The sequence below is a fragment of the Phyllostomus hastatus genome, unplaced genomic scaffold, assembly GCF_019186645.2.
Source record: "Phyllostomus hastatus isolate PE091 unplaced genomic scaffold, TTU_PhHast_1.1 phas_contig_468, whole genome shotgun sequence".
In the NCBI taxonomy this organism is placed as follows: Eukaryota; Metazoa; Chordata; class Mammalia; order Chiroptera; family Phyllostomidae; genus Phyllostomus; species Phyllostomus hastatus.
The window spans coordinates 1,628,520-1,699,832 of NW_025333884.1; the positions used below are offsets into that span (position 1 = coordinate 1,628,520).

The window sequence follows — 71,313 nt, forward strand, 5'->3', positions numbered from 1 at the left end:
AATTTTATGTGGAATCTAAGAAAAAAAATGAAAGTCACAGAAATGGCCTAGAATAGTGGTGGTCGCCTGGGGGTTGGAAGAATGGGGGAAATGGGGAGAGACTGGTTGAATGATACAACCCTGCAGTTACAAGATGCTTAAGGTTGAGGATCTAATGTATAAGCATGGTGACTATAGTTGACATTTGCTGAGGGAGTAGATCCTTTTTTGTAACTTTAAAAAAATGTTCACAATGTGAGGTGATATATGTATTGAATTATTACATTGTGGGGATCCTTTCACAATGTACTTCTATAGATATTTCCAGTCATCACATACACTTTAAATGTATTACCATCTTATTTGTCAATAATACCTCAGGAATGCTGGAAAAAAGTTGTTGAGCCCTGATTGCTGCAGCTCAGTGGCTTGGGTAGTGCTTGCAGACCAACCTTGTTCAACCTCCAGTTGGAGCAGGAGGCTGGGTGACTGTCCAGGCCCACAGATTGCTGTTTCTCTCACACTCCTCCCTTTCTCCCTTCCTTCCCCTCTGTCTAAAAATAAACAATATTGTGTTAAACTGTTGATTTTCTTACTGTTGTGGGCCAGGATCCTCTATATCCACACAGACGTTTAGAATAATCATAACTCATTTCAACCACCTTGTGTAAAAGTAAAATACCTTATTTATGATGTCAAAAGCAGGATGGATGTAAATGATGATATGTTCGAAGGTGCACTAAAGAAAGAAACATTTTTAACATTTGTTCTAGGGTTTTCTAAGTTACGCTGCTTCCTTCATTTGCTAGAAAAGTAATTTCAAAAATATGCATTTAGCGCTGAAAGGAAAATGCGAAACTTTTGGTATTTGTTTCTTGGGTTGGTGAATGGTTCCGTTTCCTTTTTTTTGTGACCTCCCCATTTCGTAATGAATAACTCACACAAGATAAACTATCACAGACGTCGAAAAATTCAGGCCCAAGTAGCCTAAAGAAAGCAACAGCATCAAAACGACTTTGCGGTGGTCTGTTGGTCTTTTTGTCGTTTACAGCCACATATACTTTTCAATCACGCTGCGTGATCCTTAAAAAAAATTTTTTTAAAGGATGGGGAGGAAAGAAGGAAAAGTAAAGAGGGGAGGGGAGGTTTCGTGCTAATAGTGTCACGACTGAACAGAACCATTATATATATATATATATATTTTTTTTTTTTTTTTGAAAGTGGCAACCCAGAGTAAGCGCTACCTTTTCACGAATTCTGGGAAGTGTAGTCCGGAAGCTTTGGGTGGTCGGAGCTACTTCCGCTGTGGGAGGGAGGGGCTCTAGCGGTTGTTCCGGTCGGGGATTCTTAGCGAGTCCCGCAGTGATGGACAACCTCAGCGTTTTCCTGCAGGAGAGCGGGGTTCCTGAGTGTTTAATATCGTCTAGAAAGTGAGTGAGTGCAGATCCACCGCTCTGTTTCTAGCTTGCCTCGGCTTGAGACCCGTAGGTGCGGTCTCGCTGTCTGGGAGGAGAAAGGGCGGAAGGCATCTTTGGGTTTGGTCGGCTAGTGGCGTTGGGGATGGGAGGGGTCGCGGTTCTAGGTTTGAGGGTCTGTCTGTGCTAGGGTTCCCTTGGGTTCTCACGCCTGCCGGCTTCTAGTGATATAATCTTTTCTATGCTTTTAGGATTTAATTTATTTGTTTTTAGAGAGGAAGGGCGGGAGAAAGAGAGGGAGAGAAACAACCGTCTGTGGTTGCCTCTGGAGCGCCGCCTTACTGGAGACCTGGCCGGCAACCCAGGCGTGTGTTCTGATTGGGAAGGAGACACCCTTTGATTTGCAGGGCAGCACTCAATCCACTGAGCTACACCAGCCGGGGCACATATATTATGTTTGTACAGTTATCTAATTTAACTGTTTCTCCTCTCCAGAGTGAGGTTAGTTGTACTGTAACTAGACAGGTGGGCCAGAGTGTGCCTGCAGCTGGTTAGCAGTGTGTGGTTCTCTTTTATCGTGGGGCTGGGGTTTTTTTTTTTCATGATTTTTATTTATTTATTTTCAGAAAGAGGGGAAGGGAGAAAGAGAGGGAGAGAAACATCAGTGTGCCGAGAGAAACATGGATCCTTTAGGGGACCCTGACCTGCAGCCCAGGCATATACCCTGATTGGGGATCAAACCTGCAACCTGTTGATTTAGACGATGCCCAACCCCTGAGACAGACTGACCAGGCACAGGAGGGGTCTCTTTTCAGAATTCACATAGAGCAGCTGTGTGTGCCAGGGCCTGTGTCTCATGTCCTCTCTGTCCTTTGCCACTCCTGTTTCTACAGGACACTTGGACTTCCTCAGAAGGAGCAGGAGAAAATGACCAAGTTCCAGGTGAGTGTAGTTTTGACTTCTATCTATTTTTTAGTTATTTATTCTGTTACAGTTGTCCCAATTACTTTTTCTGATTTTTCCCTGTTGAAATCTGTTCTCAAAGATTAGACACATCGTTTTTCTCTTCTGTGAAGATAAAAAACAGGTGTTTATGTGACTGTGAGTAGCTTTTGTAGTGGTTCTACTTTTGTTTTTGTCTTTAGTTTTATTTTTAGTTTTGGTTATTTTTATTTTATCATCTTCATTTCACAAGTGCTCGGGGAGAAATTCCAAGGTATCAGAAAAGTTTTAAAAGCTACATTATTGTACCACTAAGTCAGCTGTTTTCCCCATATTATATTTTATGTACTTACAACCACAGTATATGTTGCCTTTTCAATCTTTTTTTCACTTAGTATTATCAGTTGATTTTTTTTGTGATTCGCCATTCTTTTATGTACTTTGCTATGCAAATTGCTTGCCCACTCCAAAGAAGGAACCAAGAGCAGTGGCTGTGAAACACAAGGGTTCATTAGGATTTGAAGTACCCACCTGGCGGGCCGGTGAAATTACCTTAGCCCAGGCTTTCCCAGCTCAGGGGTAAATACAGTACAAAAAAGAAAGCAGACCGGGTATGCAGGGTGCTTGCTTGCAAGCTGTGTGAGACCAAAGCACTGGCTGTTTTCTCTGTGCTTATTTATACTGTGGGTCCACATCCGAAAATAATACCTTGGCCAAAAAGCTGGTCAGGCTCCTGAGATCTCACAGTTCACTCACAGATGACCTTCACTGTGTTCCACAGGGTGGGAAGTGGGGTTGGAGCTTGGGGAGGGGCCCCTGTTTGCAGAACCACACATTGTCTCAGAAGGGGTTCTATTTTGTGTGTACCTTTCAGCACCTACAAAAAGGCATCTACACCTCTGTGCCTGTGAATAAATTTTGTTTTTATTCCTCAAACTTTTGCATTGGCTTTTAAAAATTAAATATAATTTACTAATTAAAATTACAGAGCTGAGGTGAAAAGTCAGTGCTAGAGGTGTACCCTGTATTAAAAGTTAAATGATTGCAATAGCCCACCACCCAAAACTAGAAATAGAACATTTCTATTACCCCTCAAAGTTCTCTCCTGTGCCTTTCAAGTCAGTTTCCTCCTCCTGGGAGGCATCTTCTGTTCTGTTCTGTCATCACTTGATTGGTTGGCTTGTTTTGAAATAAAATGTAAGTAACGAGTCTGTAGAGTATATAATCTTGTACCTGTCTTCTCTCACTCAGCACAGTGTTTTCAAGGTGGGTCTACATTGTGTGTATCAATCTGTTATCCCTTTTTATTGTTGAGTTATATTAGATTTTATGAATATATGACAGCTATCTTATGAAGGATAGACAAAATTATCCTTTTGAAGATTAAGGTTGTTTTACAGCTTTTGACTGTTACACATCAAAGTCCTGTGAGTAGCATCTTGTACACGTCTTCTTGTGCATGTGTATTTTCATGCCACTTGGGTTTACATCTGGAAGTGAAATGACTGACCTTGTAGGGTAGATAAATGTATACAGCTGTCCAAATGGGTGGCACCATTTTACCACCCCCACAGCATCTGAGAGTTTCAGTTGCTCCACATCTTTCACTGTTTAATGTAGATCTTTTTTATTTCGTCAGTTCTAAGGAAACAACATCTCATTGTGATTATAATTTGTATTTCCCTGATAAAAATGATGTTGAATACTTTTTCATGTGGATTTTCACCATCTCTATATCCTTTGTGAGGTTTGTTGAAGTCACTTGCCCATTTTAAACATGGGCTTGTAGCCCTGGCTGGTGTAGCTCAGTGGATTAAGTGCAGGCCTGTGGACTGGTGTTGCTAGTTCTGTTCCCAGTCAGGGCACATGCCTGGGTTGCAGGCCAGGTCCCTTGGTCCCTGGTTAGGGGCATGTGAGAGACAAGCACACATTGATGTTTTTCTCATTCTTTTTCTACCTGCCTCTCTCTAAAAATAAAATCTTTTTTTTTAATATATTTTATTGATTATGCTATTACAATTGTCCCATTTCCCCCTTCACTCCCCTCCACCCTGTACCCCCTCTACCACCCACGTTCCCCCACTTTAGTTCATGTCTATGTGTCATACTTGTGAGTTCTTTAGCTTCTACATTTCCCGTACTATTCTTGCCCTCCCCCTATCTATTTTCAACCTACATTCTATGCTACTTATTCTCTATACCTTTTCCCCCCTCTCCTCCTCCCTCCCACCCCCCTACTGCTAGCCCTCCATGTGCCCTCCATTTCTGTGGTTCTGTTCCTGTTCTAGTTGTTTACTTAGTTTCTTTTGGTTTCGATTTAGGTGTGGTTGTTAATAATTGTGAGTTTGCTGTTTAAAAACAAGAAAATAAATTTTCAGAATAGCCCCAGTCTATCAGGAACAGGAGACCGCAGAGAGGAACAGTGCAGGAACCGTCAGATGATTCAGATGTTTGTTACCTGATAAGGACGTTTTCTTAATGTTGTAATACATACATAACATGAAATTTACCACTTTAATCGTTTTTAAGTGTACCATTCAGTGTGTTTAAGTGCATTCACAATGTATGAATTGTCACCACATGTCCAGAGCACTTTTCTCGTTCCTGAACTGATCCTCTATACCCATTACCCAGTAACTTTTATTCCCCCTGTCCCTAGTGTCTGGCAGCCACCATTTTACTTTCTGTCCCTATGTACTTGACTATTCTAGGTACCTCATATAAGTGGAATTATATACCTAATCCTTTTGTGACTAGCTCATCTCATTCAGCATAATGTCTTCAAGTTCATCCATATGATAGAGAGAGGGGAAGGAAGGGGGAATGAGAGAGGGAAACATCAATGTGCAAGAGAAATGTTAGTGTGTGGTTGCCCCTTGCATGCCCCCAACCAGGGACCAAGCTGGCAACGCAGGCATGCACCCTGACCAAACATCGAACCAGCCACCTTTATGTTCACAGGCCGGCATTCAAACCACTGAGCTACACCAGGCAGGACATTTTTTAATTTTCTTTTAATTCTCACCTGAGCCCATGTTTTTATTAATCTTAGAGAAGGAAAGGGACGAAGGGAAGAGGAGACAGAGAGAAACACTGAGTGTTTCATGTTGCCTCCTGTCTGCACCTTGGCAGGGGATCGAACCCACAACCTGTTGGTGTATGGAAGGACACTCCAAGCAGCCGAGCTACCCAGCAAGGGCATCTGAGAAGGATTTTAAAGCAGCTATTATAAAAGTATTTGAGCAAGCACTCAGAGACATGAAATGAAAACCAGAAAATCTTAGGAAAGCAATATAAAATATAAAGTAGAACCAAATGGATATTTTAAAATTGAAAAATATAGTAGATGAAATATAAAAAAGTAAAACAATGGACTCAAGAGCAGAATGAAGGGAAAGAGGAAAGGCCTTGATAGACTAATAGATATTATTTAATATGAATAAAAGAGGAAAATAGACTGAGAAAAAGTAATCGGAACCTCAGGGATCCATGGGAGTATAAAAAGGTCTAATATTCCTGTTATCTGGGTCCAAGAAGGAGAGGAGGGAGAGGGTGGGACTGAAGAGGTTCTTGAAGAAATGTGGTGGAAAATATCCGTAACTTGGAAGAGAAATAAACCTACACATTCATGACACTAAGTAACTCCGGTTAGGGGAATCCAATGCTATCACTCCAAGACATTGTACAGTTAAACTTTTGAAAACTAACAAGAAAGACAAAAACCTTGGTGCAGTAAGAGAAAAACAATTCATATGACATTGAATTTCTTATCAGAAAGAAGTAAAGTATTTTCCAACTGCTGAATCAAAAGCACTTAGAATGTCCTTTGGGAATAAAGGGGAAATCGGGGCATTTATAGATGAAGGAAATCAAGTGTACTTGTCACTAGTTGACTTGTGCTAAAAGAATAGCTAAAGGAATGAAGCAAACATTACATTTTCTAATGTATTCTTTAGATATTTTTAATTCTTTTAGAGAGAGGAGAAAGGACAGAAAGAGGAGAGAAACATCGATATGTGAGAGAGATGTTAATCTCCTGCAAAGAAGACAGTTATAAGTGTGGTAAGGTAAAGTCACTTAAAGAGAAGTAAGATTTCTACTTTTCATTGGAACTGGTAACATAACAACAATATACTGTTAAGTTATGTGTAAGTACTGCAATAATTATGGCAACCACTAAAATTATACAAAGATATCCTCTAAGACATTATAGATAAATCAAAATGCAATTTTAGAAATGATCGAGTAACACACAATAAAATAGGGGGAAAGAAATTAAAAAAAATAAAATGGCAGACTCAAGTCCTAACATAAGTAATTCATTAATTGTAAATGGCCTAATATGCCCATTGAAATACAGGGATTTAAATTGTGATTAAAAAAATATGACCCAACTGGCCCTGGCCAGTGTGGCTTGGTTGGAGCATTGTCCTACACCGAAAGGTTGCAGATTTGATTCATGGTCAGGTCACATTATCGTGTTGTCAGTTCAGTCCCAAGTCAGATGGTGTACAGGAGGCAACGGATTGATGTTTTCTCTCTTGTGTTGACGTTCCCTTTCTCCCTGCCCCTTCCTCCCTCTCTCTCTCATCAAAACAGTGGATAAAGTATCCTCAATGAAGACACAAATAAAGGGACCTAACAATACGTTATAATAAACTCACTTTAAATGTATGATACAAGCAAGTTATAAATAAAAGGAGGGGAAAAGATGTATCATGCAAACATGAGAAGAAAGTAGAAGTGACTAAATATGCAAATGTAATCCTGCCCTTACCATACCAATCACATTGAGAACAGCTGACACTCAGCCAGGACCTCCTGTGTGCCCGGTGTACAGACTCTGAGGCAGCGCTGTGCAGCAGAACTTCTGCCGTGATGGACATGTTCTGTATTGTGCTGTGTAACATGGTAGCCACAGGCCACATGTGACTCTGGAGCATTTGAAATGTTCTGCAGCAACCATGGGAGAGAATTGGTAATTTTATGTAATTTTAATCTTATATTTCCATAGCCACATGTGAGTACTGGCTTCTGAGTTGGACAGGAAGTTATAGGAACTTTATGTCTATTCATTCACTGGTATGTATAAGAGTTTCCTGTGATGAGCAGCATTGCAGAGATGAGGTAGATGAAGGGGTTTTTTTTTTGTCTAAGATCATGCATCTTGCAGGGGGAGCACAGCTTTGGGATTTGAACCAAAGGATTCTTTCAGGGAAATCTGTACACCTTGTCTCTTTGAATGCTGTCATCCAGTAGTGTTGCAGATAGGTGGCATGTGCCTTGAAAACACAGAGGACCAATGTCATAGCTCCTGTGGAGAGATGACGCATTGTTTTGTCAAATTTTAACAAGGTGACAGTACCCAGGTTCACGGAATGCATGAGTGAGAAAGGAAGGATAAACACTACCAGACCCTGTTGGGAGTAAAGTGAATTAAGAATTCTGGAACAAATTGGTACTATTAGTCAGCACACAGACTGTATATCACCCATGGTTCAAGAGGTGCGGTTCTGGGGTGCTTACTGTAAGAATACCCACAAATGACACCAATTGAAGTTAATAGGAATTATTCTTCAATTGCACATATTTTCATGGGACTCGGGAAATTAATGTATGAAATTGATGTGCTGGATTGAGAACAGGAGGAACATACATAGGGGAGACTGAAGCCCCTCAGCATCCAGAGTAACTTCCCGCCCATCCCCCCTGCCCACTCAGTGCTGCCCTCATCCCAGCAGAGGCTGGTTGTGACATTGAGATTGCCTGTGTTTGGTGTTGTAGGAGACTGTGATGTTCAAGGACGTGGCTGTGGTCTTCACAGAGGAGGAGCTGGCACTGCTGGACCCTTCCCAAAGGATGCTGTACCAAGATGTGACCCTGGAGAACCTCAGGAACCTGATCTCTGTGGGTGAGGACAGGTGCCCCCTCAACCTGAATGTCATCTCACAAGAGTATTTTATTTTTGGAAATTGTTTTATTGATTGTGCTCTTTCAGCTGTCCCGATTTGTCTGCCATTCTTCCCTCCATTAAGCACCACCAGTCTCTCAGGCTATGCCATACCATTGTTTACATCTGTGGGCCATGTGTAAAGGCTCTTTAGCTACTCCTCTCCTATACTGTACTTTGCATCTCATGGCTGTTCTTGAACTACCTATTTGGACCCCACACTGGGGGCCTGCCCACATCCCAGGGATTTTGCCCCAGACCTGGAATGGAAGTAGCAACCCCCTGATTTTGAGGCTGGCACTGAATCCACTGAACCATACCCCCCAGGGCTACTTAATTTGTTTTTTAGATTCAATTATTCATTGATAATGTATTTTTTGCCTTTTAATTGTTCATAGTTTTGATCTTTTTCTTAAATCCCCTTAACATTTCCTGTAAGAGTGGCTTGGCGATGATGAACTCCTTTTATTCTTCTCAGGAAAGGTCTTTATCTTCTCCTCACTTCTCATTGACGTCTTTGTGGGTAGAGCAGTCTTTGCTGTAGTTCTTTGCTTTTCATGACTCTGAATATTTCTTGCCAATCCCAGGTAGCCTCCAAAGTTTCTTTTGAGAAACCAGCAGAAAGTCTTATGGGAACTCTCCTGGAGGCAGGTTAACTGCTTTTCTCTTGCTGCTTTTAAGATTCTTTGTTTATCTTTAATGTTTGGTATTTTAATACAGGATATTCTTGGAGGGGCCTCTTCATTTCCATTTTGTTTAGCACTGTCTATGTTTCCTGGTCTTGCATGTCTATTTTCCTCACCAACTTAGGGAAGTTTACTTCCCTTTTGTCCCCCAGTAGTTTTGAAGTTTCTGGTGTTTCTCTTGTCTTTCTGGCACCCATATGATGGAAATGTTGGAATGCTTGAAGTGGTCCTGGAGGCTCCTTACGCTATCCTCATTTTTTTGGATTCCTTTCTCATCTAGTCTGATTGCTTGTTTTGCTTCCTTATGTACCAAATCATTGACTTGATCCTCAGCTTCATGTACTCTATTGTTGTTACCCTGTAAATTGTTCTGTGTTTCAATTACTGTATGATCAGTCTGTCTGGATCTTTTTTTATGCTGTTGAGGTCCTCAGTAAGTTTCTTGAGCATCCTTTTAACCCGCGTTTTCAACTCTGCCTCTGCTAGATTGCTTATCTCTATTTTGTTTAGTTGTTTTTGTGGGGTTTTGACCTGTTCATTCATTTGGGCCATGTTTCTTTGTCTCCTGATTTTGGCAGCCTCCCTGTTTGTTTCTGTGCATTAGGTAGACCTGCTGTGCTTCCGTATCCTAGTGTTATGCCCTATGCAGTAGGTGTCCTTTAGGGTCCAGTAGCACAGTCCCCCTTATTACCTCAGGTAGCTACTTGAGATACACCCTTCATGAGGGCTGAGGACACCCTTTTCTTGTAGTTGAGCTTTGGTTGTTGTTGAGGGTCAGTGGTAGGGATTTACCCAGGCCAGTCCTGGGCAAGGTATGGCTGTGACCACTGACCACTAATGTCTGCACTTGTGGAGTACCAGCTGTGTAGAGGCGGAGTGTTGGTGCTTCCACATGGGCTATAGCTGTGCATTGGTTGTGCTGGCCCTGGGTTTTCCTAGGTGATGTATGCCAAGATCAGTCCACACCTGTGTTTTTCCTCCAGCCTCCCTGCCTGAACTGTGGAACAGACTGAGGTGGCTACTACTTGTGTTGGACTTGGAGACCCCCAGGCAAAGCCAAGCTGTGAATTTAGACTGGCTGCTGCTGGTGCTGTGCCTGGGGCTCTTAGCAAAAGGGATTGGGGCTAGGGGCTCACTGAAGATAGCAGTTGCATGTTTTAAAGGATTTAGGAAGTTCTGAAGGATGAGCCAAGAGGAGCCATTCACATGAAAGTCTTACTGTTAACAGTTGTAAGTAAGTTGGGAGGGAGAGAGGCTCTGGGGATCTCCAGGGCGGGGCAAACAGTGTTAGTCAGGTTGATGGAGTCTATGATATGGCACCTGCCTGCTGCCTCTGTGGCTCTCCCCAGCATTCTGTCAGGGGAAAAGCGGTGGCCCAGCTCTTGCCTTTATGCCAGACACTTCCATTCATCCCTGTATTCCTGTGGTGCCTTTGAGTCTGCTACCCCACTGGTAGATCTCAGAGGGAGTTGATAGAGTAAGGTCATGTGTGAGTTCTTTAAGAGGAGCTGATTGGGGATCCAGCAGTTTTTCTACTAACTCAATCCCTGGTGGGTTGTGCAGCTGGAAGTTGCGGGGTGTTATTTTCCTGGCAGAGGAACCCTGGGTTGGGGCGCCTAGAGTGGGAGTGGCACTCCTTACTCCCAAGATTGCCATAAATCATTTCGTCCCTCCCATGTTTATGTGGGAGGAGTCCTTTTCATGTCTCCACCCCTTCTAGCACTCTGGATGGATGTTGTTTCTTTCATTTGTGGTTGTCAGACTTGCCTTCAACTGGATTTCTGATGGTTCTGAGTAATGTTTGTTTTATGATTTAGTTGTAACTTTGTAAGAGGTTGCAAGAGGAGGTGAGGTGTGCTTCGCTATGTTGCCATCTTGACTGTAGATCCCAGGAGTATTTTCGTTTGAAATGTTTAAGAGTTTTGGACTCTTGAAATATGTCTCCAAACCTGGAGATGTACATTTTCTAATTGCTGTTGGATGTGTTGTCTTTTTGTATTTTGGTTTTTGGAAATTGCAATTGCAATATCTTGGTGTCACAATGGGTTGGTAAGTTACATCATTATTGTATGGAATAAAATACAGTACATTTCCTTGTAAGAATGGCATTCATGCAACCAAAATGGTGATTAAATCCGTAAAGGATGCTCATTTGATCCCATGTTGTATTCATAACAGCAGGTTGCAGTCGGAGTTTGGAGAAATAATTCCTTAGAGCACTTGACGGTTATAGTCAATTAATTTAAAAAGTTTTTAAATGTATCCAACAATTATTTTTCATAGGATAGCAGTTTTTCAAATTGGATAGGAGACCCTTGGGGAGAGAGGAGAAGCTCTAGATAACAGAGTCAGACCCCAAGGAGGTGGGTGTTCAGTTGAGAAGCAGGCAGCTCCAAGTCCTCCCAGGGCACAGGCCAGGTGCTGTCCTTCTTTCTGCCACTAGGGTGGCCGCCCTGGCCCAAGCCTCCAGCTTTCCTGACTCCACTTCCTCACAACAGCTTCTCACTGCCTCCTCCTTGTGCGTGTGTCTTCCTGTGGTCTGTTCTCCAACAGCAGGCAGGTCAGGTCACTTCTCTGTTTGTCCTTGCAGGCCGTCCCATCCCACTCATACAGTCCAACATCCTCCTTGTGGCCCCCAGGGTCGTGCCTGATCTGGCCCCCCATGCCCTGTCTGGTTGGATTTCCTGTCCTCAGTATTCCCATGACACTGTGTTGCTGCTCCCTGTGTTTCTGACCTACATACTGTGCGTCTACCTCATGTCCTCTTGCTTGCTTGTTCATGTTCTGTCCATGAGCCTTCCTGGTTCCCACCTCTGCCCTGTCTGCTCCGATGTCAGCTCATCACAGATGCCTGCTCTGACCAGTCCGCTTAAAAACTCAAGCCCCTTCCTCTGCCTTGTTTTCTGACTCATTGTCAATTGCCAGCTGATGTAGTAATGGATTCTATTTTGTTTACTTGTTTATGGCCTCTCTCCCCATTACTGTGTAAGGTTTGGAGAGCCAGGGTTGTAACTGTTTTCTTTATTGCTGGTTTCAGGTGCCTCTGAGAGCCTTAATGCATAGAGTATGTTCATTTACCTCATGTTTGATGAAAGAGGGAATTAATTAATAGATGGATGGATGGACGAACAGATGTTCCGATGGTCTGATGGATTGGTGTCCCATTTCATTGGTAGGGAGAATGCTCCCTCACAGCTTATGCTAACCAGTGGTCTCTGTGTTGCCATTGTGAGCCCTGCTGCATCCATTTGCCCGTCACATCCTCCCTGAGAGCCTCTTTTCTCCACCTTTCCCTCATTGTCCCTTTATTCACTCCCTCTGTCCTACATTTATCTCTACTGTGTACATCCCTCAGGTAAACCCAGTCTGAAATATACTCATTATAGTCGTCCCTATAGGGTATGAGTACCAAAAATCAAGAAGTGTATCAGACCGAAACCCCATCAAAATCTAGATGAGGGTCTGCCTGTTGTGAATAGTGGGGTAAAGTGTTCTCTGTCCTTGTGTCATTTCTGTTCTGGTGTCTTCATGCTGCAGGAATGTTCTGTGCAAAACCTTCATGAAAGCTGGATGCCAGCTCCATTTCATTCACTTCCTTTTTTCTGTATATACTTGGCGTTCCTTGACAATTATGAACCCAGTTCCAACTGGTGTCTGTTTTTTCTTACCAGAAGCCTTCCAAGTGCCCTGTTTTTTTTTTTTTTTAAATCCTCACCCGAGGACATTTTTTCATTGTTTTTAGAGTGCAAAACATCAGTGACAGAGAGAAGCATCAGTCAGTGGCCTCCCATGCATACCCGGGGCATGAATTGAGGATTGAACCCTCAACCTTGGTATGTGTTCTGACTGGGAATCAATCCCACACACAACCTGTGAGTTTCAGGATGTCCATCCAACCAACTGAGCAACCAAGCCTGAGTATGTGGGGTGTTTTTGATGTTGTTTTTGTTTAAGGAAAGGAAATTTTGTTGTTGTTTTGCTGCTATTTATTTATTGGTTGACTTGAGAAGGAGAGAGACATTAAGACATTGACTTTTTGTTCCTTCTGTATGAATTTATTGGTTGATTCTTATATGTGCTCTCAGTGGGGATTGAACCCTCAGCCTTCATTTTGGAACAACAGTGTACCTACTGAATTCCCTGTCAGGGCTGTTCTGTGTTTTTTAATAAGTTCTTTATTTTGTAATTGAGTGCCACCTTGTTATTGAAATATACACACAAAACTGCAGTACACCTTCATGAATTTTCAGGTTGTAAAACAACTTTATATTTCAGTTCCTTACTGAGGTAACATTTACAGACACACATCTCAAGCATGCCCTTTGAAGACTCGTGACTAATGGATACACCTCTGTAACTTACACCCCTTGGAAAACTGAAGGAATCTTATACCGTATGTACCTACATGTCCCTTCTTAAAAGTTCTTTTGGCAACATCTGAACAGCCCCAGATTTTGTTTTTTCCCTCTCGATCTCTTTGCCTGCCCCACTTGTCATGAATATCCTTGCAGCCTTGTTACCCTGCACAGATACTCACACTATAGGATTTCTTCTCTGTCCAGGAGTCCTATAAACAACTGATCAAGAGAACGGTGCTAGGTGGGTCTCACTGTCTTCACTCCTCCTGGAGCCAGCCCAGAACTGGAGGAAAAAGCCATTGTCTCTGAAGAATTATTTGAGAACATTGGTAGGCATCTGATGAACATCTGCCCTAATTATAATTTCTATGGTACTTTCAGCAGCTATCTCTACCTGTGTAACAATCTACTCTTAAACTTAGCAGCTTACAAAAACAAGCATATATTTATACTTCTTTCAGTCAGAAATCTGGAGGCAGCTTCGCTGGGTGATTGTGGATCAGGATCTCATGAAGTTAATGTCAAGGAGTCCACGAGAGCTTCATGTCTTTGCAGACTTAATGGCACTGAAGTATTGGCTTCCAGGATGGACTCATTCACATGGGTTTTGGCAGAAGGCCTCAGTTCCTTTTCAGTGGGCCTGTCCTGTGGGCATCCTGGCTGTCCTCAAAGCATGCCATGGCATTGAGTTTCTTCATCCAAGAGACTGGAAGGAGAAACCACAATATCTTTTGACTCAAGGTTGGAAGTGATATACTCTCACTTTTGCAGATTTTTACAAACCTCCAAAGAGGATATGTTTATTGATTTTTAGGGAGAGAAAAAGAAACATCACTGTGTTGCCTCCAGTATGTGCCCTGAGTGGAGATCGAACCCACAGCCTCTTGGTGTGTGGGATGATGCCGCAACCAACTGAGCCACGCAGCAAGAGCACTTTGCCCTGTTCTCTTAGCTTACCAGGGTAATCTTGATACATTGCAGGAAGGCGTTTGATACCATATGGACATCAGCAGGCAGGATCATAGGACACTGTTCTGTATGCTGGTTACCATGACATAGTTTTATATGTAGAAATGCATATTAGTGTGCAAAACCTGGAATATGTTGTTAGTCACTGATCTTCATTGGAACATGCAGCCAAATTAAATGACAGCAATTATCATGGAACATTTTACTCCCATAAGATGTGTGAGTCAGGAGTATGAGTTTTCTAGTTTGTTCTACTTAGAACGTTCACCATTTTGCTGAAAACATCACCTGCTCTGTAATCATGTATTTCTACTTTTCACCGGTTACATAAGTCTTGGTATAGTTCCAAATGAGTCACCTTAACACTGAGTGGACAGGAGCCTACTCATCACCTCTTTGTTTCCTTACTCATGAGAAAGCCTATGGTGAAAGCCAAGCTGATTGAGTAAGGTCTCCCTGTGCAGTTGACCTGTGAGATATTTCTTATGTCTGAGAAGACATTTATTCATCCTATTGTCATGTTTGTATTCTCCTTATCTTTCCAGGACATTGGAATCAAAATGAGATAGAGACTGCTCACGAAGTTGCTTTAAGGTACCTTTTTCATGAAGACCTTGTGTGCTGGCAAATATGGAACCAACTGCTGAGAAAGTTAACTAGAAATCAAGACTTGGTAATAAACCAGGGAAGCAAGGTTTTGGATTTGCTGAAACAGGGTGATTCCACCTGTCAGTTGTGTGCAGGAGAATCTACTCAGGTTTCAGAAGGAGAGATAAATGTAATAAAGCCTCAAGAGGAAGTTCAAAATTTCAGTACTATAACAAAAGAAGAGTTTCCCATGAGGACCAACCACAATTGCCAGAAGAAAGTGTATTTCAGACAGTCACAGAATGATCCGAGTAGGTGGCAGGAGGGTGACGACAGATGTAAAGTGTTAGAGTGTGAGCAGTGTGACAGGAGAAGGACCTCTGGTCTCCACAGTGATGATGAGGAAGTGAGGAAAAGGGAGACGGCTTATAGCCACAAGAATTGTCTGAAAGACTTTGGGAAGGAGTCATTGCAGTATAGTGTAATCCACTCAGAAGAGCACACCTCTACTGAAAATGCAAAAGGCATCAACTTTAGCCCCAGTGTTGAATTTCATCAACAATTGCACCTGGGAGCAGAAACTCATATACATTGTGAGTTTGGGGAGAGTAACAGTTACAGCTTGGAGCTTTGCACTGCTCAAAGTGTTCACACAGAAGAGAAATGCAAATGGAGTGATGGGTGTGGTCAGGACGTGTGTCAGAGTTCATATCAGAAAACCGATCAGCAAGTCCACATGGGAGAGAAAACCTACAAGTGTGTTGAGTGTGGGAAGGGCTTCAGTGGGAGTTCACAACTTCAAGTTCACCAGCGACTGCACACCGGAGAGAAACCCTACAAATGTGCTGTGTGTAGGAAGAGTTTTAGTCAGAGGTCCAGTCTTGAATCTCATGAGCGACTCCACAGTGGAAAGAAAATCTACAAGTGTACTGAGTGTGGGGAGATGTTCAGTCAGAATTCAAAACTTCAAGTTCATCAACGTGTCCACACTGGGGAGAAACCCTACAAATGTGCTGTGTGTGGTAGGAGATTCGCTCGGAGTTCATATCTGCAAGTTCATCAGCGAGTGCACACTGGAGAGAAACCCTACAAATGTCCTGTGTGTGGGAAGAGCTTCAGTCGCAGCTCAAACCTTCAAGTTCATAAGCGAAATCACACTGGAGAGAAACCCTACAAATGTCCTGTGTGTGGGAAGAGCTTCAGTGAGAGATCATATGTGCAAGTTCATCAGCGAGTTCACACTGGAGAGAAACCCTTCAAATGTGGTGTTTGTGGGAAGAACTTCAGTCGGAGTTCATATCTGCAAGTTCATCAGCGAGTGCACACTGGAGAGAAGCCCTTCAGTTGTGCTGTGTGTGGGAAGAGCTTCAGTGAGAGTTCAAAACTTCAAGTTCATCAGCGAGTTCACACTGGAGAGAAACCCTACAAATGTACTCTGTGTGGGAAAAGCTTCAGTCAGAGGGCTGGACTTCAACTCCATCAGCGGGTCCATACTGCAGAGAAACCCTACAAATGTACTGTGTGTGGTAAGAGCTTCACTCACAAATGCGGGCTTCACATTCATCAGCGAATCCACACGGGAGAAAAACCCTATAATTGTGATTTGTGTGGGATGAGATTCATTCGTATGTCCTATCTTCAAGCTCATCGGCGAGTGCACACTGGAGAGAAACCCTACAAATGTACTCTGTGTGGGAAAAGCTTCAGTCAGAGGTCTGGACTTCAACTTCATCAGCAACTCCATACTGCAGAGAAACCCTACAAATGTACTGTGTGTGGTAAGAGCTTCACTCAGAATTTCGGGTTTCAAATTCATCAGCGAATCCACACGGGAGAAAAACCCTATAATTGTGATTTGTGTGGGATGAGATTCATTCGTATGTCCTATCTTCAAACTCATCAGCGGGTCCACACTGGAGAGAAACCCTACAGATGTGCTGTGTGTGGGAAGACCTTCAGTCGGAGTTCAGATCTTAAAGTTCATCAGCGAGTCCACACTGGAGAGAAACCTTACAGATGTGCTCTGTGTGGGAAGAGCTTCAGTCGGAGTTCAGATCTTAAAGTTCATCAGCGAGTTCACACTGGAGAGAAACCCTACAAATGTGCCCTGTGTGGGAAGACCTTCAGTCATACCTCTAGTCTCCGAGGTCATCAGCGCGTCCACACTTGAGAGAAACTACAAATGGGCTGTGTGTGGTAAGAGCTTCAGTTGGATCTTAGCTCTTCAAGCTCATCAGGAGTTCCCCATATTGAAAAACCATATAAATATAGCAAATCTGGAGCAAGGTTCAACCACATTTCAAGTCTTGAAGCAGATTGTAGAGTCCATACTGCGTAGCACTGTACAAACATTTTGGTTGTGGTAAGGGCTTTAGTAAGACTTCTACGTCTTCACCTTTATCAGAGAGTATATGATACTGGTAAGCTCATCACACCTGATAGGTGTGTGATAAAAGTGTTCCCCAGAGCTTAGACTTCTACGTTTCATGAGGAAATCCACACAGCTGAGTGTCTATAAAATGTGTGTGTAAAAAATTCATCATGACTTCCGGCCAAGGTTGAGGTGTAGGTGGACACACTGTGCCTCCTCATATAACCAAAATTAAGGACAACAAGAATTTAGAAACAGAAAAACAACCAGAAAAGACAGAAAATTGAACTGTACCAAAGTCCCAACAACCATTTATTTAGACCAATAAGAGGGGTGGAGTCAGTGGCCAGGCAAAAGGGCTTGCAGCAGGAAAAAGCGATGCCTGGCATATCTGGGCCCACAGGGTGCAGGGAGCGGCTAGCAGACCCTGATGGCAGATCCCAGGTGCAGGCTCAGGGAGGCAACTAGCAGACCCAGTGAGGGACAGAAGTCAGCTGGCTGCGCACAGTGACACACTGGGGTACAGGCAAACCAGGTGAAAAGGGCAGCAAGATAGACCACGCAAACCAGAGCCCAAGCTCCAGGAAATAAAGCCTAAAAGCACTGATTGAAAACAGTTGTGGAGGTTGAGGTGCTGGGAGAGACTGCACCCTCACAGGAGAGTTCATTTAGAGACCCACAGGGTCCTAGAACGTACAGAATCCCACCCATCTGGGAACCAGCTCCGGAAGGGCCCAGTGTGCTAGTGGGAAGCGGCAGAAGGGAGTGAAATTGGACATGGAGTGGAGCAAGCGCCATTGTTCCCTCCTGATCCCACCCCCACATACAGCATCACAACCCAGCAACTGGGTTGCTCCATCAGGTGAACACCTAAGGCTCCACCCCTCAGTAGGTAACAGGCACGACCAGACCTCAACCCCCCGAAAAAATGGCTCAAATGGAGATAATATCAAAGCGCAAGAGCCAATACTTTTAAGCTGCCAAGAGATAGCCAGCCTATCAGATGCACAGTTCAAAGCACTGGTGATCAGGATGCTCAGAGAGTTGGTTGACTTTGGTCGCAAATTAGATGAAAAAATGAAGGGTACATTAAGTGAAAGGAAGAAAAATGCACAAGGAACCAATAGTGATGGAAAGAAAACTGGGACTCACATCAATGGAGTGGAACAGAAGGAAGAAAAACACATACAATCAGAATAGAATGAAGAAATAAGAATTCAAACAAATGAGGAGGGGCTTCAGAACTTCCACTACATCTTGAAACCTTCCAACATCTGAATTAGGGGTACCAGAAGGAGAAGAGGAAGAGCAATGGGTCGAAAACTTATTTGAACAAATAATAAAGGAGAACTTCCCCAATCTGGCAAATGAAATAGACTTCCAGGAAGTCCAGGAAGCTCAGAGAGTCCCAATGAAGTTAGACCCAAGAAGGAACACACCAAGGCACATCGTAATTACATTGGCCAAAATTAAAATGGAGAGAATTCTAAAAGCAGCAGGAGATAAGGGGACAGTCACCTACAAAGCACTTTCTATCAGACTGTCAGCTTATTTCTGAAAAGAGACTTTACAGGCAAGAAGGGGCTGGAAAGAAGTATTCCAAGTCATGAAAAGCAAGGACCTACATCCAAGATGGCTCTACCCAGCAAAGCATTGATTTAGAATGGAAGGGCAGATAGAGTGCTTCTCAGATAAGGTCAAGTTAAAGCAGTTCATCATCACTAAGCCCTTATTTTATGAAATGTTAAAGGGACTTATCTAAGAAAAGAAGATAAAAGATATAAACAGTGAAAAGGCAGAAAACTCAGTTATTAACAACCACACCTAAACAAAAGCAAACTAAACAAACAACTAGAACAGGAACTGAACCACAGAAATCGAGATCACATGGAGAGATAGCAACAGGGGAGTGGAAGGAGGAGAGAGGGGGAGAAGGTACAGAGAATAAGTAGCATAGGTGGTAGGGAGAAAATAGACAGGGGGAGGGCAAGAATGGTATGGGAATTGGAGAAGCTAAAGAACTTATGTCATATGGACATGAACTAAAGGGGAAATGTTGGAATAAGCGAGTGTGTAGGGTAGAGGGGAGTAAAGGGGGAAAATGGGACAACTGTAATAGAATACTCAATAAAATATATTTTTTAAAAATTCTTCATGAGGTTAGTTTTGTACAGTCATCTGTATTCAATGGGAAAAAACTTCCTTCTTGCAGGAATGTGGACAGTGTCCCGGCTCACTTCAAAATGTGACCGTTCTTCAGAGAATGCACAACAGAAAAACCCTATCAGAGCCATAGTGTAAGTTTGTATGAACCTTCCTGCTCTCTAAAGTCTGCACAGGAAAGAGGCTTAAAGTAAACACCAGTGGACCTTAGAAAAGGTTGATTCACAGATTTGACAAAATCTACAAGCTTGAGAATGTCACTGCCATGGAAGCAGGAGGTTTATTCACTGCTAAATGACCATGGCATCAGACCACTACCTAAGCAGTAATAGTTGCCTGGGAATGTCTCGCTTTATGGACAGGAAGAGCTGTGAAAAATAGGGTGCCTATATGAAAATTCCCATCAGTCCAACCTCAATTAGCAATAGTAAATTGTAGTAGCAAAATGATTTTTTGTAAGATCCTTTAAAAGTTAATTCAGGGAGCGCTGGCTGGTGTGGCTCTGGATTGAGTGCTGGGACATGCCTAAAGGGTCGCCACTTCAATTCCCTGTCTCAGACACTACCCTTGCTTGTGGGCAAAATCTCCATTAGGGGTCGTGTGAGAGACAACCACTCATGGATATTTGTGTGCCTCTCATTCTCCCTCCCTTCCCCTCTAAAAAGTGAATGAATAAAATCTGTAGGGAAAATAAAGCTTTTATTTCATTTTTATTGAGGTGAAGGGAGGGAGAAAGAGAGGGAGAGAAACATTGATTACTTTTATCCATCACGTGCCCCAAAAAGGGACCAAATAACTGGCCATCTTTCCATCTGTGGACGGTACCCATCCAATTGAGCCCCATCTGCCAGGCCATGGAAGGGGACTTTCATAAATGTGGTTTTGTGTTTTGTTGCTTTTCACCTGGATGCATGATGAGAAATTGATGCAAATGTTTATATGCTCACCACTTCCAAAACGCTGGAGGGATCCCCAACAGGGAAAGCTGTAATGGAGAGTGTCAGGGCCACAGCTCCACGGGTTTCTGCTCCCCATACCCAAAGCACTTAAACTCTGAGATTCAGGAAGAGGAGAAGGATATACAGCTGATGATTTTTGCTGATTCTGTGGGGGCAAAGGGAGGCAACATGAATAGAGAGGACATGTAGAAATGGAGATACGCTTTTGGAGATTTTCTTTTCAAGATTTTATCTTTAGACAGTGGGAAGGAGGGAGAAAGAGAGTGAGAGAAACATCAGTATGTTGTTGCCTCCCATGCACGCCCTGGTGGGGACCTGGCCCACAACCCACACTTGTGCCCTGAATGGGAATTGAAGAGGCGGCCTCTTGGTTTACAGGCCAATGCTCAGTCCACTGAGCCCCGCCAGCCAGGGCCTCTTTTGGAGTTTTCAAAAGCAGTTTTTAGTTGCTAGTTAACTCTTGGAAAAGTCAGTGCCTGGCCTTGAGCCCTCTGTGTATGAGTAGCATGTTTTCCCTTAAAACTTTTTTCATTTCTCAGTTACAGTAGACATGCAATATTATATCAGTTTTAAGTGTACAGCATAGTGATAAGACATGTTATCCCCTGGTAAGTCCTGTGCCCACCGGCACCCTGCATAGTAACTGCAATATTACTAACTATATTCCCTGTGCTGCACTTTACCTCCAGGTAACTGCTTTGTAACTTTGGAACAGGAACATAGCTGTCTGGCAGGTTATGGCTCTTTTTGAATTTCCAGCATCACAGACTCAAGTTGCCTGAACCTGTCTTTAGGCTGACCCCAGATTCTGCCTCAGCTATTTCCGTCCCCACTCATGCTGTGCTGAATTGCAGTGGAGTGGGATTGTCCCCTTGAAGAAGGGGGGGCTCAGACTATGTGAGTGTCAGAGATTTAAGGCATCCCACTGGGGGACACTAAACTGTTACAAAATGTCATGATGCTCCTACTTCTGTGTGCATATTTGTAGGAAATGGAAACATGTTACCAAGGAATTATGTACACCCTCATGTTCACTGCAGAATTGTTCACTGGAGCCAACAAATGAAAACAACCTCAGGCTCTACCGTGGATCAAGATGTGCATATATACAATGCGACAGTATTCAGACACAAGAAAGAAGGAAATTCAGCCATTTGGAACAACAGGCTAAGGGCCTTATATTAAGTGACATAAGGCAGAGACAAATACCATATGATACCTGTATGTGGAATTTTTTAAAAAGGGCCTAAAAGCAGAGTAATAGTGGTTACCAAACAGTGGGGAAATGGGAGAGACATTTAAGGGCACAAATTTGGGGTAAGTCAGTCCTGAAGACCTACTGCATGGTATAGTGATTATATACTACCAAACTTGAGAAGCATTTAGTTTCCTTAGAGTCTAGACCTTAAACATTGCAATGCATGAAGAAACTTTGAGATGAGACAGCAATGCTAGCTAAGTGTATGATGATAATCACGTTGTAAGTAATGTATGAAATCAATAACTGTACCCCTTGAACCAAATGTCCTATGTCAAATAAACCATGCAAGATTGTCAAATATGCAAGATTAGTGGAAAAATAACCCATCGTGGATGCAACTGGGTTCTGTGGGTTCCCTGGGAGCACCCCAAAATGGGCTTATTGTCTGATGGCATCATCTCAATCTGAGCTGGTGGACACTGTGTAAACACAGACACAGGTCACATTTCTAACTTGGGAGCACTGTTGGTGGGATCAAAACACACTTGAACTTTCATGAGGGAAGACTTCATTCAAAAGGACGTGTGTTAGGGAGGATGCTCCCATTTCAGAATTTGCAAGTGCCTCTGATTGAACCAGAAAGCGGTTTTCTTCATAAGGCAGGACAAGAATGGCTAGCAGGCAATGTGTGGGAGAGAAGACAGGGAGGGGGAGGTGGCCAAGCAGGGCTTCAGCAGGAAATGTCTGCTGTCTGCAGTGTCATGCCAGGAATGTCCTGCAGGTGCCTGAGAACAGTAGGTAAGGTCAGAGGCCCAGAAGTTCTCAGAAAGTGAAACTGCTGCTGCCCACGTCCTCTGTCCTGGGAACCTCTATTTTTATCTGGACCACACCTTCCATGTCCAGTAGTGGGTTTGTTCATTCTTCCCTTCATTGTGCATTCTGCCCTTCATGGGTTTCAGGGACATGCCATACGGAGACAAGAATTCACTTCTCAGGCAACACAGAAGTTTAATGTATAAAACATCCCTGGGGAATGATTGAAGGTAATGTTTTTCCAAACTGTGGAGTCATGGCTCTGCCCAAACACCCATACATTTTAGGTGAATCATAAATTCACAAATACAAGGAATTGAAACCCTAAAAGCTAATGGAGCAAGAAAAAAATATGTAGGGAGATTATAATAGACTTTGAGATGAAAAATTGGTACACAGTGGTTAGGAAAGCTCTCAGTGCTATATTTTTCTGATAAAAGATGGTTTAGTCATCTTAAAATTTACTGAGCCTGGGAGGTGGGGCCGATGTTGCCATGGTGAGGCAGGAGCCAGCACAGGAAGAACTTGGACTGCAGTGCTGTTACAGGCCAGCATCTAGCATCCTCGTTGCCAGGAAACGCATTTTACCACTTAAGTAGAAAAAATAAACCAAGGCAGGGAGAAGGAAGGAGACAGTTTTCACAGGGTAACTCCGCAGGCTTGAGCCTGGTCTGTTAATATTGTCATCTGCTGCAACATCACAAGAAACACTACCTTAGTAAGAAAGAAGGGAGGTCTTTGGAATTCTGTGCAGCGTTTCCACTCTGGGAAAGAAAGCCCTGAAACTGCTTTCCTCCCAGGGCCTGGAATTCGGGAGAGGGGTTCCAATGCCCAAGAAGAAGCCCATAAAATAACTGGTTTATTTTCTACTTCTGGTCACTATCTGTTTTACAACGGATTTTCTGATACTTAGGGAAAGAGCCCATAAATGAACTTTGGAAGTTCCCCAGTTTTAATTAACTGCATTCTGTCTCGTATCTGTTTTATAAAAGGTGAACAAATGGAGTTTGGGGGAAGAGAAGGATTCGAGCTAACAGAGCCCCACACATGCCTAGGTTTGGGTAGTCACATTTCTCCAGGAAAGGTGGTGGCACATTTACTCATTAATCAATATGTAACTTATTTTTCTGCTACCCACCAACTGTGTGAGTCCCCAGAACAAGGGACGCTGTCTCTTTCTGTGGTGCGCGGGGTGCTCTTGGGTCTGTGGCCACTGGGCCTTTTGCCACGCATCTTCAGGCGGCCCAGGGCCTTCCCACCCTGGTCTTCAGCTGCTCTTACCTTTGCTGCCCTGGTTCGTCCTGAAACATTGCCTCACCGCCCCCCCCCAAGTCCTCTTTTCTTCCATGGGAGTGGATCACTAATAAAGTGATTACACACTAATGGATTTAATGATCTGCAATTCTTTACATGTGTTAGGAAGCAGTGCAAGGTCTGTACTGTCAAAAATGGTTCTGGCGGTTCCTCCACCCCTATCCTCCAAGTTATCGTCATTGCTTGCCCCTGGCTGTCCTGGGGCTGGCTCTGCTTCATTTCATCCTCAGCTCTGGCTAGAGCCCTGTATCCTCCACTGATCCAGATATAATTGTAATGTGATTATAATCAAAGAAGCCTGGACGTCCAGGGAAAACCTGCCTCCATTGTTGCTCCACTTTTCCTTGAAACATCATAACAGGTACATAAAAGATAATTTACATTCCCCCACCCCACCCCGTTTTTTTTTTTTTGAAGAACATCCTCAGTTCAGGGCATGCTTATTGATGGGGAGCGGAGGGAGAGCAGAAGAGAAACCGCTGTGAGAGAGAAGCAGCAACTGGTTGCCTATTCATGTCCCAAATGGGTCAAACCTGCAATCTAGGCTTGTACCCTGATCAGGAAACTGGCCTGGGGTGATAATGTCCTTTTTTAACGGACTGATCAGTGTCTCTCATTGTGTTTCCTGTTGCTCCCTCTCACTTTCTCCCTCCTTCCTTCCCTTGTTGTGTTTTTGAAATTTACCGCATTGTTTCTATACCAGTTAGTGATTTTTTTCTTTATTCCCACTACTTTGCAGTACCATTTTGAAAGAAAATTAGTAATCTATATGTAATCAGAGGTGTGTCTTGTCTCTCAATCCATTTTGGTCTATTTTTCAGTACTTTCACCAGTACCACAGGGCTTTAGTTACCACAACTTTGCAATGAATCTTGGTATTTTGTAGAGGTTGTCTTCTTGTCCTGTCCTCTTTTAGGGTGTCTTGGAAGATTCCAGGAGGCACTACCAGAACCACACATGTAGTATTTCTAAAGACATGAGTAAAACTGAGCCTCTAGTTGGTTTACAAAAACATGTATAAGTATTTGTGACAACATGAATGCAACAGGAGGGCATTTAGTTAAGTGAGCCAGATAGACAAAGACAAATACTGGTACAGGATACAGCCAGGGTCCCCCCAAATAGGCATTTGTAGTGGGGTCCAAAACACAGGGTGTCCAGGGAATTTTTTATATATATATATATATATATATATATATATATATATATATATATAATAATTTTTGTTATATAGATACAAAATTTATTCATTTTAGGATATCCTCACAGCCACAAATCTGAACTAGGCATTGTGACACATGGAGTAGTGCCAGTGAACTGTTTTGCATGGGAGCACTTTTGCAACTAATCTCAGGCATAGACATTTAACATATGTGTAACAATTTATTTCATGGGTATGTTAAATAGCTGTAAGCTTGCTTTCAGGCAGGGAAATGGGAGTGACTTCAACCTATGACTTAACAGGGAGGCAACTCCCCCTGGTTACAGTGCCTGTGTGAGAACGTGGAGATGATTGGCTGCATGGCAGGGGGTCACGCCTGCCTAGACTTACTAGGGCAGCTCAGAAACTCTGGAAATTTTCAGGAATTCTGGTGGCCATAGCTGATTGTGGGAGGAGTGGGAAATGGGGCTGCAGAGGAAGGTTGGCACTGGGATTTTAATGGGTGCAGAAGACATGTGGAGTAGGGACCATGCAGCTTTGGGGTGCTGCCTTTTGCCACTTGGCTTAGGAAGCAGGAGAGACCTTGTTGGGAAGAAAAGGGGTGAAAAGACTTGCTAGTGGGCCATGAGATTTTGCCATATGGTTTTGGTTTCACTGGAGATCACTGCTGCCAGACAGCTGATGGTGCTGGGAAGTAATTGAGGCTGGCCAGCCCAGTGCGGGTTAGTGGAAAGAACTGAGGAGCTGCCATAGCCATGATGTTCTATTTTTTTCCCTGAGATATGGTATCCCATATTCAGCAGAGGGGGAAGGAAGTACTGTGTGTGTTTGTGGGTGTTCTATGGGACTTTGGAATTTCAGTGAAGACATTAATTCATTACTCTTAAGCTTGTGTAAGTTTTGAGTAAATAATTCCTTTCTCTTTCACCAATCCCTGACGTTGCAAACTATAATTCTCTGGCGGTAAGCAAGGTGAAGTTACTACAGGGGGACACCAGGGGAAAGGGCGGGGTCCATTGGTAAGAGTATTTTGGGGTCCCCCCCACACTGATCCCTTCTGTAACAATACTGCATGGTAGAATTTTATGTGGAATCTAAGAAAAAAAATGAAAGTCACAGAAATGGCCTAGAATGGTGATGGTCGCCGGGGGGTAGAGGGATGGGGGTAATGGGGAGAGATTGGTTGAATGATACAACCCTGCAGTTATAAGATGCTTAAGGTTGAGGATCTAATGTATAAGCATGGTGACTATAGTTGACATTTGCTGAGGGAGTAGATCCTTTTTTTTAACTATAAAAAAATGTTCACAATGTGAGGTGATATATGTATTGAATTATTACATTGTGGGGATCCTTTCATAATGTACTTCTATAGATATTTCCAGTCATCACATACACTTTAAATGTATTACCATTTATTTGTCAATTATACCTCAGGAAAGCTGAAAAAAAGATGTTGAGCCCTGATTGCTGCAGCTCAGTGGCTTGGGTGGTGCCTGCAGACCAACCTTGTTCAACCTCCAGTTGGAGCAGGAGGCTGGGTGGCTGTCCAGGCCCACAGATTGCTGTTTCTCTCACACTCCAAAGTTTCTCCCTTTCTCCCTCCCTTCCTCCCTCTCTAAAAATAAACAGAATATTTTGTTAAACTGTTGACTTTCTTACTCTTTTGGGCCAGGATCCTCTATATCCACACAGACGTTTAGAATAATCATAACTCATTTCAACCACCTTGTGTAAAAGTAAAATACCTTATTTATGATGTCAAGAGCAGGATGGATGTAAATGATATGTTCGAAGGTGCACTAAAGAAAGAAACATTTTTAACATTTGTTCTAGGGTTTTCTAAGTTACACTGCTTCCTTCATTTGCTAGAAAAGTAATTTCAAAAATATGCATTTAGCGCTGAAAGGAAAATGCGAAACTTTTGGTATTTGTTTCTTGGGTTGGTGAATGGTTCCGTTTCCTTTTTGTGTGACCTCCCATTTCGTAATGAATAACTCACACAAGATAAACTATCACAGACGTCGAATAATTCAGGCCCAAGTAGCCTAAAGAAAGCAACAGCATCAAAACGACTTTGCGGTGGTCTGTTGGTCTTTTTGTCGTTTACAGCCACATATACTTTTCAATCACGCTGCGTGATCCTTAAAAAAAATTTTTTTAAAGGGTGGGGGAGGAAAGAAGGAAAAGTAAAGGGGAATGGAGGTTTCGTGCTAATAGTGTCACGACTGAACAGAACCATTATATATACATATTTTTTGAAAGTGGCAACCCAGAGTAAGCGCTACCTTTTCACGAATTCTGGGAAGTGTAGTCCGGAAGCTTTGGGTGGTCGGAGCTACTTCCGCTGTGGGAGGGAGGGGCTCTAGCGGTTGTTCCGGTCGGGGATTCTTAGCGAAGTCCTGGAGCGGTGGACAACCTCAGCGTTTTGCTGCAGGAGAGCGGGATCCCTGAGTGTTTAATATCGTCTAGAAAGTGAGTGAGTGCAGATCCACCGCTCTGTTCCTAGCTTGCCTCGGCTTGAGACCCGTAGATGCGGTCTCGCTGTCTGGGAGGAGACAGGGCGGAAGGCATCTTTGGGTTTGGTCGGCTAGTGGCGTTGGGGATGGGAGGGGTCGCGGTTCTAGGTTTGAGGGTCTGTGCTAGGGTTCCATTGGGTTCTCCCGCCTGCCGGCTTCTAGTGATATAATCTTTTCTATTTTTTTAGGATTTAATTTATTTGTTTTTAGAGAGGAAGGGTGGGAGAAAGAAAGGGAGAGAAACAACCGTGTGTGGTTGCCTCTGGAGCGCCGCCTTACTGGAGACGTGGCCCGCAACCCAGGCGTCTGTTCTGACTAGGAAGGAGACGACACCCTTTGATTTGCAGGGCAGCACTCAATCCACTGAGACACACCCCCCAGGGCAGAGATATTACTGTATTTTTCGCAATATAAGACTCATCGGGCACCTTCCAAATTTAGGAAAAAGCGGGGGTGCATCGTATAGTCCAAATGTATGTTACCTGTCTCACTGTGGGGTGGGGAGCGGCGTCACTGGAGGCAGAAGGGTCGCCTCTGCAGGTAATTGGTGGCGGTACTATTGGGGCTATGCTTCGGGCTTTGGGCTGGTGGGAGGGAGTGTCTCGAAGGCGTGAAGCCAGGCAGGCAGGAAAGGAGTTGCTGCTGCAGCATACTGTAATGCTAGGGAGGAGGGTACAGGCAGTGTGGGCCCGTAAGGAGTAGAAAGCCTGCGGCTGCAGTACGTGCCTCTATCATGTGACTGGAGTTTTCCCCATTAACATAAGCAAATTCCACTGCAGGGTCATCTGCCAATGTGGCCCTGCAGCTGTTGCAAAACTGCAACTCCCATCATGCTTGGACAGGTTGGGATGATGGGAGCTGTAATTTGGCAACAGCTGCAGAGCCACACAGGTTGTACAAAACTGCTGTCCCCATACAAGAGTATTGCACAACCTGTGGCCCTCCAGCAGCAGATCGCCCCCATAACAGTGTCAGCAGCAGATCTCCCCATAACAGTGTGTCATCCACTGATGTTCTCAGTGACAGTGCCCCCATAACTATGAAGGACACAGTGCTGACAGTTCTGTATTACTGTATTTTGTTGTAGAAAGATACGATAGCGTTCCGTAGTCTCCTGCCGAATCTACCGTAATTGTGGAAAGATGTCAAAGCAGAAAAGGATTTCATATAAAATCCCTTTTAAACTGGAGGTACTGAAGTATGCCAAAGAACATGGGAACAGAGCAGCGGAGAGACACTTTGGGCCACCTCCAACCGAAAAAATGATACGGGAATGGAGGAAACAGGAGGATCAACTGCAAAAGACGGACAAAACGAAACAGTGTTTTCGTGGGCATGCTGCAAAGTGGCCACAATTAGAAGCGGATATGAAAGAGTGGATCACACGTCACAGGAACCATGGCTTTTCAGTATCTACAAAACTGATTATATATGAAACCAAACGTCTTGCTGCAGAGAAAGGCATTGAGGACTTCACTGGATCACCATCATGGTGCCACAGATTTCTGAAGAGATGTGGCCTTGCTGTGCGCACCAAAACTAGGACTGTACAAAAAATGCCTATAGAATATGAGTCCAAGTTAGTGTCTTTTCACAAATCTGTACTGGATGCAAGAAAGAAAAATGGATTTGAAATAAGCCAGATTGGGAAGATGGATCGAGTCCCGTTATCCTTTGATGTTCCATCAAACAAGACTGTTGATGTGAAAGGTGCCCAAACCATAACCGTGAAAACCTCAGGGCACGATAAAACACACTAACGGGGGTTGTAAACTCATAATGGAAATATTAGGTTATTTATGTTATTAAATATTTTACCACATTCTTTGCTTCAAATTTTTTTTTTCCTATTTTTGTCCTCTAAAACCTAGGTGCGTCTTATGGTCTGGTGCATCTTATAGTACAAAAAATACGGTATGTTTGTAGAGTTATTTAATTTCTCTGTTTGTCCCCTCCAGAGTGGAGTTGTAATATCACCAGACAGGTGGGCCAGACTCTGCATGTAGCTGGCTGGCAGTGTGTGGTTCTGTTTTGTAAGATTTTATTTATTTTCAGAGAGTGGGGAAGGGAGGGAAAAAGAGAGGGAGAGAAACATCGATGTACGAGAGAAACATCTGTCCTCCGGGGACTCCTGACCTACAGCCCAGGCATATGCCCTGACTGGGGGTCAAACCTGCAACCTATTGGTTTGGACGATGCCAAACCACTGAGCCAAACTGACCAGGCGTCAGAGGGAACACTTAAAATTCAGACACAGCAGGCGTGTGTGCCAGGGCCTGTGTCTCATGTCCTTTCTGTCCTTTGCCACTCCTGTCTCCCCAGGTCGCTTGGACTGGCTCAGAAGGAGCAGGAGAAAATGACCAAATTCCAGGTGAGTGGAGTTTTGACTTTTATCTATTTTTTTAGTTGTTTATTCTGTTACAGTTGTCCCAATTACTTATTCTGATTTTTCTGTTAAAATCTGTTCTCAAAGATTAGACACATCTTTTTTCTCTTCCATGAGGATAAAAAACAGGTGTTTATGTGCCTGTTAGTAGCTTTCATATTGGTTCCACTCCTGTTTTTGTCTTTAAGTTTTGTTTTTAGTTTTGGTTTTATTTTATCATGTCCATTTCACAAATACTAGGGCAGGAATCCCTAGGTATCAGAAAAGTTTTAAAAGCCACATTATTGTACCACTAAGTCAGCTGTTTTCCCCATTTTTTTTAAAGATTTTATTTATTTATTTTTAGATGGAAGGGAGGGAGAGAGAGAGAGAGAGAAAGAAACAACAATGCGCGGTTGCTGGGGGTCATGGCCTGCAACCCAGGCATGTACCCTGACTGGGGATCGAACCTGCGACACTTTGGTTCGCAGCCCGAGCTCAATCCACTGAGCTACGCCAGCCAGGGCTTGTTTTCCCCATTTTATATTTTGTATAGTTACAACCACAGTATCTGTACTCTTTTCAATATTGTTTTTTCACTTAGTTTTATCACTTGAGTTTTTGGTGATTCGCCATTCTTTTTTGTACTTTGTTATGCAAATTGCTTGCCCAGTCCATAGAAGGAACCTAGAGGACTGGCTGTGAAATATAAGGGTTTATTAGGAGTTGAAGTGCACACCTGGCGGGCTGGGGAAATTACCTGAACCCAGGCTTTCCCAGCACAGGGGTATACAGAGTAGAGAAAACAAAGCAGACAAGGTATGCAGGGTGCTTGTTTACAAGCCCTGTGAGCTCAAAGCACTGGCTGTTTTCTCTGCGTATGTTTATACTGTGGGCCCACATCCGAAATAATACCTTTGCCAGAGAGCTGGTCAGACTCCCGAGGTCTCACAGCACAGTTCACTCACAGATGACCTTCACTGTGTTCCACAGGGTGGGAGGTGCAGTTGGAGCTTGGGGAGGGGCTCCTGTTTACACAACCACACGTTGTCTCAGAAGGGGTTCTACTTTTTGTGCACCTTTCAGCAGCTACAAACAGGCATATACACCACTGTGCCTGTGAATAAACTTTGTTTTGATTCTTCAAACTTTTGCATGGGCCTCTAAAAATGAAATATAATTTACTTACTAAAATTACGGATCTTAGGTGTCAAGTTAGTACTAGAGGTATACCCTGTTTTAAAAGTTGAATAATTGCATTAGCCCACCACCCAAAATCAGAAAGAAAACATGTGTCTTTCAAGTCAGTTTCCTCCTCCTGGGAGGCATCTGCTGTTCTGATCTCTCACCACATGATTAGTTTACTTATTTTCAGATTGAATATAAATAACGAGTATGTACAGTATATAATCTTGTACCTGGCTTCTCTCAGTCCACAGTGTTTTCAAGATTGACATACGTTCTATGTATCAATGTGTTGTCCCTTTTTATTGTTGAGATGTATTAGATTTTATGAATATATGACAACCGTGTTTTGGAAGGATAGGCAAAATAATTTTGAAGGATGTTTGGGTCATTTTACGCTTTTGACTGTTATGTAAAAATGTCCTGTGAGTAGCATTCTTGTACAGGTCTTCTTGTGGACATGTATTTTCATGTCACTTGGGTGAACATCTAGAAGTGAAATTACTCAACTTGTCGGGTAGATAAATGTATACAGTTGTCTAACGGGATGGCACAATTTTATCACCCCCCACAGCATCTGAGAGTTTCAGTTGCTCCACATCTTTTCATTGTTTGAGGTAGATCTTTCTTATTTCATCAGCTCTGAGGAAATGACATCTCACTGTGATTATAATTTGTATTTCCTTCATAAAAATGATGTAGAATACTTTGTCATGTGCATTTTCACCATCTGCATATCCTTTGTGAAATGTTTTGAAGTCATTTGCCCATTTTAAACATGGGATTCTAGCCCTGGCTGGTGTGGCTGCTGAGTGGATTGAGTGCTGTCCTGTGGACCAGTTTTGCTGGTTCTATTCCCAGTCAGGGCACATGCCTGGGTTTCAGGTAGGACCCCGGTAGAGGGTGAGTGACAGGCAACCACACATTGATGTTTCTCTCCTTCTCTTTCTCCCTGCCTCCCCCTCTCTCTAAAAATAAATAAATAAAATATTTTTTAAAACAATACATTTTTAGAATCCCTGAAAGAGTCCATCAGAAGTAGGGGGCCATAGAGAGCGACAGTGCAGGGACCGTGACATGAAACAGATGGTCGTTATGTCATAAGAACATTTTCTTAATGTAACATATACATAACATGAAATTTACCACTTTAATAGCTGTTAGGCGTACAATTCAATGTCATTAATTACATTCACAATGTGTGAGTCATCACCACATGTGCAGAACTCTTTTCAGCTTCCTGAACTGAAAGTCTGTACCCATTACACAGGAACTTTTACTCCCCCTCTTCCTAGTGTCTGGCGGCCAACATTTTACATTCTGTCTCTATGCACTTGACTATTCTAGGTACCTCATATAAGTGGAATTATACATGTAATCACGTTTTTGACTGGCTCATGTCAGCATAATATCTTCATGTTCATCCATCTGACAAGGATTTATCTTATTTAGTATTTTATTGTATTTCATTATTTTATTATTAGTTTAACTTTTTTTAGAGAGTGGGGAATGGAGCAGAAAAGAGAAGGAGAGAAACATCGATGTGCAAGAGAAACGTCAGTGTGTGGTTACCCCTTCCAGGCCCTCAACCAGGGACCCAGCTGGCAATGCAGACATGCACCCTGACCAAACATCGAACCAGTCACCTTTATGTTCACAGGTGGGCACGCAACCCACTGAGTCACACCAGTCAGAACATTTTTAAATTTTTTTTTGTTCTCACCTAAGAGTGTGTTTTTATTGAGTTTAGAGAAGGAAAGGGACGAAGGGAGGAGGAAAGAGAGGAAGAGAGAAAGAAACACTGATCTGTTTCCTGTTGACTCCTGCATGCAGTCTGACGGGGCAGTGAACCCACAACCTCTTGGTGTAGCGGGGGGACACTCCAACCAGCTGAGCCACTCAGCAAGGGCATCTGATAAGGATTTTATGAAGCAACTATTGTAAAAATATTTCAGCAAGCACTTATACAAATGAAATAAAAACAGAAAATCTTAGAAAAGAAATAGAAAATATACAGTAGAACTGAATGGAAATTTTAGAACTGAAAAATATGGTAAATGAAATGTAAAAAACTAAAACAATGGACTCAACAGCAAAATGAAGGGAAAGAGGAAACACCTTGAAGATAGACTAATAGAAATATTTAATATGAATAAAAGAAAAATAGACTGAGAAAAAGTAATCAGGACCTCAGGGATCCATGGGACTGTAACAAAGGATCTAATATTCTTGTTATCTGGGTCCCAGGACGAGAGGAAGAAGAGGGTGAGACTGAAGAAGTTCTTGAAGAAATATGGTGGAAAATATTTGTAACTTGGGAGAGAAATAAACCTACAGATTCATGAAACTAAGTGAACTCTGAGTAGAGGAAAGCCAAAGCAATTACACTAAGACATTTTACAGTTAAACTTCTGAAAACTAACAAGAAAGAGAAAACCTTGAAAGCAGTAAAGGAAAAACAATTAAAATGACAGTGAATTTCTTATCAGAAAGAAATTGACTAATTTTGAAGTGCTGAAAGAAAGCAGTTTCAACTCAGAATTCTTTTTCTAGTTAGAATGTCCTTGGGGAGTAAAGGGGAAATCAGGACATTTATAGATGAAGGAAATCAAGTGTATTTGTCACTAGTAGACTTTCGCTAAAAGAATAGCTAAAGAAATGAAGCAAAAATCATAGCATTTTCTGATGTATAATTTTTAGATAATTTTTATTTTAGAGAGAGGGGAAGGGGCAGAAAAAGGAGAGAAACATGGATGCGAGACAGAGATGTTCATCAGTGGCATTTAAGACAATTATAGTTGTGGTAGGGTAAAGGCACTTAAAGAGAAGTAAGGTTTCTACTTTCATTGGGACTGGTAACATAACAGTAGGCTGTTATGTGTAAGTAATGTAATTCTTATACCAAATGCTAAAATTATAAAAGATATACCATAAGACATTATAGATAAATCAAAATGCAGTTTTAAAAATGGTCAAGTAACATGCAGGAAAGTAGGGGAAATGAAAGGAAAAAGAATAAAATGGCAAACTCAAGTCCTAACGTAAGTAATTCATTAAAGGTAAATGGCCTAAATATTCCCATTAAAATACAGGGATTTGAATTGTGATTAAAAAAATATGACCCAACTGGCCCTGACCAGTGTAGCTTGGTTGGAGCATTGTCCTACACCGAAAGGTTGCAGGTTTGATTGGTGGTCAGGGCACATAATCAGGTTGTCAGTTCAGTCCCAAGTCAAAATGTGTACAGGAGGCAACTGATTGATGTTTTCTCTCCCATGCTGATGTTTCTCCCCACGCCTTCCTGTCTCTCCCTCTCTCTCTCTCTGTCTCTCTGTCTCTCTCTCTCTCTCTCTCTCAAAGCAATGGATAAAGCGCTCTCATAAAGTGACTCAATGATACATTATGAGAAACTCACTTTAAATATAATGGTATAAAAAGGTTATAAATAAAAGGAGGGAAAAAGATGTATCATGCAAACATGAGAAGAAAGTAGAGGTGACTATACAAACGTAATCCTGCTCTTACCATGCCAATCACATTGAGAACAGCTGACACTCATCGAGGACCTCTTGTGTGCCAGGTGTACAGACTCTGAGGCAGCGCTGTGCAGCAGAACTTCTGCCGTGATGGAAATGTTCTGTATTGTGCTGTGTAACGTGGTAGCCACAGGCCACATGTGGCTCTGGAGCATTTGAAATGTTCTGCAGCAACCATGGGAGAGAATTTTTAATTTTACGTAATTTTAACATTATGTTTCCATAGCCACATGTGAGTACCGGCTTCTGAGTTGCACAGGAAGTTATAGGAACTTTATGTCTATTCATTCATTGGTATGTATAAGAGTTTCCTGTGATGAGCAGCATCACACAGATGAGGAGGTAGATGAAGGGGGTTTTTGGTCTAAGATCATGCAGCTTGTGAGGGGTGCACAGCTTTGGGATTTAAACCAAAGGATTCTTTCAGGGAAATCTGTACACCTTGTCTCTTTGAATACTGTCATCAGTAGTGTCACAGACAGGTGGTATGTGCCTTGAGAGCACGGAGGGCCAATGTCATAGCTCCTGTGGAGGGGTGACCTATTGGTTTGTCAAATTTTAACAAAGTGAACAGTACCCAGGCTCAGGGAATGCATGAGTGAGAAAGGAAGGATTAATCTACCAGACCCTGTTGGGAGTAAATTGACCTAACAATTCTGGAACAATTTGGTAGTATTAATCATCATATAGAGTGTGTAACCCCCATAATTCAAGAGTTAACAGCTCCAGGGTGCTTACTGTAGGAATACCCACAAATGACACCAAGTGAAGTTAACAGGAATTATTTTTTAATTGCACATATTTTGATGGGACTTGGGAAATTAATGTATGAAATGGACATGCTGGTTTGGGAGCAGGAGGACACTACCTAAGGGAGACTCAAGGCTCTGTGAATCCAGAGTAACTTCCCACCCATCCTCCCTGCCCACTCAGTGCTGCCCTCATCCCAGTGGAGGCTGGTTGCAACATTGAGGTTGACTGTGTTTGGTGTTGTAGGAGGCTGTGACATTCAAGGACGTGGCTGTCATCTTCACAGAGGAGGAGCTGAGGCTGCTGGACCCTTCCCAAAGGATGCTGTACCGAGAAGTGACCCTGGAGAACCTCAGGAACCTGGTCTCTGTGGGTGAGGACACATGCCCTTTGTAACTGAATGTCAACTCACAAGAGTATTTATTTTATTTCATTTCATTTCATTTCATTTCATTTCATTTCATTTCATTTCATTTCATTTATTTTATTTTATTTTATTTTATTTTTTAAATTATATTTTATTGATTGTACTATTCCAGTTGTCCCAGTTTTATGCCCTTTCCTCCCTCCACACAGCACACCCCACTGTCTTAGCCTATTTCCCACCATTGTTCATGTGCATGGGTCACGCTTAAATGTTCTTTGGCTACTCCTTTCCTACACTGTTCTTTGTGTCCCTATGGCTATTCTATAACAACTTATTTGCACCCTCCACTGGAGACCCAGCCTGCAATCCAGGCATGCACCCCAGACCAGCAATCGAACTGACGACCCCCTGATTTGCAGCCTGGCACTCAATCCACCTAGCCATACTACCCAGGGCTACTTAATTTTTTTTTAGATTCAATTACTGATTAATATGTATTTTTTACTTTTTATTCTTCATAGTTTTGATCTTATTTTTCTTAAATCACTTTAACATTTCATATAAAAGTTGCTAGGTGGTGATGAACTCCTTTAATTTCTTCTTCTCAGGGAAGCTCTTTATCTGCCTCTCAATTCTAAATGACGTTTCTGCTGGGTAGAGCAATCTTGGTTGTAGTTTCTTGCTTTTCATGACTGTGAATATTTTTTGCCAATCCTGTGTAGCCTGCAAAGTTTCTTTTGAGAAACCAGCTGACAATCTTATAGGAGCTCCCCTGTAGGTAACTTAACTGCTCTTCTCTTGCAGCTTTTAAGATTCTCTCTTTATCTTTAACCTGTTGTGTTTTAGTATATGATTTGTTTTGAGGTGGTCCTCTTTGCATCCATCTTGTTTGTGACTCTCTGTGCTTCTTGGACTTTCATGTCTATTTCCCTCACCAAATTAGGGAAGTTTAGTTCCCTTCTTTTTCAAATAGATTTCCAATTTCTTGGTCTTTCTCTTCTCTTTTTGGCACCCCCATGATGCAAATGTTGGAACACTTGAAGTTGTCCTACAGGCCACTTACAGTATCCTCAGTTATTTGGAGTCCTTTCTCATCTTGTTGTTCTGATTGGTTGTGTTTTGATTCCTTATGTTCCAAATCATTGACTTGATTCTCAGCTTCATCCACTTTGTTGTTGTTTCCATATAAATTGTTCTTTATTTCAATTAATGTATCCTTCATTTCTGCCCAGATCTTTTTCATGCTGCTGAGGTCCTCAACCAGTTTTTTGAGCATCCTTACAACCTGCGTTTTCAACTCTGCATCTGGTAAATTGCTTATCTCCATTTTGTGTAATATTTTTTCTAGAGTTTTGACCTATTTGTTCATTTGCACCATGTTTCTTTGTGTGCATCCTCTCTGAGTTTTTTTCTGTGTATTAGGGAGAGCTGCTATGACTCCCTATGCTGCTACTGTGGCCTAAAATAGTAGGTTTCCTTTAACGTCCAGTGGCACAGTTTCCCTTATCGCCCAAGCTGAATACTTGAGATGCACTCTTCATGTGGCCTGAGAACCCCCTTGTCTTGTAGTTGAGCCTTGGTTGCTGTTGCAGGTCAGTGGCAGGGATTTACGCAGGCCAGTCAGCTGCAAGGCTTGGCTATGACCACTGATCACCAATATCTGCACTTCTGGCATACCAGCTGTGTAGGGTCAGGGTGTTGGTGCTCCCACGTGGTCTGTAGCTGTGCACTGGGTGCGCTGGCCCCAGGGTTTCCCAGGTGGTGTAGGCCAAAGTCAGTCCCCACCTCTGTTTTGCCCAGGTCCAACCCTGCCTGGGCTATAGAGCAAACAGTGATGGCTGCTGCTTGTGTTCGGCTTGGAAACTCCCAGGCAAAGCCAAGCTCTGAATTTAGGCTGGCTGCTGCTGGTGTTGTGCCTGGGGCTCTTAGCAAAAGGGACTGTCGCTAGGGGCTCGCTGAGGCCAGGAATTACTTCTTTGGAAGGATTTAGAAAGTTGTGAGGGATGAGCCGAGACCAGTCATTCACATGGAGAAGCTACTGTTAACAGCTGTAAGTTGGATGGGACAGAATCTCTGGATTCTCCAGGGTGGGCAAATGGTGGTAGGCAGGTTGATGGAGTCTCAGATATGGCACCTGGCTGCTAGCTCTCTGGCTCTTCCCACCATTCTGTCTGGGCAAAAGCTGTGTCCCAGCTCTTGCCTTGATGCCAAACACTTTTCTTTGTCCCTGTATTACACTGGTGCCTTTCAGGCTACTACCCCAGTGCTGGATCTCAGAGGGAATTGTTCTGAGTAAAGTCATATGTGGGTTCTTCAAGAGGAGCTGCTTGAGCCTTCAGCAGTTTTTCCCACCAACTCAATCCCTGATGGTGTTTGCAGCTAGAAGTTATGGGGTCTTATTTTCCTGGCAGTGTAACCCTGGTTGGGGGCGCCTAGTGTCCGAGTGGGACTCCCCACTCCCAACATTACCTTCCTCATTATTTCATCCCTCACATGTGGATGTGGGAGGAGTCCTTTTTGTGTCTCCGCCTCTTCTACCAATCTGGATGGATGTGGTTCCTTTTAATTTGTGGTAGTCAGAGGTCCATTCAATTCAATTTCTGATGATTCTGAGTAATGGTTTTTTTATGATATAGTTGTAATTTTGATGTGGTTGTAAGTGGAGGCGATGTGTGTTTACTTATGCCAGCATCTTGACTGTAGTTCTCAGGAGTATTTTGGTTTCAAATGTTTAAGAATTTCAGACTCTTGAAATATGTCCCTGAACCTGGAGATCTAAATTTCCTAATTCCTATTGGATGTATTATCTTTTTTTTAAGATTTTATTTATTTATTTTTAGAGAGGGAAGGGAGGGAGAAAGAGAGAGAGAGAGAAACACCAATATGTGGTTGCTGGGGGCCATGGCCTGCAACCCAGGCATGTGACCCGACTGGGAATTGAACCTGTGATGCTTTGATTCGCAGCCCACGCTCAATCCACTGAGCAACGCCAGCCAGGGCTTGGATGTATTATCTTTACCTTTTGTTTTTTTGCCAATTGCGGTTGTGGTACCTTGGTGTTAAAATGGGTTGGTAAGTTACATCATTATTCTATGGAATAAAATAGAGTAAATTTCCTTGTAGGAATAGCATTTGTGCAACCAAAATGGTGAGTAAATCCATAAAGGATGCTCATTTGATCCCCTGTTGTATTCATAACAGCAGGTTGCAGTTGGAATTTGGAGAAATACTCTTTAGAACACATGAGGGTCATAGTAATTTAATTCAATTTTTTTTTTAGTGTATCCAGCATTTACTTTTCACAGGATAGCAGTCCTTGGAATTGGATAGGATATTTACTTGGGGAGAGAGGAGAAGCTTTAGATGACAGAGTCAGACCCCAAGGAGGTGGGTGTTCAGTTGAGAAGCAGGCAGCTCCAAGTCCTCCCAGAGCACAGGCCAGTGCTGTCCTTCTCCCTGCCACCAGAGTGGCCGCCCTGGCCCAAGCCTCCAGCTTTCCTGACTCCACTTCCTCACAACAGCTTCTCACTGCCCCCTGCGTGTGCATGTGCCTTTCTGTGGTCAGTTCTCCAACAGCAGGCAGGTCAGGTCACTTCTCTGTTTGTCCTTGCAGGCCGTCCCATCCCACTCATACAGTCCAACATCCTCCTTGTGGCCCCCAGGGTCGTGCCTGATCTGGCTCCCCATGCCCTCTCTGTTTGGGTTTCCTGTCCTTAGCCTTCCCGTGACACTGTGTTGCTGCTTCCTGTGTTTCTGACCTGCGCACTATGCCTGTGCCTCAAGGATTCTGCCTTGCTCATCCATTTTCTGCCCTGTGGGCTGTCCTGGTTCCTGCCTCTGCCCTGTCTGCTCCAATGTCACCTCATCACAGACGCCTGCTCTGACCAGTCTGCTTAAAAACTCAAGCCCCCTCCTCTGCCTTGTTTTCTGACGCATCATTAATTGTCAGCTGTTGTAGTAATGGATTCTATTTTGTTTACTTGTTTATGGCCTGTCTCCCCATTACTGTGTAACATTGGGAGAGCCAGAGTTGTTAACTGTTTTCTTTATTGCTGTGTACCAGGTGCCTCTGAGAGACTTAATGCATAGGGTACGTTCATCCACTGCTTTTTTGATGAGACAGTGAGTTAATTAATGGATGGATAGGTAGTCCCACTTTAATGGTCGTGAAAAGTCACAGCTTATCCTATCCAGTGGTCTCTGTGTTGCCATTGTGAGCTCTGCCGCATCCATTTACCTGGTAACATCCTCCGTGCTGGCCTGCTTTCTCCTCCCTTGCCTTCTCTCATTGTCCCTTTATTCACCCCCTCCTTCCTGTATTTATGTTTACTGTGTACATCCCTCAGGTAAACGCAGCCTAAAATACAGTAATGATACTCACCCCTATTCCATATCAGTACCAAAAATTAAGAACTAAATCTGACAAAATCCCTAGGAAAATGCAGCTGAGGCTCTGCCTGTTGTGAATAGTGGGGGACAGTTTTCTCTTTTTGTCATTTCTGTTGTTGTGTCTTCATGGTTCACAAAGGTTCCCAGCCTTCAGGAAGGCTGGATGCCAGCTCTGTGTGATTTGCTACCCCACACCTTTTTTTTTTTTTTTTTACAGATGTGCCTTCCTTGGGCATTACAAACCCAGTTACAACTGGTGTCTGTTCTTTTCTTACCAGGGAGTATGTTGCCTTTTTGCTTTTTGTTTTTGTTTTTTTTGTGTGTTGTTTTGTTTTTTGTTTTGTTTTTTTTTCTTTGGTCCTCGTGAGGACATTGAGAAGGGAAGTATAAATCAGTTTCCTCCCATCTATATCTGGAGCAGGATTTGAGGACTGAACCCTCAAACCTGCTATATGCTCTCACTAGGATTCAGTCTCACAACCTCTCAGTTATGGGACATCACTCCAACCAACTGAGCCACCCAGCCTGGTCCTGTTGTTTTTGTTTTTTTGTTTTAAAGGAAGAAAAATTTGTTGTTGTTTTATTGTTATTTATTTATTGCTTGATTTGAGAATGAGAGAGACATTTAGATATTGATTTGTTGTTCCACTTATGTATGCATTCATTTGTTCATTCTTGTATGTGCCCTCACTGTGGAGTCAACCCTCAACCTTCATATGGGAGAACACTCTAGCCTACTGAACTACCCGGCGAGGGCTGTTTCATCTTCTGGAATAAATCTTTTATTTTGGAATTTTGAGCCACCTTTTTATTGTAATATATACAAAAAACAGGAGTACACACCTTTGTGAATTTTCAGGGAGTGAAATGACTTTATATTTCAGTTGTTTTTATTAAGGTAGCATTTATAGATTCTCATCTCAAGCATGCCATTTGATGAGTTTTGGCTAATGGATGTACATCTGTCTGTCACTCACACCCCTCTGAAAAATGACTAAATATTACAGCATATTGTACCTGTATCTTCCTTCTTAAAAGTTCTTTTGGAAATATCAGAACAGCCCCAGATTTTGTGTGTCTTCTGTCCACATCTTTGCCCCCTCTCTACCTGTGACGAATATCTTTCTGGCCTTGCTACACTGCACAGATTCTCACACTACAGGCTTTCTTCTTTCTCCAGGAGTCCTATAAACAAATGCTCACAGAGAATGGTGCTAGGTGGGTCTCACTGTCTTCACTCTTCCTGGAGACAGCCTGAAATTAGAGGAAAAAAGCCAGTTTGACTAAAGAATTATTTCACAACATTGTTACCCATATGATGAACGCCTGCCCTAATTATAATTTTCATGGTACTTTCAGCAGTTATCTCTACCTGTATAACAAACTACTCTTAAACTTAGCAGCTTACAAGAATAAGCATGTATTTATACTTCTGAGAGTCAGAAATCTGGAGGCAGCTTAGGTGGGTGATTGTGGGTCAGGATCTCATCAAGTTCATGTTAAAGAGTCCACAAGAGCTCCATGTCTTTGCAAGCTTAATGGCACTGAAGTATTGGCTTCCAGGATGGACTCGTTCACATGGGTGTTGGCAGAAGACCTCAGTTCCTTGCCAGAGGGCCTGTCCTGTGGGCTTCCTGGCTGTCCTCAAAGCATGGCATGGCAGCTGGTTTCTTCCACCCAAGTGGGTGGAAGGCAGAAACCACAATGTCTTTTATGCTCTAACCTTGGAAGTGATGTACTCTCACTTCTGGAGATTTTTAAAATCCTCCCGAGAGGATACATTTATTGATTTTTGGGATAGAGAGAGAAACATCTTTCTGTTGCCTCCAGTACATACCCTGACTGGAAATCAAACCAACAGCCTCTCAGTGTATGGGATGATGCTGCAACCAACTGAGCCACCCGGCAAGGGCACTTTTGCCATATTCTGTTGGCTTCACAGAGTACTTTTGATACATTATGGGAAGGCATTTGATACTATCTGTATGTCAGCAGGAAGGATCATTGGTGATCATCCTGAATGGTGGTTACCACCACATCTTTTCCTATGTACAAATGCATATCTAGTGTACAAAACCTGGAAGATGTTGTTAGTCATTGGTCATCATCAGAACATTCAGCTAAACTAAGTGGCAGCAATTATCATGGGACATTTTACTCTCCCATCAGATGTGTCAGTCATGGGTTTGAGGTTTCTAGTTTTTTCTACTTAGAACAACCACCATTTTGCTGAGAGTATCACCTTGTGTATACACATATTTCTGCTTTTGACCTAGTACACAAGTCTTGGTATAGTTCCAAACTAGTCTCTGAGTGGACAGCAACCTACTCATCACCTCTATGTTTCCTTACACATTAGAAAGTCTATGGTGAAAGCCAAGCTGATTGAGTAAGGTCTCTCGGGGTGGTTGACCTGTGAAATATTTTTATGTCTGAACAGGCATTTTCTTATCCTACTTGTCACATTTGTATTCTCCTTATCTTTCCAGGACACTGGAACCAAAATGAGGTAGAGAGTCTTCAAGAAGTTGCATTAAGGTACCTTTTACATGAAGACCTTGTGTGCTGGCAAATATGGGACCAACTTCTGAGTAAGTTATCCGGAAATCAAGACTTGATAATAAGCCTGCGAGGCAAGAAGTCAGATTTGCCAAAACAAGGTGATTCCTCCTGTCAGTTGTGTGCAGGAGAATCTACTCAGATTTCAGAAGTGGAGAAAGATGTAATAAAAGTTCAATGGGAAGTTCAGAGTTTCAATAGTATAAAAAAAGACTTTCCCATGAAAACCATCCACAATTGCCAGAAGAAAGTGTATCTGAGAGAGTCACAGAATGATCAGAGTAGTTCTCAGCACGGTGACCACAAATGTAAACTGTGTGAGTGTGAGCACTGTGTTAGGAGAAGGACCTCTGGTCTCCACAGTGATGATCAGGAAGTGAGGGAAGGTAAGACATCTTATAGCCACAAGAATTGCCTGAAAGACTTTGTGAAGCCATCATTCCAGCAAAATGTAATCCACTCAGAAGAGCACACCTCTCCTGAAAATGGAAAAGGCATCAGCCTTAGCCCCAGACTTGAGTTTCATCAGCAATTGCACCTGGGAGCAAAATCTCATATATATAGTGAGTTTGGGGAGTGTGAGAGGTTTAGCTCAGAGGTCTGCACTCATCAAGGTGTTCACATAGAAGAGAAATGCAAAAGGAGTGATGAGTGTGGTCAGGATGTTAGTCAAAGTTCTCATCATGAAATTCATCAACGAGTTTACACTGGAGCGAAACACTATAAATATGTCCTGTGTAGGAAAAGCATGAGTCAGAATTCATGTCTTCACTATCATCAGCAAGTTCACCTTGGACAGGAACCCTACAAATGTGCTGTGGGTGGGAAGAGCCTCAGTCAGACCTGCAGTCTTCAATCTCACCAGCGACTCCACAGTGGAGAGAAAATCAAGAAATGTGATGAGTGTGGGAAGAGCTTCAATCGGAGTTCAAAACTTCAAATTCATCAGCGAGTCCACACTGGAGAGAAACCTTACAAATGTCCTGTGTGCGGGAAGAGCTTCAGTTATACCTCTGGTCTTCAAGCTCATCGGCGACTGCACACTGGAGAGAAACCCTACAAATGTGCTGTGTGTGGGAGGAACTTCAATTATACTTCCAGTCTTCACACTCATCAGCGAGTCCACACGGGAGAAGAACGCTACAAATGTGGTGTGTGCGGCAAGAACTTCAGTCGGAGTTCATATCTTCAAGATCATCAGCGAGTTCACACTGGACAGGAACCTTACAAATGTGTCGTGTGTGGGAAGAGCTTCAGTTTGATGTGCAGTCTTCAAGCTCATCAGCAAGTCCACTCTGGAGAGAAACCCTATAAATGTGCTGTGTGTGGGAAGCGTTTTGCTCGGGGTTCAAACCTTCAAGCTCATCAGCGAAACCACACTGGAGAGAAACCCTACGAATGTGCTGTGTGTGGGAAGAGCTTCAGTTATACCTCCGGCCTTCACACTCATCAGCGACTCCACACAGGAGGTGAACGCTACAAATGTGGTGTGTGTGGGAAGAACTTCAGTCGGAGTTCATATCTTCATGATCATCAGCGAGTTCACACTGGACAGGAACCTTACAAATGTGTCGTGTGTGGGAAGAGATTCAGTCAGACGTCCAGTCTTCAAGCTCATCAGCAAGTCCACATTGGAGAGAAACCCTGGAAATGTGCTGTGTGTGGGAAGAGTTTCAGTCGAAGTTCATACCTTCAAGTTCATCAGCGAAACCACACCGGAGAGAAACCTTACAAATGTTCTGTATGTGGAAAGAACTTCAGTCATACCTCCAGTCTTAAACATCATCAGAGACTCCACAGTGGAGAGAAAATCAACAAATGTTCTGAGTGTGGGAAGAGCTTCAGTTATATCTCCATTCTTCAAATTCACATGCGAGTTCACACTGGAGAGAAACCCTACAAATGTACTGTGTGTGGGAAGTGCTTTAGTCGGAGTTCACATCTTCAAGATCATCACCGAGTGCACACTGGAGAGAAACCCTACAAATGTACTGTGTGTGGGAAGAACTTCAGTCGGAGTTCATATCTTCAAGATCATCACCGAGTTCACACTGGACAGGAAGCTTACAAATGTGCCATGTGTGGGAAGAGTTTTAGTCAGACATCCAGTCTTCACGCTCATCAGCGAGTCCACACTGGAGAGAAACCCTATAAATGTGCTGTGTGTGGGAAGAGCTTCAGATGGTGTAAAGATCTTCAAGTTCATCAGCGAGTCCACACTGGAGAGAAACCCTACAAATGTGCTGTGTGTGGGAAGAGTTTCAGTAGGCGTTCATATCTTCAGGATCATCACCGTGTCCACACTGGAGAGAAACCCTACAAATGTGCTGTCTGTGGGAAGAGCTTCAGTAGGAAGCCAGATCTTAAAGTTCATGAGCGAATTCACACTGGAGAGAAACCCTACAAATGTCCTGTGTGTGGGAAGAGCTTCAGTCAGAGCTCTGGTCTTCAAGTTCATCAGCATGTCCACACTGCTGAGAAACCCTACAAATGTTCTGTGTGTGGGAAGAGCTTTAGTCACAATTCTGGACTTCAAGTTCATCAGCGAATACACACTGGAGAGAAACCTTATAAATGTGATTTGTGTGGGATGAGGTTCATTCGTATGTCCAGTCTTCAAGCTCATCAAGGAGTCCACACTGGAGAGAAACCCCACAAATGTGCTGTGTGTGGGAAGAGCTTCAGTCGGAATTCATATCTTCAAGTTCATCAGCGACTTCACACTGGAGAGAAACTCTACAAATGTGAGGTGTGTGGGAAGAGCTTCACTCAGAGTTCCTATCTTCAAGGTCATCAGAGAGTCCACACTGGAGAGAAACCCTACAAATGTGCTGTGTGTGGGAAGAGCTTCAGTCGGAGTTCACATCTTCAAGTTCATCACCAGGTTCACAATGGAGAGAAACCCTAAAAATGTGCTGTGTGTGGGAAGAGCTTTAGCTGAAGGTCAGACCTTAAAGTTCATCAGCAAGTTCACACTAGAGAGAAACCCTACGCATGTGCTGTGTGGGAAGAGCTTCAGTCGGAGTTCACATCTTTTTTTTTTTTAAGATTTTACTTATTTATTTTTTTAGAAAGGAAAGGGGAAGGGGGGAGAAACAGAGAGAGAGAAACATCAATGTGTGGTTGCCTCTCACATGGCCCCCACTGGGGACCTGGCCTTCAACCCAGGCATGTGCCCTGACTGGGAATTGAACCTGCGATGCTCTGGTTCACAGCCCTCACTCAATCCACTGAGCTCCACCAGCCAGGTCTCAGAGTTCACATCTTAATGTTCATCAGTGTGTCTACACTGGGAAGAAACCCTGCAAATGGATTTTGTTTGGTAAGATCTTCAATTGGACCCCAGGACTTCAAGCTGATCAGGTCATCCACATATAGAAAAACTGTATAAGTGTAGCATAACTGGTAAAATCTTCAGCCAGTTTTCAAGTCTTGAAGGTGATCGTAGAGTCCACACTGGGCAGAAACTTTACAACTGTTTTAGTTCCGGTAAAGCCTTTAATAAGACTTGTAGCTGCAGGTTCATGAGAAAGTACATAATATTGGGAAGCTCGTCACACCTGGTCAGTGTGTGATAAAAGTGTTCTTCAGAACTTAGACTTTTAACTGTCATCAGAAAACGTTCATAGAAAGAAAAGAGCTATGATCGCTTATACCCAGAATGTACTTTCTTCTGAGGAATTGCAGTTGTGTGGATGTGGGTAGACTTTTTACAGTGGGACAAGTTATTCCAGCATTTTTACCTGCATGTTCTGAGTCAGTCAGGCACATCAGTCCTGTCAGCTGAACCTGCCTTAGGCACTTAACCTTTCGTGGCTCAGGTGTGCCAACACACACACACAAAAAGGCCCAAATGGAAAAACAGATCAAAACCCCAGAACAAATATAACTAAGCAACCAAGAGATAGCCAACCTATCAGATGCACAGTTCAAAACACTGGTAATCAGGATAGTCACATAATTAGTTGAATTTGGGTGCAAATTAGATGAGGAAAATGAAGGCTACGCTGAGGGAAATAAAGGAAAAATATATAGGGAGCCAACAGTTATGGGAAGGAAAATGGGATGCAGATAAACTGTGTGAAACAGAAGGAAGGAAAAAGCATCCAACCAGAAAAGAATGAAGAAACAAGAACTCAAAGAGATGAGGACAGACTTTGGAACCTCCAGGACATCTTCAAATGATCTAACATCCGAATTATAGGGGTACCAGAAGGAGAAGAGGAAGAGTAAGAAATAGAAAACTTATTTGAACAAATAATGAAGGATAACTTTCCCAATCTGGCAAAGAAAAGAGACTTACAGGAAGTCCAGGAAGCTCAGAGAGTCCCAAAGAAGATGGACCCAAGAAGAAACACACCAAAGCACATCATAATTACATTAGCCAAGGTAAAAATGAAGGAGTGAATTCTAGAAGCAGCAAGAGATAAGGGGACAGTAACCTACAAAGGAGTTCCCATAAGGCTGTCAGCTGATTTCTCAAAAGAGACCTTACAGGCAAGAAGGGGCTGGAAAGAAGTATCCCAAGTCATGAAAGGCAAGGACCTACCTCCAAGGTTGCTCTATCCAGCAAAGCTATCGTTTAGAATGGAAGGGCAGATAAAGTACTTCTCAGGTACGGTCAAATTAAAGGAGTTCATCATCCCCAAGCCCTTATTATAGGGAATGTTAAAGGGAGTTATCTAAGAAAAAGAAGATAAAAATATGTACAGTAAAATGATGGCAAACTCACAATAATTAACAACCACACCTAAAACAAAAACAAACAGAACCACAGAACCACAGAAATGGAGATCATAGGGAGGGTTAGCAGCAGGGTAGTGGGAGGAGGAGAGAGGGGAAAAGGTATAGAGAATAAGTAGCATAGATGGTAGGTAGAAAATAGGGGAAGGGCAAGAATAGTGTCAGAAAAGTTGAAGCCAAAGAACTTGTATGTATGACACATGGACATGAACTAATGGAGTGGAATGTGGGTGGGAGGGGGTGTGCAGGTTGGAGGTGAGTTGAAAGGAGGAAAGTCGGACAACTGTTATAGTATAATCAATAAAATATATTTTAAAATTTTGATAATTCTTCAGAGAATGCACAATGGAGAAACCCTATGAGAAATGTAGTATAAGGGTTTTGTTTTATATAGATTTTATTTATTTCTAGAGAAAGAGGAGGGTACGGGGAAAGAGAGGGAGAGAAATGTCAATGTGTGGTTACCTTTCCCATGCTCCCCACTGTGGACCTGACTTGCAACACAGGCATCTTCTCTGACTGGGAATTGAACTAGCAACCCTTTGCTTCACAGTGTGGTGCTCAGTCCACTTATCCACAACAGCCAGGGCAAATGGTTGTATAAGTTTGTATGAATCTTCACGCTCTATAAAGTCTACGCAGGAGAGAAGGTTAAAAGTAAAGACCACCTGGACCTTAGGAAAGGTATATGACGGATTTGACAAAATTTACAACCACAAGAATGTCAGCTCCATGGAAGCAGGAAGTTTATTCACTGCTGAATAACCATGACCACAAACAAGTGCCTAAGCAGTAGTAGGTGCCTGGTGATGTCTCACTTGAGGGAGAGGAAGAGCTATAAAAAATAGTGTAACAATATAAAAATTCTCATGAACCCAACCTCAATTAGTAATAATAAATTGTAGCAGCAAAAGGATTTTTGTAAGAAACTTAAAACTTAATTCAAGGAGCCCTGGGTGGTGTGGCTTGACTGAGTGCTGATCTGGGCAGCAAAGGGTCGCCAGTTCGATTGCCAGTGTAGGACACATGCCTGGGTTGTGGGTGAGGTCTGCAGTAGGGGGTGTGTGAGAGACAACCACCCATGGATATTTGTCTCCCTCTCAATCTCCCTCCCTTCCCCTCTAAAAAGTAAATAAGTAAAATCGTTAGCAAAAATAAACATATTATTTCACTTTTAGTGTGGGGAAGGGAGGGAGAAAGGGAGAGAAACATTGATTGGTTTCCTCCCTCACACGCCCCAACTGGGGACAAAACCCAGAACTGGCCATCTTTCCATCTGAGGACGACACCCAACCAACTGATCCACATCTGTCCGGCCAAGGGAAAGGGACTTTTATAAATGTGCCTTTGTGTTTTGTTGCCTTTTCACCTGGATGCGTGATTAGAAATTGATGTAAATGTTTACATGCTTACAATTTCACAAATGTTGAAGGGATCCCCAACAGGGAAAGCTGCAATGGAGAGTGTCAGGCCACAGCTACCTGGGTTTCTGCTTCTAGTGTGCAAACAACCTAAACTCTGAGGTTTAGGAGCAGGAGAAGTCTCTATGAGTGATGATTTTTGCTAATTCTCTGGGGGAAAAGGGAGGCAACATGAATAGAGTCCATCTACAAATGGAGATGCACTTTTGGAGATTATATTTTTACACAGCAGGAGGGAGGGGGAAAGAGAGTGAGAAAAACATCAGTATGTTGTTGCCTCCCATGCACGCCCTAATGGGGACCTGGCCCACAACCCACGCATGTGCCCTGAATAGGAAATGAACAGGCGGCCTTTTGGTTTGCAGTCCACTGAGCTGTGCCAGCCAGGGCCTCTTTTGGAGTTTTCAAAAGCAGCTTTTAGTTGCTAGTGAACTCTTGGAAAAACAGGTGCCTCACCTTGACCCATTTTTGTATGTGTAGCATGTTTTTCCTTAAATTTTTTTATCATTTTTCAGTTACAGTGGACATGCAATATTGCATTAGTTTCAGGAGTACAGTGTAGTTGCTAGACATGTATACACACAGCTTTTGAAGTGATCCCCTGGTAAGTCTCGTACCGACCTGGCACCCTGCATAGTTACTGCAATATTACTGAGTATAGTCCCTGTGCTGCACTTTACAACTGGGTGAATGTTTTGTAACTTTGGACCAGGAACACAGCTGTCTGGCAAGTTGCAGCTGTTTTTGAAATTCTGGCATCACAGACTCTAGTTGCCTGAACCTGTCTTTAGGCTGACCCCAGATTTTGCCTCAGCTGTTTCAGTGCCCCTGCTCATGCTGTGCTGAATTGCAGTGGGATGGGATTGGCCCCCTGAAGAAACCGGCTCAGACTATGTGAGTGCTGTAGATTTAGGGCATCCTACTGGGGGACACTAAACTCTTACAAAATGTCATGATGGTGTCACTTCTGGGTGCATATTTGAAAGAAATGGACACATGTTACCAAAGAAGTATGTACACCCTCATGTTCACTGCAGCATTGTTCACTGGAGCCAACAAATGCAAACGACCTCAGGCTCTGTCATGGATCAGGACGTGGTGCACATATACAATAGGATGGTATTCAGCCCTGAGAAAGAAGGAAATTCTGCCATTTGCAACAACATGCTAAGGGCCTTATGCTAAGTAAGACAAGACAGAGACAAATACCTTATGTTATCTCTTTATGTGGAATTAAAAAAAAAAGGCCTAAAAGCAGAGTAATGGTGGTGACCAGGAAGTGGGGAAATGGAAGAGACATTTAAGGGCAATGCTAGGTAAGTGAGTCCTGAAGACCTGCCGCATGGGATAGTGGTTATGTACAACCACAGTTTAGAAACATTCAGTTTGGTAAGAGGCTAGACCTTGATTATTGCAACACTAGATGAAACTGGGAGATGAGACAGCACTGCTAGCTAAGTCTCTTATGCCAATCACATTGTAAGAAATGTATCAAATCAATATGCTGTACTCCTTCAACAAAATGTCCTATGTCAATAGAGCTCCAGAATTAGTGGAAAAATAACCCATCTTGGATGCAGCTGGGTTCTGTGGGTCCCCTGGAAGCACCCCAAAAAAGGACTTATTGTCTGATGGCACCATCTGAACCTGAGCTGGTGGACAGTGTAAACACAGACACTGGTTGCATGTCTAACTTGGGAGCACTCTCTGCCAGACGAAAACACTTGGACCTTGATAAGGGAAGACTTCATTCAACAAGACGTGTGTTAGGGAGGATGCTCCCATTTCAGAATCTGCAAGTGCCTCCCATTGAACCAGAAAGCAGTTTTCTTCATCAGGCAGGACAAGAAGGGGTAGCAGGGAATGTGTGGGAGAGAAGGCGGGGAGGGGGAGGCGGCCAAGCAGGGCTTCAGCAGGAAATGTCTGCTGTCTGCAGTGTCATGCCAGGAATGTCCTCAAGGTGCCTGAGAACAGTAAGGTCAAAGGCCCAGAAGAAGTGCTCAGAAAGTGAAACTGCTGCTGCCCAAATTTTCTGACCTGGGATCCGCCATTGTCACCTAGACCACACCACCCCTGTCCAGTGGTGGGTCGTTCATTCTTCCCATCATGCATGCTGCCCTCCATGGCTTTGAGGTACTACCCATAGGAAGGGAGCAAGAATTCATCATCTTTCAGGCAACAAAGAAGATTAATGAATAAAATATACTTGGAGAATAACTGAAGGCTTCTTGGAGGCAACAGCTGAGGAGGGTTTTGAAGGGCAGGTGAAAGTTCTCTAGGGAAATAAAGGTATGGTCCTGGATGGTGTGGCTCAGTGGGTTGAGCACTGGCATGTGAACTGAAAGGTTACCAGTTGGATTCCTAGTTAGGGCTCATGTCTGTGTTGGGTCTGGGTGCCTGGTGGGGAGCATGTGAGAGGCAACTAGCTGATCTTTCTCTCACATATTGATGTTTCTTTCCCTCTCTTTTTCCCTCCCCCCTGTAAAAAAAGTGTGTTTTTTTTTCATAAACAAAAGGCAAATTGGGCCATCCAGGTGTGACAATGTCCTGAACAAAAGGGTGAGAGGTCTTGAGAACTCAGAAAAACCAAAGGTGTGAAGTTGCATGTGGCAAAATGATCTTGCTGGATATCATGGACAAAACTGAGGCAGATGCAGCATCCCCTTGTCTGGTTGGTGAATTTTCTTCCACTAAACAGCTAGAATTGGTGGAGCTCTGGGGAAGTCCCAGGTGTTACTGAGCAGAAGGCACTTGAGGATACATTTTGTTCAAGTTGTCAGTTTCTTGGCATGTTGTTGTAAGTAATGATTTCTCACAGTCCTTTGTATTTCTGTAGCGCCAGTTCTTTCTCTTCTTTCATTTTTTATTTTATTTACTTGGGTGCTTTCCCTTTTTTTCATTAGCCTGGTTAAAGGTTTGTCAGTGTTTTATCAAAGAGCCAGCTCTTGGATTAAGTGATTTGTTTTTGGAATTTTATTTTTTAAGATTCTATTTTGTTTATTTCTGCTCTACTATTTCTTATTTTCTTCCTTGTACTCACTGTTGGCCTCTTTGTTTTTCTCCAAGTTCTTCTAAAGTAAATTTAGATTGTTTATTTCAGCCTTTGTCTTTTTTTTTTTTTGAGATAGGCCTCTAATGCTATGAATTTCCCTGTTAGCATTGCTTTCCTAGTGTCCCACAGACTTTGGATTGTTGTGTCCTCCTTTTCATTTTTTCCGAAGCATATTTTGATTCTTTGATCTTGTTGACCCATTCGTTGTTTCATAACATGTTACTTAGCTTCCCTCTGTGTGTTTTTTAGTGTTGTTCTTGTGATTGATTTCTAGTTTCATAACATTGTGGTCTGAGAAGATGTTTGATACAATTTCAAGCTATTAAATTTATTGAGACTTGTCTTGTGTCCTCACATGTGGTTTATTATTGAAGACATGCCATGTCCATTTGAGAAGTATGGATATTCTGCTTTGTGCTGAAATGCTCTAAAGATACCAATGAAATCGATCTGATCTAGTGTGTCATTTAATACCACTGTGTCTTTGTTGATTTTCTGCCTGGAAGATGTACCCATTGAAGTCAATGGGGTGTTAACTTCTCCAACTCTGACTGTATTTCTGTCGATCTCTCCTTTATTGTCCATCAGGATTTGCCTTACATATTTAGATGCTCCTGAGTTTGGTGCGTAAATGTAAATGTTTCCTAGGATTATATTGTCTTGTTGGATTGTTTCCTTTTATCATATAGTAGTGTCCTTCTTTGTCTCTTATTATAGCCTTGGTTTTGAAGTCTATTTTGTGAAATAGAAGTACTGCTACCTCAGCTTTTTTTTCTTTTCCTTCGCACCAAATGTCATTGCATCCCTGTACTTTTAGTCTGTGTGTACCTTTCGATCTGAGATGGGTCTCTTTGAGGCAGCCTATATATGCATCTTTTTTTCTTATCCAGTCAGCTACTCTAGGTCTTGTGGATGGAGCATTTAAGTCATTTACATGTAAGGTGATTATTGATAGATAGTATGTAGGGCCACTTTATTGTCAGAGTGTTTTCCTCTGTGTTTTTTTTCTCTTTACTCTTTTTCCTCTTTTTAAAGCAAACCCTTTAACATTTGTTGCAGTACTGGTTTGGTGTTAACAAATTCCTTTAGCTTTTTCTTGTCTGGAAAGCTCCTTATTTCTTCTTCTATCTTATTTTATTTTTATTTAAAGAGACTGTAGTGTTATTTATTTTACTTTTTAGAGAGATGAGAAGGGAGGGAGAAAGAGGGAGAGAAACATTGATGTGTGAGCAATATATTGATTGATTGCCTTTCCAGGCCCGCAACTGGCGACCCAGCCCAAACACAAGTATGTGCCTTGACCGAGAATTGAACCACCAGCCTTCAGATTCCTAGACAAGTGCTCAATCGACTGCACCACACCAACCAGGGCTCTTCTTTGAGTTTAAATGATAGCCTTTCTGGGTAAAGTAGCCTTGTTTGTAGGTCCTTGATTTTTATCACTTTGAATATTTCATGCCACTCCCTTCTGGCCTGAAATGTTTCTCATGAGTCATCAGATGACAGTCTAATCTGTGCCCCCTATTAGGTAAGTTCCTACTTTTCTTTTGTGGATTTTAGGATTCTCTTCTTGTCTTTGAGCCTTGTCATTTTAATTATCATATGTCTTGGGTAGGCCTCTTTGGGTCCAACTTGTTTGGGACTCTGAGCTTCCTGGACTTGTCTTTTTCCTTTGCCAGATTAGGGATGTGTTGGGTCATTATTTCTTCAAATAGGTTCTCGATCCCTTGCTCGCTCTCTTTTTCTGGTGTTCCCATCATGCAGATGTGTGAAACTTCATGTTATCCAAAATGTTTCTTAAACTCTGAGTTTTCAAATTTTTTTTTCTTTTTGCTGCTGTGCCTTGGTGTTTTTTCCTACCTTGTTTTCCAAATAACAGATTTGATCCTCTGCTTCATGTAAACTACTTTTTATTCTGGTGTATTATTTATTTCAGATACTGCATTTTGTATTTCTTACTGCTCCTGCTATATGGTTTCTAGGTCTTTTTTCATACGATTGAGTATCCTCACACTTATTATTCTTAACTCTGTCTTATAAATTGCTTGCCTCCATTTCATCTAGTTCCAATTTCTTAAAGGATTTTATTTATTTTTAGAGAGAGAGAGGGAGGGAAAAAAAGAGGAAGGAAAACACGTGTGTGTGGTTACCTGTCATGCACCCCCTACTGGGGACCTGTTCCACAACCTAGGTATGTGCTCTAACTGGGAATCGAACCAGGGATATTTTGGTTCCCAGGTTGGCACTCAATCCACTGAGCCACACCAGCCAGGGCACCACAAATCTTACTTGTGTTCTTTCTAGCCTTCCCCAATTCCATACTGCATTCTTATTCTCCAGGAAGTGGAAATTGGACTCCTAATGTAACCCACACATTTACCGGCAAATGTGACCATGCACCCAGCTAGAACTTGGCCATCCTGGTGTACAAGGAAGGATAGAATTGGAGAACTAATATTGGAGGTGATTTTTTAATAGCATAGTGTTCCCAACATAACTTTCCCCCTTTTCAGGGCATTGACTCTTGAAACCAAATAAAATATCCTACTGTGACCAAAAAGAAAAATATCCAATAAGAAAAGAAAAAAACACGCAGGCTGCGAACCAAAGCATCACAGGTTCCATTCCCAGTCAGGGCACATGCCTGGGTTGCAGTCCACGGCCCCCAGCAACCGCACGTTGATGTTTCTCTCTTTCTCCCTCTCTTCCCTCTCTAAAAATAAATAAATAAAATCTTAAAAAAAAAAAGAAAGAAAGGAAGAAAAACGCAAAGATGGGCATATCCAGATTAGAACGTTGTAGTTAACAGTTCCATGCAGACACCAGTACTGCAAATGGGAAGAAGTGGTTCCTTGTGAAGTGTAGGTGGGGGAGGACTGCTGGCCTGTGCATCCAGCTACTGCCATTGCTCAGCCCCGCAGCTCGTCACCGACTGTGATCCTCTCATTCTCCTTTGTCCTTTTACAGGGAATTTGACACAGCTCTCAGACCATCCCAGCATCAGATTACTTCTTGAGTGACCTAAAGCATTTTGGGATAAACTAATGTTAAAGAGCGCAAAGTAGAAGATTGGTTACAAAGCACTGCAGAGTACTGATTAAAACGCAGACTTTGGAATTTGACTCTCTTTGTTCACCCCAGCCTTGGCTAGTTGAGTAACTGCAGACAAGATGCTTAACCTCTCTGTTCCTGAATCTGCTTGTGTGTTCAGTGTGGATGATAACACTGTCTCTTAGTTGTGTTGTGAGGGTTGAAGCTATATGCCTGGCATATGATAAGAGTTGTACGGAGACAGCTATTACTTTGAAAATAGATGTCATATTACTATATATGATAAAATGCTAAGCCAGCCCTGGCTGGTGTGGTCAGTGGATTGAGTGTTGGCTTGCAAACCAAAAGGTCCCTGGTTCAATTGCAGTCAGAGTACATGCCTCCGTTGCCATCCAGGTCCCCATCATGGGATGCACAATAGGCAACCACACATTAATGTTTCTCTCCCTCTCTTCCTCCTTCTTTTTCCCTATTTAAAACTAAGTAAAAATCCAAATAAAGGAAAATGCTAAGCCAGAGGTCAGTGAATTGTATCCCCCCCTCCCTTTTTTTAAATGGCCTGAGAACTAATCTTTCACAGTTTTACAGAATTATAAGAAAAAAGAAAGTAATATGCCATAGAGTCTGTATGTGGAGTGATCTAAGCAAGCTTCAGTGTCTTTAATGCCCTTGCTTCTGAGATAAACAATATGTGAGTGTACAGGTAAGTATTGCCTGAATTTAGTACTTCTAAAATCTTAGGACTTAAAGTTTTAGCTCTTTAAACCATTCGAGCTTTTAAAAATCAGCCTAATGCATAATTTTTTCTCAAGTGGATTTGGCATATTGTACAGTAATAGACCACTTATTGGGCCACAAGTTGCGTCGTCTTCAGAAATTTAAAAAAATCACTCAAAATTTATGAAGAAATCATACAAAATGTATGAAGTATTTGAAGAAATTACACAAACTGTATAAGGTATTCTCTGAACTGAATGGAAAGAAACTGTCATCAATAAGATATGAGAAATATAAATATCAAAGATTGTACACTAGTTTTCAACTTGCCTCCAAATTAGGAAGTAAGCAAACACTTGTACTGATTACCATGAAAGAAATTATCCCTCATTGTTATAATCTTCCTGTGACTGCCTTTTGTTGCCAAGTTCTGGACAGAGGAGCACTGGCTGGTGTAGACAGGTGTCTTCTCTAAGAGGACATAAAGACACGTCTCTGTGTTCAGGAACGTTTATCCAGTCTATGGAGACATGCCTGTGCCCAAACACCCATACATTTTATGTGAATCAATAATTCACAGATACATGCAATTAAAACCCTTAAAAGCTAATGAAGCAAGAAAAATGTCACAGGGTAATTGTAAAAGACTTTGAGATGAAAAAATAGGTTCACAGTGTAGGGAAAGCTCTCAGGGCTATGTTTTTCTGACAAAAGATGGTTGATTTGTCATTTCTACAATTTACTGAGCCTGGGAGGTAGGGCAGATGTTGCCATGGTGAGGCAGGAGATAGCACAGGAAGAACTCTGGGACTGCAATGCTGTTATTGACCAGCATCTAGCATCCTGCTTGCAAGGAAAGGCATTTTACCACTCAGGTAGAATAGATAAACCAAGGCGGGGAAGAGGAAAGAAACAGGTCTCTCAAGGAAACTCAAGTCGTCAGCCTGGTCTGATAATGTCACCAAGTGTTCCAGAATCACAAGAAACTATGTTAGCAAGAAAGGAGGGAAGTCCTTGAAATTCTGTGTAGTATTTCCAGGATCTGGGAAAGAAAGCCTTGAAACTGCTTTCATCCCAGGGCCTGAAATGCAGGAGAGGGTCCCCAGTGCCCAAGAAGAAGCCCATAAAACAACTTTGGTAAATTGTCTACCTCTGGTCACTATCTGTTTTATGAGGAATTCCCTGATGCTTACAGAAAGAGCTCATGGATAACTTTGGAAAGTGCCCCAATTTTAATTAACTATGTCCAGTCACATGTGTTTTACAAGATGAACAAATGGAGTCTGCAGCAGATAAGGGTTCGGCTAACAGACCCCCACACATACTTATGTTTGGGTAGTCACATTCCCCCAGGTAACCTGGCACCACATTTACCCATTAATCCATATGTAACTTTTTTCTCCTACCCACCAACTGTATGAGTCCTCAGAACAAAGGACGTTCACTCTCTCTTTCTCTGGTGCTCAGATTGCTCTTGGCTCTCAGGCCACTGGACCTCGTGCCCCAGATCCTCAGACTGCCTGGGGGTTGCCACCTGGTCTTCAGCTGCTCTTACTTTTGCTGTCCTGCTTTGTCATAAAACTGCCTTTCATCTCCCGCTCTACCCAGTCCTCTTTTCTTCCATGGGAATGGATCACTAATAAACTGATGACATACTCATTGATTTACTGATCTGTAATTCTTTACATGGGTCAGCAAGAAGAACCAGGTCTCTCCCGTCAACATGGCTCTTCTGGCGGTTTCTCCACCCCTATCCTCCAAGTCACCGCCATTGCTTGCCCCTGGCTGTCCTGGGACTCGCTCTGCTTCATTTCATCCTCCGCTCTGCCTGGAGCCCAGTGTCCTGCACGGATCCAGATATAATTGTAATGTCATTATAATCACAGATGCCTGCACGTCCATGGAAAATCCATCTCCATTGTCACTCCACTCTTCCTTGAAAGTTCTGAATAAGTAGATAAAAGATAATTTACAATCTCCACCCCCCTCCCTTTTTTCCCCCCCAAAAATTCTCACCTGAGGACATGCTTATTGATAGGGAACAGGAGGGAGTGCAGGAGAACCACAACAATGTGGCAAAGAAAGAGCAATTGGTTGCCTATTCTGTGCACCCCCAAGGGGTCAAACCTGCAACCTAGGCTTGTACCCTGATGAGGAAACCGGTCTGAGACAAGAATGTCCTTTTTTTAAGTGATTGATCTGTCTCTGTCATTCTCTCCCTCTGCTGCTCCCTCTCACTTTCTCCCTCCTTCTCATTTTCTGTTTTTTGAAATTCATTTAGTTGTTCCTATACCAGTTAGTGAAATTCTTTTTCATTCCCCACTACTTTGCAGTACCATTTTGAAAGAAAATCAGTAACTATACATAATCAGAGGTGTGTCTTGTTTCTCAATCCACTTTGGTCTATTTTTCAGTACTTTCACCAGTACCACAGGGCTTCATTTACCTTAACTGTGCAGTGAGTCTTGGTATTTTGTAGAGGTTGTCTTCTTGTCCTATGTTCTTTTAGTGTGTTTTGGAAGCTTCCAGGAGATACAACCAGAACCACCCATGTAGTATTTCTTAAGACATGAATAACATTGAGCCTCTAGTTTGTTTAGTAAAAATATGGAATAATATTTGTGAAAATATGAGTAAAACTGGAGGGCATTTCACTAAATGAAATGAGCCAGACAGACAAAGAATAATACTGATAAAGGGTGCAGCCAGAGTCCCCCCAAACAGGCATTTGTAATGGGGTTCGTAACACAGAATGTCCAGGAAATATTAAAAAAAAATTTATATATATATAGGATGTCATCACCCTCAGAAGTCTGACCTAGGTGTTGGCACACATGGAGGACAGCCAGTGAGCTGTTTTGCATAGCAGCACTGTTACAAGTCATCTCAGGCATGGACATTTAACGGATCTGTAACTTAATTGGTTTCATGGATATGTTGAACAGCTGTGGGCTTGCTTTGAGCTGGGGAGATGGGAGTGACTTCAACCTAAGATGTGTCTTGGAGGCATCTCCCCCTGGTTACTGGGCCTGTGTGAGAGCTTGGAGATGATTGGGTCCACGCCAGGGGGCCACACTTACCTGGACTTTCTATAGCAGCCCACAAAAGGTGGAAAAGTTGGGGGATGCTGGTACGTTGGAGGATTGTGGGAGGAGTGGGAAAAGGGGCTACAGAGGAGGATTGGTGCTGGGATTTAAACCCAGGACAGGCTGCCCTGCAGAGTTGGGACCACAAGTCTTTTGGTTGTTCCATTTTGGCACGTGTCTTAGGAAGCAGGAGAGACCTTGTTGGGAAGAAAAGGGGTGAAAGGACTTGCTGGTGGGCCATGAAAAGGTTCTATGTGTTTTTCGATTAACTGGAGATCACAGCTGAAGGCCCTGGGTACCGAGGGAGGCCGGGCAGTCGTGTGTGGATTAGTGGAAAGATCTGAGGAGCTACCTCAGCTACAGACTTTTTCTTTTCTTGAGATACAGTACCCTAAACTGGGCAGAGGGAGAAGGAAGGACTATGTGTGTCTGTGGGCATTCTAAGGGACTTTGGGATTTCAATGAAGACATTAAGTGATCACTCTTAAACTTGCATAACTTTTGAATAAATAATTCCTTTCTGTTTTGCCAATCTCAGACATTGAGATGTATAATAACCGGTCAGCTAGCAAGGTGAATTTAGTACAGGAGGACCCTGGGAAAAGGGGTGTCATCCTTTCAGCAAGAGTATTTTGGCGTCCCCTCATGGATTCGTTCTGTAACAATACTGTGTTTTAGAATTTTATGTGGAATCTCAGAAAAAAAGTGAAAGTCACAGAAATAGACTAGAATGCTGCTCATTGCCTGGGGGGTGGAGAGATGGGGGAAATTCAGAGAGACTGGTTGAATGATACAAATCTGCAGTTATAAGATGATCAAGGTTGAGGATCTAATGTATAGCATGGCAACTATAGTTGACATTTGCTGAGGGAGTAGATCCTTCTTGCCATTAAAAAAAAGTTAGCAGTGTGAGGTGATATATGTGTTAAATAATTACATTGTGGGGATCCTTTCAAAATATACTTACTAAACATATTTGAAGTCATCACATACACTTTAAATGTACTACCATTTTATTTGTCAATTCCATCTCAGGGAAGCTGAAAAAACAGTTATTGAGCCATGACTGCTGCAGCTCAGTGGCTTGGGCGGTGGCTGCAGACCAACCTTTTTCAACCTCCTGTTAGAGCTCGAGGCCGGGTGGCTGGCCAGGCACACAGATGGCTGTTTCTCTCGCACTCCAATGTTTCCCCCTTTCTCCCTCCCTTGCTCTCTCTAAAAATAAAGAAATAAAATTTGTTTTATATTGTTGAATTTCCTACTGTTCTTTGGGCAGGATCCCCTACTTCCACACCTGCGTTTTGAATAATCATACCTTATTTCAACCACCTTGTCAAAAAGTAAACATCTTAGGTCAATAGGAGGGTGGATGTAAATGGTGATATGTTCGAAGGTGCACTAAAGAAACATTTTCAACGTATGTTCTAGGCTTCTCTAAGTTACAGAATTTCCTTCATTTGCCAGAAAATTAAAAAAATAAGCATTATCGCTGAAATGAAAATGTGAAACTTTTGGTATTTATTTTGTGGATTGAAAAATGGTTACTTTTCCTTTTTGTGTGACCTCCCCATTTCGTAATGAATAACTCTCACAAGATAAACTATCAGAGATGTCGATGCAGCGAGGCACAAGTAGCCTAAAGAAAGCAACAGCATTAAACCCACTTTGAGGTGCTCTGTTGGTCTTTTAGTCGTGTACAGCCACATTACTTTTCAGTCACGCATCGTGGTTTTTAAAAATTAAAAAAACAAAGGTGCGGGGAGGAAAGAAGGGATGGAAGTGGAGGTCACGTGCTAATAGCGTCTGAGGACTGAATGGAACCGTTGTGAATTTTTTCTTGAATGTGGCAACTCAAAGTAATTGCTTCCTTGTCGAGGATTCTGGGAAGTGTAGTCCGGACGCGCCGGTCAGTCAGAGCCACTTCCGCTGTGGGAGGGAGGAGCTGTAACGGTCGTTCCGGTCGGTTTATAAGTGCGGTCCTGGAGCGGTATGGTCTCAAAGTTTCTCTGGTGGACAGCATGGTGGGAGACTGTTCAACATCTTCTAGAAAGTGAGTGAGTGCGGAACTCCGGGTCTCTTCCTAGCTTGCCTGGGCTTGAGACCCGCAGGTGCGGTATCGCTGTCTGGAAGGAAAAAGGGCCGAAGGCCTCATTGCTTGTAGTCGGCTCGTAGAGTTGGTGGCTTGCAGGTGTCGCGGTTGTAGGTTTGAGGGTCTTTCGGTGCTAGGGTTCCCTTGGGTTTTTACGCCTGCCGGCTTCTAGTGATATAATCTTTTTTTTTTAAGATAGAATTTATTTATTTTTAGAGAGGGAAGGGAGGGTGAAAGAGAGGGACAGAAACGTTCGTATGTGGCTGCCTCTGGAGCGCTCTCTTACTGGAGACCTGGGTCGCCACCCAGGCGTGTGCCCTGCCGCGGAACCAAACACTCTTTGATTTGCAGGGCACCACTCAATCCACTGAGTCACACCAGGAGGGCAGAGATGTTATGTTTGTACAGTCATTTAATTTCACTGTTTCTCCTCTCCAGAGTGAGGTTAGTTGTAATGTAACTAGACAGGTGGGCCAGAGTCTGCCTCCAGCGGGTTAGCAGTGTGTGGTGGTTCTTTATCGTGTTTTTTTCCTCATGATTTTTATTTATTTATTTTCAGAGAGGGGAAGGGAGGGAGAAAGAGAGGGAAAGAAACATCAGTGTCCCAAGAGAAACATCGATCCTCTGGGGCCCCCTGACCTGCAGCTCAGGCATTTGCCCTGACTGGGGATCAAACCTGCAACCTACTGGTTTGGACAATGCCTAACCACTGAGCCAAACTGACCAGGCACAGGAGGGGTCTCTTTTCAAAATTCACACAGAGCAGGCATGTGTGCCAGGGTCTGTATCTCATGTCCTCTCTGTCCTTTGACACTCCTGTTTCCACAGGACGCTTGGACTGGCTCAGAAGGAGCAGGAGAAAATGACCAAGTTCCAGGTGAGTTGAATTTTGACTTTTATCTATTTTTTTTTGTTGTTTTTTCTATTCCAGTTGTCCCAATTACTTTTTCTGATTTTTACCTGTTCTCAAAGCTTAAACACATCTTTTTTTCTCTTCCATGAGAAAGATAAAAAACAGGTGTTTCTCATGTGCTTGTTACTATCATTTGTAGTGGTTCTACTTTTGTCTTTGTCTTTAAGTTTTGATTTTTGTTTTGGTTTTATTTTATCATCTTCATTTCACAAGTGCTAGGGCACAAATCCCTTTGTGTAAGAAAAGTTTTAAAAGCCACATTGTACCACTAAGTACCTATTTTCCGCACGTTATATTTTATATAGTTGCAACCACAGTACATGTTCACTTTTCAGACTTTTTTTCCCCACTTATTGTCAATTGAGTTTTTTGTGATTCGCCATTCTTTCATGTAGTTTGTTATGCAGATTGCTTGTCCAGTCCATAGAAAGAACCCAGAGGACTGGCTGTGAAAGAAGAGGGTTTATTGGGACTTGAAGTGCATACCTGGTGGGCAGGTGAAATTACCTGAGCCCAGGCTTTCTCAGCACAGGGGTATACAGAGTAGAGAAAACAAAGCAGACAGGGTATGCAGGGTGCTTGCATGCAAGCCCTGTGAGCTCAAAGCGCTGGCTGTTTTCTCTGGGCTTGTTTATACTGTGGGCCCACATCCGAAAATAATATCTTGGCCAAAAAGCTGGTCAGACTCCCAAGGTCTCACAGTTCACTCACACATGACCTTCACTGTGTTCCACAGGGTGGGAGGTGCGGTTGGAGCTTGGGAGGGGCCCCTGTTTGCACAACTATACACTGTCTCAGAAGGGTTTCTATTCTTTGTGCACCTTTCAGCAGCTACAAACAGGCATATACGCCACTGTGCCTGTGAATAAATTTTGTTTTGATTCGTCAAGCTTCTGCATGGGCTTTTAAAAATGAAACATAATTTGCTTACTAATATTACAGATCTTAGATGTCAATTCAGTGCTGGTGGTGTACCCTGTGTTAAAAGTTGAATAATTACATTAGCCCACCACCCAAAACCAGAAATAGAACATTTCTTTTACCCCTCAAAGTTCTCTCCTGTGCCTTTCAAGTCAATTTCCTCCTTCTGGGAGCCATCTGCTGTTCTGATCTGTCATCACATGATTAGTTGACTTGTTTTTAAATAAAATGTATGTAATGAGTCTGTACAGTATATAATCTTGTACCTGTTTTCTTCCACTCAGCACAGTGTTTTCAACATCGGTCTTTGTTGTGTGTATCAATGTGTTGTACTTTTTTATTGTTGACTTATATTAGATTTTGTGAATATATGACAGCTGTCTTTTGGAAGGTTAGACAAAATTGTCCTTTTGAAGGATGTTTGGGTCCTTCTACAGCTTTTGACTTTTATGCATGAAGGTCCTGTGAGGGGGATTTTTGTACAGGTCTTCTTGTGGACGTATATTTTCATGTCACTTGGGTAAACATCTAGAAGTGAAATGACTCAGCTTGTAGGGTAGATAAATGTATACAGTTGTCCAATGGGTGGCATGATTTTACCGTCCCCCACAGCATCTGAGAGTTTCAGTTGCTCCACATCTGTCCATTGTTCAATGTAGATCTTTTTTATTTTATCAGCTCCAAGGAAATGACATCTCATTGTGATTATAATTTGTATTTCCCTCATAAGAAATGATGTTAAATACTTTCTCATGTGCATTTTCACCATTTGTATATCCTTTGTGAAGTTTTTTGAAGGCATTTGCCCATTTTAAACATGGGCTTGTAGCCCTGGCTGGTGTGGCCCAGTGGATGGAGTGCAGGCCTGTGGACCAGTGTTGCTGGTTCTATTCCCAGTCAGGGCACAGGCCTGGGTTGCAGGCCAGGGCCCCAGTAGGGGGCGTGTGAGAGGCAACCACACATTGGTGTTTCTCTCCTTCTCTTTCTACCTGTTTCCCCCTCTGTCTAAAGATAAATATATACAATCTATAAAAACAAGAAAATAAGTTTTTAGAATGACCACAAACAGTCTGTCAGGAATAGGAGGCCACAGAGAGGGACAGTGCAGGAACTGTGAAATGACACAGATGCTGGTTATCTGATAAGGATGCTTTCTTAATGCTGTAACATATGCAGAACATGAAATTTACCACATTAATTGCTTTTAAGTGTACCATTCAATGTCATTAGGTACATTCACAATGTGTGAGTCATCACCACTAGTCCAGAAGTCTTTTCAGCTTCCTGAAGTGAATGTCTGTACCCATTACCCAGTAACTTCTATTCCCTCTCTGCCTAGTATCTGGCAACTACCAGATACTAGGTTTACGTTCGGTTTCTATGTACCTGTCTATTCTACGTACCTCATATAAGTGCAGTTACATTTCTAATCCTTTTGTGACTAGCTCGTTTCACTTAGCATGAAGTCTTCAGGCTCTTCCATCTGACAAGTATTTATTTTACTTAGTATTTTACTGTATTTCATTATTTTATTGTATTTCTTTTAGAGAGAGAGGAAGGGAGAGGGAATGAGAGAGAGGGAAACATTGATGTGCAAGAGAAACGTCAGTGTGTGGTTTCCCCTTGAATGCCCTCAACCAGGGACCTAGACAGCAACGCAGTCATGCACCCTCACCAGACATCGAACCAGCCACCTTTACATTCAAGGGTGGGCACTCAACCCACTGAGACACACCATCCAGGACATTTTTTAATTGTTTTCAGTCCTCACCTGAGCCTACGTTTTTACTGAATTTAGAGAAGGAAAGGGACGAAGGGAGGAGAGAGAAAGAAACACTGATCTCTTTCCTGTTGCCTCCTGCATGCACCCTGATGGGGGATGGAACACACAAGCTCTTGGTGTATGGGGGGACACTCCAACCAGCTGAGCCACCCAGTAAGGGCATCTGAGAAGGATTTTAAAGCCACTATTATAAAACTATTTCAGCAAGCACTTACAGACCTGAAATGAAAAATAGAAAATCTTAGGAAAGCAATAGAAAAAATAAAGTAGAACTGAGACAAAATTTTAGAACTGAAAAATATGGTAAATGAAGTTTAAAAAATTAAAACAATGGACCCAACAGCAGAATGAAGGGAAGCAGGAAAGAACTTGAAGATAGAATAATAGAAATTATTTAATATGAATAAAAGAGAAAAATAGACTGAGAAAAAGTAATCAGTACCTCAGGGATCCATGGGACTATAACAAAGGGTCTAATATTCCTGTTATCTGGGTCCCAGAAGGAGAGGAGAAAGAGGAAGAGGGTGGGACTGAAGAAGTTCTTGAAGAAATATGGTGGAAAATATCCGTAACTTGGGAGAGAAATAAACCTACAGAGTCATGAAACTAAGTGACTCCAGATGGAGGAAACCCAAAGCAGTCACATCAAGACATTGTACAGTTTAACTTCTGAAAACTAACAAGAAAGAAAAAACCCTGAAAGCAGTAAGGGAAAAAATTCAAATGACATTGCATTTCTTATCAGAAAGAAGTATTTTTCAAGTGCTGAACGAAAAGCACTTTCAACTCGGTATTCTCTGTCTTGTAAGAAAATCCTTTGGGAATAAAGGGGAAATTAGGGCATTTATACATGAAGGAAATCAAGTGTATTTGTCACTAGTGGTCTTGCACTAAAAGAATAGCTAAAGGAATGAAGCAAAAATCCTAACATTTTCTGATATATAATTTTTAGATATTGTCATTTATTTTAGAGAGAGGGGAAGGGACAGAGAAGGGAGAGAAACATTGATGTATGAGAGAGATGTTCATCAGTGGCATTTAATTATAAGTGGTATAGGGTAAAGGCACTTAAAGACAAGTAAGGTTTCTACTTTTCATTTGAACCTGTAACAACAATAGTAGACTGTTATGTGTAAGTAATGTAATACCTATCACAACCACGAAAACCATAAAGATGCACTGTAAAGCACTATAGATAAATCAAAATACAATTTTAAAAATGATCAGCTAGCATGCACAAAAATAGGAGAAAAGAAATGAAAAAAAATAGCAGACTCAGGTCCTATTCTAAGTAATTCATTAAATGTAAATGGCCTAAATATTCTTTTAAAATGTAGGAATGTCAATTGTGTTTAGAGAGATATGACCCAACTTGCCTTGGTCAGGGGGGCTTCATTGGAGCATTGTCCTACACCGAAAGGTTGCAGGTTTGATTCATGGTCAGCACACATAATCAGGTTGTCAGTGCAGTCCCAAGTCAAAGTGTGTACAGGAGGCAACTGATCAATGGTTTATGTCTTGCAATGATGCTTCTCTTTCTCTCTGCCCCTTCCTCCCTCTCTCTCTCTCTCTCTCTCTCTCTCTCTCTCTCTCTCTCTCTCTCCCTCTCTCTCTCTCAAAGGAATGCATATCCTCAGATGAGGATAAAAGTAAAATGACCCAACAATATGTTATAAGAAACTCACTTTAAATATAATGATACAAGCAGGTAAAAATAAAAGGATGGAAAAAGATGTACCATGAAAACATGAGAAGAAAGTAGAGGTGATTACAAATTTGGGATACAAACGTAATCCTGCCCTTACCATACTAATTATATTGAGAATAGCTGACACTCATTGAGGACCTCCTGTGTGCCAGGTGTACAGAATCTGAGGCAGTGCTGTGCAGCAAAACTCCTGCCATGATTGACATGTTCTGTATTGTGCTGTGTAACGCGGTAGCCACAGGCCATGTGTGGTTGTGGAGCATTTGAAATGTTCTACTGCAACCATAAGAGAGAATTTGTAATTTTATGTAATTTTAACCTTATATTTCCATAGCCACATGTGAGTACTGGCTTCTAAGTTTGACAGAACAGTTATAGGAACTTTATGTCTATTCATTCATTGGTATGTATAAGAGTTTCCTGTGATGAGCAGCATCACACAAATGAGGAAGTAGATGAAGGGGTGTTTTAGTCTAAGATCACACAGCTTGGGAGGGGCACACAGCTTTGGGATTTGAACTGACGTATTCTGGCAGGGAAATCTGTGCACCTTAACACTTTGAATGCTGTCATCAGTAGTGTCACAGATAGTGCCATGTGCCTTGAGAGCACAGAGGGCCAATGCCATAGCTTCTGTGGAGGGGTGACCTATTGGTTTGTCAAATTTTAACAAAGTGACAGTACCCAGGCTCAGGGAGTGCATGAGTGAGAAAGGAAGGATAAATCTACCAGACCCATTTGGAAGTAAATTGACCTAACAATTCTGGAACAATTTGGTAGTATTAATGCACACACAGAAAGTACAGCCCCTGTGATTCATGAGTTCCAGTTCCAGGGTGCTTACTGTAGGAATACCCACAAATGACACCCAGTGAAATTAACAGGAATTATTTTTTAATTGCCCATGTTTTGATGGGGCTATGGAAAATTAATGTATGTCCTGGCTGGCGTAGCTCAGTGGATTGAGCTCGGGCTGCAAACCAAAGCATCGCAGGTTCCATTCCCAGTCAGAGCACATGCCTGGGTTGCAGGCCATGGCCCCCAGCAACCACACATTGGTGTTTCTCTCTCTCTTTCTCCCTCCCTTCCCTTTCTAAAAATAAATAAATAAATAAAATCTTTTTTTTTTTTAAGATTTAAAGATTTTTTTTAAGTGCCCTGACTGGGAATCGAACCTGTAATGCTTTGGTTCGCAGCCTGCGCTCAATCCACTGAGCTACACCAGCCAGGGCTTAAATAAATAAAATATGAAAAAAAAAAGAAAATTAATGTATGAAATTGACATGCTGGATTGAGAACAGGAGGAAACAACAAAAGGTAGATTCGAGGCGCTCTGAATCCAGAGTAATTTCCCGCCCATCCTCCCTTGCCCAGTCAGTGCCGCCCTTATCCCAGTGGTGGACGGTTGCAACATTGAGGTTGATTGTGTTTGGTGTTGTAGGAGCCTGTGACATTCAAGGATGTGGCTGTGGTCTTCACAGAGGAGGAGCTGGGGCTGCTAGACCCTTCCCAAAGGATGTTATACCGAGACGTGACCCTGGAGAACCTCAGGAACCTGGTCTATGTGGGTGAGGACAGGTGCCCTCTCTAACTAAATGTCATTTCACAAGAGTATTTATTTTATTTTTTAAAATTATATTTTATTAATTGTGCTATTATAGTTGTTCCAGTTTTTCCCCTTACCCTCTTCCAAATAGCACACCTCACTCTCTCAGGCTATCCCATACCATTGTTCATTTCCATGGGTCATGATGAAGGGTTCTTTGGCTACTACTTCCCTATAGTGTACCCTACGTTTCCATGGCTATTCTTTAATTACCTATTTGCACCCCCAACTAGGGACCCGGGCATGCACCCCAGACCAGGAATCAAACTGGCGACCCTCTGGTTTTCAGGCTGGCACTAAATCCACCGAGCTTTACCAGCCCAGGCTACTTAATTTGTTTTTTAGATTCAATCATGATTGATACAAATTTCTTGCCATCTTATTATTCATAGTTTTGATCTTTTTTTTCTTAAATTCTTTTAACATTTCATATAAGAATGGCTTGCTGATGATGAACTCCTTTAATTTCTTCTCTGGGAAGCTCTTTACCTGCCCCTCATTTCTTTTTCTTTTTTTATGATTTTATTTATTTTTAGAGAGAGGGGAAGGGAGGGAGAAAGAGAGGGAGAGAAACATCAGTGTGGTTTCCTGTCACGTGGCCCCCACTGGGGACCTGGCCTGCAACCCAGGCATGTGCCCTGACTGGGAATGTTCGATTCCCAGGCAGGGAATCGAACATTTGGTTCACAGCCTGTGGTCAATCCATTGAGCTACACCAGCCAGGGCCCCTCAATTCTACATGACGTTTCTGCTGGGTAGAGCAATCTTGCCTCTAGTTCCTTGCATTTCATGAGTGTGCATATTTCTTGCCAATCCTGTGTAGCCTGCAAAATTTCCTTTGAGAAACTTGGTGATAGTCCTATGGGAACTCCCCTGTAGGTAACTTAACTGCTCTTCTCCTGCTGCTTTTACAATTCTCTCTTTAGCTTTAACCTTTGGCGTTTTAATATATGATGTGTCTTGAAGTAGTCCTCTTTGCATCCATCTTGTTTGTGACTCTCTGTGCTTCTTGGACTTGCATGTCTATTTCTCTCACCAAATTAGAGAAGTTTTCTTTCATTATTTTTTTCAAATAGATTTCCAATTTCTTCCTCTTTCTCTTCTCCTTGTGGCACCCCTATGATGCACATGTTGGAACACTTGAAGTTGTTCTACAGGCTCCTTACACTGTCCTCAGTTATTTGGATTCCTTTCTCATCTTGTTGTTCTGGTTGGTTGTGTTTTGCTTCCTTATGTTCCAATTCATTGACTTGATTCTTAGTTTCATCCACTCTATTCTTGTTTCCATGTAAATTGTTTTTTATTTGAGTTAGTGTATCCTTCATTTCTGCCTGGATCTTTTTATGTTGCTGACTTCCTCACTAAGTTTCTTGAGCATCCTTATAACCAGTGTTTTCAGCTCTGCATCTGGTAGAATGTTTATCTCCATTTTGTTGAGTTCTTTTGTGGAGTTTAGACCTGTTTTTTCATCTGGGACATGTTTCTTTGTCTGCTCATTTTGGCAGCCTCCCTGTGTTTGTTTCTATGCACTGAGTATTTCTGCTGTGACTCCCTATCCTAGTATTATGGCCTAGGCAGGAGGTATCCTTTAGGGTCCAGCGACACAGCCTCCCTTATCTCCCAAGCTGAGTACTTAAGATGTACTCTTCAAGTGGGCTGAGAACCCCCTCGTCTTGTAGTTGAGCCTTGGTTGCTGTTGCAGGTCAATGTCAGGGATTTACGCAGGCCAGTCAGCTACAAGGCTTGGCCATGACCACTGACCACCGATGTCTGCACTTCTGGCATACCAGCTGTGTAAAGGCATGGTGTTGGTGCTCCCACATGGTCTGTAGCCGTGCACTCAGTGTGCTGGGCCCAGGGTTTCCCAGGTGGTGTAGGCCAAGGTCAGTCCCCACCTGTGTTTTACCCGGGGTCACCCTGCCTGAGCTATAGAGCAAACTGAGGTGGCTGCTACTTGTGCTGGTCTTGGAGACTCCCAGGCAAAGCCAAGCTGTGAATTTAGGCTGGCTGCTGCTGGTGCTGTGCCTGAGGCTCTTAGCAAAATGGACTGGGGCTAAGGATTCACTGAGGGTATTAGTTGCTTCTCTGAAACGATTTAGGAAGTTGTGAAGCATGAGCAAAGACCAGCCATTCACATGGTAGAGTTACTGTCAAGAGCTGTAGGTTGGGTGGGTTGGACTCTCTGGGGATCTCCAGGGCAGGTTGAATAGTGTTAAGTTGATGGAGTCTCAGATATGGCACGTGCCTGCTGGCTTCCTGGCTCTCCCTACCATTCTGTCTGGGGAAAAGCTGTCCTCCAGCTCTTGCCTTGATTCCAGATACTTCTCTTTGTCCCTGTATTCCTCTGGTACTTTTGAGGTTGGTCCTGTGGTGCTGGATCTCAGAGAGAATTATTCTGAGTAAAGGCATATGTGGCTTCTTCAAGAGGAGCTGCTTAGGGCTCCAGCAATTTTTTCTACCAACTCAATCCCTTATGGTGTTTGCAGCTAGAAGTTGTGGGGACTTATCTTCCTGGCACTGGAACCCTGGGTGGGGGCGTCTAGTGTGGGAGTGGGACACCTTGTGGGACTCCAATCTTGGAGATTACCCTCCCGATGAATTCATCGGTCACATGTGGATGAGGGACCAACCCTTTTTGCATCTCTGCCCCTTCTACCAGTCTGGATGGATGTGGTTCCTTTAATTTGTAATTGTCCGACTTCAATTCAACTCAATTTCTGATGATTCTGAGCAGAGGTTGATGATTTAGTTGTAATTTTGATGTGGTTGTAAGAGGAGGCAATGTGTGTTTACCTATGCCGCCATCTTGACTGTGGTTCCCAGGAGTATTTTGATTTCAAATGTTTAAGAGTTTCAGATAATTGAAATGTATCCCTGAACCAGGAGTCTACATTTCCTAATTCTTATTGGATGTATCGTCTATAACTTTTCTGTTTTATAGAAACTGCAGTTGCAATATCTTGGTGTTAAAATCGGTTGGTAAGGTACATCATTGTTGTATGGAATAAAATAAAGTAAATTTCCCTGTAGGAATGGCATTCAGTGCAACCAAAATGGTGAGTAAATCCTTAAAGGATGCTCATTGGATCCCCTGTTGTATTATAACAGCAGATCACAGTCAGAGTTTGGAGAAAAACTCTTTAGAACACATGAGGGTCATAGTAATGGAATTCACCTTTTTAAAACTACATCCAGCATTTACTTTTTACAGGATATTAGTCCTTCAAATTAGATAGGATATTAACTTGGGGAGAGAGGAGAAGCTTCAGATGACAGAGTCAGACCCCAAGGAGGTGGGTGTTCAGTTGAGAAGCAGGCAGCTCCAAGTCCTCCCAGGGCACAGGCAAGGTGCTGTCCTTCTCCCTGCCACCAGGGTGGCTGCCCTGGCCCAAGCCTCCAGGCTTTCCTGACTCCACTTCCTCACAGCAGCTTCTCACTGCCTCCTGCGTGTGCATGTGCCTTCCTGTGGTCTGTTCTCCAACAGCAGGCAGGTCAGGTCACTTCTCTGTTTGTCCTTGCAGGCTGTCCCATCCCACTCATACAGTCCGACATCCTTCATGTGGCCCCCAGGGTTGTGCCTGATCTGGCTCCCCATGCCCTCTCTGTTTGGGTTTCCCGTCCTCAGCCTTCCTGTGACACTGTGTTGCTGCTTCCTGTGTTTCTGACCTGAGCACTATGCCTGT

The 71,313-nt window shown here is 42.8% G+C and overlaps 3 protein-coding genes across 3 annotated transcripts in view; all 3 read left to right on the forward strand.

Annotated features, from left to right (window-relative positions):
* Window positions 1-1,296: 1,296 nt before the first annotated feature.
* LOC123822930 (zinc finger protein 431-like) lies at window positions 1,297-18,120 on the forward strand. The gene is made up of 4 exons (XM_045845100.1): window positions 1,297-1,409; window positions 2,288-2,336; window positions 8,121-8,247; window positions 14,845-18,120. Exons 1-4 carry the CDS (start codon window positions 1,345-1,347, stop codon window positions 17,055-17,057), a joined length of 2,454 nt encoding a protein of 817 aa, XP_045701056.1. The 5' UTR covers window positions 1,297-1,344; the 3' UTR covers window positions 17,058-18,120.
* A 9,108-nt stretch (window positions 18,121-27,228) lies between these two features.
* LOC123822929 (zinc finger protein 227-like) lies at window positions 27,229-45,689 on the forward strand. Its single transcript, XM_045845099.1, has 6 exons — window positions 27,229-27,345; window positions 28,477-29,099; window positions 29,261-29,303; window positions 29,712-29,760; window positions 35,472-35,598; window positions 42,471-45,689. Exons 2-6 carry the CDS (start codon window positions 28,532-28,534, stop codon window positions 45,446-45,448), a joined length of 3,765 nt encoding a protein of 1,254 aa, XP_045701055.1. The 5' UTR covers window positions 27,229-27,345; window positions 28,477-28,531; the 3' UTR covers window positions 45,449-45,689.
* Window positions 45,690-60,547: 14,858 nt separating this feature from the next.
* Window positions 60,548-71,313, forward strand: part of LOC123823041 (zinc finger protein 233-like) — a 17,701-nt gene continuing 6,935 nt past the window's right edge. Inside the window, exons 1-3 of the mRNA XM_045845347.1 lie at window positions 60,548-60,660; window positions 61,528-61,576; window positions 67,466-67,592. Coding sequence (XP_045701303.1) covers window positions 60,629-60,660; window positions 61,528-61,576; window positions 67,466-67,592 — 208 coding nt within the window. The 5' untranslated portion in view covers window positions 60,548-60,628. The remainder of the gene's footprint in view (window positions 60,661-61,527; window positions 61,577-67,465; window positions 67,593-71,313) is intronic.

Excerpts from the sequence above, each read along its gene's own strand:
- LOC123822930 (XM_045845100.1), top strand. The coding sequence starts at position 1,345 with ATGGACAACCTCAGCGTTTTCCTGCAGGAGAGCGGGGTTCCTGAGTGT. Across the intron at positions 1,410-2,287 it reads TGTTTAATATCGTCTAGAAA|GACACTTGGACTTCCTCAGA; the intron begins GTGAGTGAGTGC and ends CTGTTTCTACAG. Across the intron at positions 2,337-8,120 it reads AGAAAATGACCAAGTTCCAG|GAGACTGTGATGTTCAAGGA; the intron begins GTGAGTGTAGTT and ends TTGGTGTTGTAG.
- LOC123822929 (XM_045845099.1), top strand. The coding sequence starts at position 28,532 with ATGTCAAAGCAGAAAAGGATTTCATATAAAATCCCTTTTAAACTGGAG. Across the intron at positions 29,100-29,260 it reads CAAGACTGTTGATGTGAAAG|GTGCGTCTTATGGTCTGGTG; the intron begins GTGCCCAAACCA and ends TCTAAAACCTAG. Across the intron at positions 35,599-42,470 it reads CAGGAACCTGGTCTCTGTGG|GACACTGGAACCAAAATGAG; the intron begins GTGAGGACACAT and ends TTATCTTTCCAG.